Source organism: Eumetopias jubatus, unplaced genomic scaffold, assembly GCF_037043125.1.
Source record: "Eumetopias jubatus isolate StellerSeaLion01/CBP00866 unplaced genomic scaffold, mEumJub1_p1.0 scaffold_1, whole genome shotgun sequence".
Lineage (NCBI taxonomy): Eukaryota > Metazoa > Chordata > Mammalia > Carnivora > Otariidae > Eumetopias > Eumetopias jubatus.
This window is the reverse complement of record NW_028274807.1, coordinates 39,252,501-39,324,589: the sequence shown is the minus strand read 5'-3', so window position 1 is coordinate 39,324,589 and position 72,089 is coordinate 39,252,501. Positions and strand designations below refer to the sequence as shown.

Genomic DNA, 72,089 nt, shown 5'->3' with positions numbered 1-72,089 from the left:
CTCAGTCGTTAAGCGTCTGCCTTCGGCTTAGGTCATGATCCCAGGGTCCTTGGATTGAGCCCAGCATCGGGCTCCCTGCTTGGCGGGAAGCCTGCTTCTCCCTCTCCCACTCCCCCTGCTTGTGTTCCCTCTGTCAAATAAAAATATAAAATCTTTTAAAAAAAAGAAATTTTCATTTAATTCAAAAATAATGAACACACATATAATAACACTGTGACTACAAAGAAAACATACTTGTGGGCTTAATTTGGTCTATAGGATAGACCTTATATAATTCCTCACACGAGTTAGATTCAGGAACTAACCTCTATCCCCTCTCTTGCTCCTACCACCTCGCCCCCCCCCCCCAAACACAATTTTCTTGCTTTCTGAAAGCCCTTGTTGACTTTTCAGTCCTCCAACTCAGGAACATTGTTGGTAGTTCTATAACCATTTTCAGCTAAGAGTGTCATTCTGAATAGAAACTCTTGCCCAACACATTATATAAATTTGAATAATTTAAATTCAGGAGGATAGTGAATGAACAAAGTTGATTTGATACCCCTTGATTCCTAGTATATTAGAAGTCACCCGACAGGCTGCAGGCCCTTTTATTAATGCTTTAAGAAAACATGATTTTTTTTTCTCATAATACACAGTTAACATGTTTTTTGATAAGGCCTTATTCCTCTGGGTTCCAATGCCTGTACATCCCAGCCTGTGATGCTGGTGCAGAATATCATCAACCATGGTTTTTGGAGTTCTTTTTTTTTTTTTTTAGAGAGAGAGAGAGAGAGAGAATCTCAAGCAGTTTCCACAACCAGTGCAAAGCCTGATGTGGGGCTCGATCCCACACTTTGTGTGTAGTTAAACAAAAAGTGTGACTTTTGAAAAGTAGATCAAATGCAGACATTTGGGGGTGCCTGGGTGGCTCAGTCAGTTAGGCGTCTGTCTTCGGCTCAGGTCACAATCCCAGGGTCCTGGGATCGAGCCCCGCATCGGGCTCCCTGCTCAGCTCCCTCTCCCACTCCCCCTGCTTGTGTTCCCTCTCTCACTGTGTCTCTCTCTGTCAAATAAATAAATAAAACCTATAAAAAAATGCAGACATTTGGATTCTATGGGCTGTTGATAATTTCTTTACTCAAGAGAGAGCTAGAGTAAATAGCTGAGTCATATGTAGGCTTAGGAGAATTTATACATTGCATTTTAAATTTGAGAGCATCTTTGTGAATATTTTCTTAAGATGTTTATGAACTATTGCAATGGTTAAAAGGCTATTTTTAAGAAGATTGTAATACTGCTTTTGTGGAGAGTGGAGAATTACTAGTTAATGTACATTTTCTCAGTTATTGGTGAGTTAAGAAAAGCATGTAATATTTTACAAGGTTTTATCCAGTTTGAATATGTGGCTGATTTTTTTATTCACATAAAATAAGTCAGGGGAATGCAGGAAATGTGCTGATGGCTGTTCTTTGGATGTTCATGTTACTGAATATTAATAAAATTGTGTGATCTGGAGGTCAAAAACATTTTTTTTATTTCCAAAACTTTCTAGAGCTGTCTGCATTTTTATTTGGAAAAAGAAACAATATATGGAAAATATTTAGCTGTTTGGAAAAAACAACTGGCACATAATACATCAGTTACCACACACTGTCATACAATACACTGAAGTGGTTACCAAAACAACATGGTTTAATTGTGTTTGTTTGTTATTTGCACATAAATATTTTCCACATGAATAATGTCAAAATATCTTCTGATTCAAGCAGAAACTCACAGAATCCATTTATTTTTCTTGCATTAAAATGTTGACATGTAAGATTTACTTAGAAGTTCTTGTGGAACATGAAAGTTAAGGGAAAGCCTATTTAACTATTTGCTCAGATAAAATATCACAAATCACAACAGTACATTTACAATATTCCCTTGTAGGAATATATATATATATATATATATATATTTTAACTTTTAAATTGAAATACACAAGCATAAACTGAACAGGAGTTACAGGATTCTAGTGTTTGGGAAGGCAACTGAGAAAACTGTGGGTTCTTAATACAAGAATCTTAAGTAAGAAATAATCTATAGGTGCTTAGAAATGTATTTCTGCCCTTTTTCAAAGATGACTCATGGCAACATGTGTAAGAAGTTTCCTTTTTATTGAATCATAATTGACATACAATATTATACTAGTGTCAGGTGTGAAAGATAGTGATTTGATATTTTTATACCTTCCAAAATGATGACCATGATAAGTTTACTTACCATCTGTCACCATACAAAGTTATTACAATGTTATCTTCTACATTCCTTATGCAGTATATTACATCCCCATGACTTATTTATTTTATAACTGGAAGTATATACCTCTTAATCCCCGTCCCCACCTCCCCTCCAGTAATCCTCAGTTTGTTCTCTATAGTTAAGAGTCTATTTTCTGGTTTGCCCTTCCTTTTTCTCCCCCAATCCGTGTTCATCTGTTTTGTTTCTTTAATTCCACATATGAGTGAAGTCATATGGTATTTGTCTTTCTCTGACTGACTTATTTCACTTAGCATAATATTCTCTAGCTTCATCCATGTCATTGCAAATGTCAAGATTTCATTTTTTATGGCTGAGTAATATTCCATTGTGTATATATACTACATTTTCTTTATCTTCTTTATCCAATAATCAGTCAATGGACGCTTGGACGGCTTCCATAATTTGGCTATTGTTGATAATGCTGCTATAAACATCAGGGTACATGTGTCCCTTTAAATCTGTATTTTTGTGTCCTTTGGATAAATACCTCGTAGTGCAATTGCTGGATCATAAGGTAGTTCTACTCTTTAACTTTTTGAGGAACCTCCATACTATTTTCCAGAGTGGCTGCACCAATTTGTATTCCCATCAACAGTGCAAGAGGGTTTTCCTTTCTTTTCATCTTCACCAACACCTTAATTTTAGCCATTCTGACAGGTGTGAGGTGATATTTCACTGTAGTTCTGACTTGTATTTCCCTGATGATGAGTAATGTTGAGCATCTTTTTATGTGCCTATTGGCGATCTGTATGTCTTCTTTTAAAAAATGTCTCTTTAGGTCCTTTCCCCATTTTTAAATTGAATTGTTTTTTGTTATTGAGTTGTATGAGTTCTTAATATATTTTAGGTATCAATCTCTTATCAGATATATACCATTTGAAAGAATATTTCCCCCCTTCAGTAGGTTGTTTTTGGTTTTGTTGATGGTTTCCTTTACTATACAAGAACTTTTTTGTTTGGTGTAGTCTATTTTTTGTTTGTTTGTTTGTTTGTTTTCATTTCTCTTACCTAAGGAGACATATCCAAAATAAATATATTGCTTAGACCAATGTTAAAGAGCTTACTGCTTATGTTTTCTTCTAGGAGTTTTATGGTTTCAAGTCTTATATTTAAGTCTTTATTTTTGCACATGGTTTAAGAAAGTGGTCCAGTTTCATTCTTTTGCATGTAGCTGTCCAGTTTTCCCAGCACTTTTATTAAAGAGACATCTTTTCCCCATTGTATGTTCTTGCCTCCTTTGTCATAGATTTATTGACATGTAAGTGTGAGTTCATTTATGGGCTTTCCATTCTGTTTTATTCATCTGTGTAACTGTTTGTGTGCCAGTACCACAGTGTTTTGATTACTACAGCTTTATATTATAGATTGAAATCAGGAAGCATGCATGATACTTCCAGTTTGTTCTCTCTCAAGATTGCTTTGGCAATTTGTGATCTTTTGTGGTTCCATACAAATTTAGAATTATTTGTTCCAATTCCGTGAAAAATGCTGTTGGTATTTTGAAAGGAATTACATTAAATCTATAGATTGCTTTGGGCAGAATGGACATTTTAACAATATCAATGATTCCAATTCATGAGCACAATATATATTTCCATTTATTTGTGTCATCTTCAACTTCTTTCATCAAGTTCTTATAGTTTGCAGAGTACAGTTCTTTGACTTCTTTGGTTACATTTATTCTTTTTGATGCAATCATAAATAAGATTATTTTCTTATTTTATCTTTTTGATAGTTTGTTAGTGTACTTATTTAGTGAATTCATTTATTGGTTCTAATAGTTTTTGGATGGACTCTAGGGTTTTCCATGTAGAGTATCATGTCACCTGCAAATACCGACAGTTTTACTTTTTCCTTTTCAATTTGTATGCATTTTATTTTTCTCTTGCCTAATTGCTGTGTCTAGGATTTTGAATATTATATTGAATAAAAGTGGCAAGAATGTTTTTGATCTTAGAGAAAAAGCTTTTAGCTTTTCATCATTGAGTATGATGTTAGCTGTGGGTTTGTCCTATATTGCTTTTATTATGATGAGGTATGTTCCCTCTCCACCTACTTGGTTGAGTGTTTTCATTAAAATTGAATGTGGAATTTTGTCAAATGCTTTTTATGCCTCTTGAGATGATCGTATGATTTTTATCCTTTATTTTGGTAATGCAGTTTACCATGTGATTGAATCACAGATGTTAAACCATCCTTGCATCCCTGGAAGTAATCCCACTTACTCATGGAGCATGATCCTTTGAATATATTGTTAAATTCTATTTGCTAGTATTTTGTTGAGAAGTCTTGCATCTATGTTCATCAGGAGTATTGGCCAGTAATTTTTCATATAACGTCTTTGTCTGGTTTTGGTATCAGGGTAATGCTGGCCTTGAAAAATGAGTTTGGAAATGTTCCTTCCTCTTCAATTTTTAAAAAAATAATTTGAGAAAGGTAAGTATTAACTCTTTTTAAAATATTTGGTAGAATTTACCTGTGAAGTCATCTGGTCCTGGACTTAACGTTTGTTGGGAGTTTTTTGATTACTGTTCAATTTTATTACCAGCAATTAGTCCATTCAGATTTTCTATTTCTACATGATCCACTTTTGGAAGATTTGTGTACCTAGGAGTTTATTGTTTATTTGTTTGTTTGTTTTTTCCAGATTGTCTAATTTGTTGACCTATAATTGTTCATAGTATTCCCTTGACCTTTTGTGTTTCTCCAGTATTTTTTGCATTTCTCCTCTTTCATTTCTGATTTTACTTATTTCTCTCTCATTTTCTTGATGAGTCTGGCTAAAAGTTTTGTTGATTTGGTTTCTCTTTTTAAAGAAACAGCTTTTTTTTAAAAAATGAAGAAACAGCTTTTAGTTTCACTGGTCTTTTCTTTTTTCTTTCTTTCTTTCTTTTTAGTCTTTATTTCATTTTATTTCATTTATTTCCACTCTGATCTTTATTATTTCCTTCCTTCTACTAACTTTGGGCTTTGTTTGTTTTTCTTTTCCTAGTTTGTTTAAATTTAAAGGAAATAGACTTAATTTTAAATTTAATTTTAGTTCCTTAAATTATTTTTCCTTTCCCTGTTCCTTTAAGTGTAAAATTAAATTGTTTATTCGAGAATTATAAATAACTTTTGTTATTTGTAACAAAATTTTGCTTCATCTCAAAGATTTTAGAACATTATCTTTCCATTTTTATTTGTCTCAAGGTATGTTTTGATTCCCTCTTTGCTTTCTTTGTTGACTCATTAGTTTTTGTTTAATAGCATATTATTTAGTCTCCATGTGTTTGTGTTTTTTCCACTTTTTTTCTAATTGATTTTTACTTTTATACCATTGTTGTTGGGACAGATGTTTAATATGATTTTAATCTTCTTAAATTTATTGAGACTTGTTTTGTGGTCTAACATGTGATCCATCCTGAAGAATGTTCCATGTACACTTGAAAAAGAAATGTATGTTCTTGTTGCAGATTGTCTGATATGTGGGGAGGATGAGGCTCAGGGCACTCGCCCAGCCTAGTTGTGGATGCATGGGAAGGTCAGGACTGGGGTGCTCCCCATCTGGTTGTATCTCAGTCTCTGTGTAGAGTGGGCAGGGCATGGGGTGCTCAACTAGTAGTGCAGGGTCAGCAGATCATGCCCTCTGGTACTAGCAGATGCAAGAGATGGCACTGGAAGTGGCGCCTATATGCTCTGTAACTAGCAAGTTAGGATGAAATTGCAAAAATGGCATATACCAGCATTTCTGTCCCTGAAAAAATTCCCTGCATGTACCTGCCTCTTCAGTAGCCACTTTAAAATTAGTAACTGGATTTCCCTCATGTATAGTCTAGGTGATTTTCACTCTGTTGACCTTATGCTGGATCTCAGGGCAAGTGGGTTTGTGTGTGAGCCTGTTAAGAGTGAGATCTTTATTCCTTTTAGTTCTGCAATTCTCTTGGTCTTAATCCTCGTTGAATTTCAAAACTAGCTCTTTTGTGGGCTTATATTTCCAGTACTGCCCTCCAGGGCCAGGGTTACTTGTATGGGGGACAATTCCTTTACCCCTTGAGGGAGTACTCCATATTTTGGGAATTGCTTCCACTTTGTGGGGTTACCATTTCTGGAGCGGCATCCCAGTAAGGCTGTGTCTGCCTCTCCTACCCTTCTTGATGTGTCTCTTTTGTTATGGTGGTGCTGTTCATCTAGTTCTCAGATCTTTTCAACAGGAAAATTATTCCACAAATAGCTGTAAATTTGTTATGTCTGAGGGAAAAGGTGACTTCAGGGTCTTCCAACACTGCCATCTTGAACCCTCTCAGAAATGAGGTATTTCTGAGATGATTACCTCCTAGTAGATTACAAAAAGCTGATAACAATCTTCTGTCTTTTCCTCAAGCAGCAACTGCCACCTCGACTTGTGTTCCCAAGGTGGCTAGTAAGAAGTTATAATTCACATTCTAATTTTCAAGATCAAAATCATAGGTTTGGGGTCATTAGAAACTTTAACAAATTGAAATGGTATCAAAGGTAAGTATCAATAATCAATGATTTCAAGACCAACTTCTTGCAGTGTTTTTGCTGACTTGTAGATCAATTTTAAAGTTAGAGTATTACTCATCTCTTGATAAGATAGAAATGTACTTATAAACATCTTTTATGTTGACTAATTGAATTTAAATAAAAACAAGCAAACAAAAAACCCATCTTTTATTATATGTTGGTCTCATCAAAGCTTTTTATACAACAAGTACTCCTTTGATTGCAACATCATTGGGATTTGAAGAGTTTATTTAAAATATATTTCCATTCATCTGATAACTTTTCTGTAAGGAAGAAATTTTTGATATATTATAGGTAATACTAAAGTTAGGAGAAAAGCTAGAGGTGTTTTTAAAAATCTTGGAGAGGGGTGCCTGGGTGGCTCAGGTGGTTAAGCATCTGCCTTTGGCTCAGGTCATGATCCTGGGGTCCCAGGATCTAGCCCCACATCAGGCTCCTTGCTCAGTGGGAGTCTACTTCTCCCTCTCCCTCTGCTGCTCCCTGCCACTCGTGCTTTCTTGCTCTCTCAAATAAATAAAACCTTTAAAAATAAATCTTGGAGAAAATGTTTGAAATGGTCTTTAAAATGAGTTCCTGAATTGTTTCACATCCAGAAGAACTAGTACAGAAGACCCCCCTCGACATCAAGAAGAATAGTAAGGACAATATTTGCAATAGAAACAAAAGAAATAATTTTAGCTTAAATTAGATGCATCAATATATTAATAAGTACAGTCTCTATTGCCTCATGCAAGGTAACTTTTTGGGTTTGATATAAACATTTTAAATTCCTGTCTTTCTTCACATGTAACTAAACATCAAAACAAGATCAAAAGATCATTTCCTATTAACAATTTGCCTACTGGTCTTTTAAGTATATAATATATTGACATGTATAAACTTATAATATGTAAAATGAGAAATGTAAATAGTATGTGCTCAACCATGTTCCTAGGGAGTTTTGTGAATAAATTTCCATTAATCTAGTGTCAGTGCACCCTAAAGTTGTATAATTCATGCCCTTTCTGGATGAGTTTAATAAGAAATAATTTGCTATTTTTTATTTTCTTTCCTTTCTCTGCTCCAATTGCACTTCTATAGAAGTTTTAAATGTTTATGTGTGTATCCGGTTATGCATATTGTAGACATCTGTCAACTCAGTAAAACTCATTGCAGGGTAGTCATTATTTTGAAGGAAAAACTGAGCTCATCTCACTGAAACTTAATTTAAAAACTACTTCAATCCAAAATTAAAGAAATACCAAGTCAGAAATTTGGTTTTTACTTATTTGATTTGACCAGAATACTACTGGAGAAAAATAATTCATATTCTTTTACTTTTACAAGTGTCTTTAAAACATGTAGTGTATATATATTTCTAAATATCTGTGTTTGTGTGTATAGAAAAAGTATTATCAATAACTGTCATACCTGTATTCCAAGAAGGGACAACGAGATGTGATGGAGGTCTTGTCTGCATCGTTTATGTATGATGTGTAGTAGACTCTTCAGGTTTTGTGGGTTGCCAAGTCAAGGTGTACTATTTTCCTTTGAAAGGGAATGCAAATTGCAACTGAAAGACTATTGAAAGAGCCACTGAACAGAGCATGTTAGCCAAATATGATTGCAGAGTATTTTCCAATGACCAATTGAATGGATTTGTTATTTTAGTAATGCTTGGAATTAGAAGTTTATAGAAAGCATCTACATGATAATTCATTGTCAGGTAACATTCATTTTTATTTTGTCCTAGTAGGGGAAAAACCATTGGACTAATTATTCCTTCCTTTGGAAAGTTTTATTTATTTATTTTTAAGGATTTTATTTATTTATTTGACAGAGAGAGACACAGCGAGAGAGGGAACATAAGCAGGGGGAATGGAAGAGGGAGAAATAGGCTTCCCGTGGAGCAGGGAGCCCGAAGTGGGACTCGATCCCAGGACCCTGGGACCATGACCTGAGCCAAAGGCAGATGCTTAACCGACTGAGCCACCCAGGCGTCCCAAGAGCCTACAGCACCCAGTATTCCCAGGCAGTCTCCCATCCAAGTACTAACCAGGACCGACCCTGCTTAGCTTCCGAAATCAAATGAGATTGGGCACGTTCAGGGTGGTATGGCCGTAGACCCTTTAGAGTTTTATAGCCTGGATTATAATTTGGTAGATTTTATGACTTATTGTAGGGTTGCTATGGCAAATTTAAAGAGTCCTATTTAATAAGATATACCCTTAGGGCTAAACATTAATTATAGGTAATTTATTATATCTGATTGGAATCTTAGATGTAAGACCAATTGCTCCCCCTTTATTATGTAAAACATCCTAAACTTATAGGTAATTTATTGTGTCTGGTTTGAATTTTAGATATAAAACCAATTGTTCTCTTTTTCTTTTCTTATGCAAATCATCCTAAACTTTGTATTTCACCCTAGGATTCTTATTTGGCAGTACCAAATTTGGGTCATTATCACAATATTTTTTTTTACTTACAGTGATTTTGCATATGCCTTTGTAATTCCATATTTTTTAAGAAATTTTTATTTTATTATTTTTTTTCTTTTTGGGGGAATTCAAACATGAATCAAAATATCGTGACATCAAGGGGAATAACGACCTCAGTAAAAAAGATGTGAACAAGCCCATGTCATCTGGGACATTGTTATACCGTGGCAAAGAGCTAATATTAATGAGTGGTGTTTTTCAGGACCAAATAAAACAATGAGTTAAACAGTACTGGGGAATTTTCCAAATGTGTACAAAATTAAGAGGAGTTCTTCTGATACTTCTAACAAATTTGACCTTGAAGAATTTTTAGAATAAAATTCGGTGCCTTAGTTTGACCATGTTCCCTTAAAAAATAGCTGGAAGATTGAAAGATGGGAAGTAGTTGGAAGATTTTAAGAAAAATGGTATTATGTGACTTGTATTTAAATATAAAGAAATCTTCATTACTATGAGGATAAAGATTACATAATGTAGAAGGTGATTTTAGTAATTCACACTGGGTATGATGGCAACTTGTATTAGGTGGTAAGAAATGTCCACCTTCTGGCTGTATTTTGAAAATAGAACCCACAGGAAATATTGATAGATTGAATATGGAAGTTGAAGGAATTAAGTTAGTGGCTGAGAAAAAAAAAATCACTTTGGGCAGCAGTTTGCTTTGTATTAGATTTATTGACTAGCATATTTTCAGGTTTCTAATACCTATAAAAGTGTTTTGCTCACCGACAGATTATAATATATATTTATTATGTACAAAGAAAGGAAAAAAGGGCTTGAAAATACTAAAGTGCTGCTTGTTAATAGGTATTTATCCAAAGGATACAAAAATAATGATTTGAAGCAGCACATGCACTCTAATGTTCATAGCAGCAATGCCCACAATAGCCAAAATATGGGAAAAGCCCAGATGTCTATCAACAGATGAATGGATAAAGAAGATTTGAGATATATATATATATATATGTATATATATATATACACATATATATATATACGATGGAATATTAGCCATCAAAAAGAATGAAATCTTGCCATTTGTAACAATGTGGATGGAACTTGAAGGTATTGTGCTAAGTGAAATAAGTCAGAGAAAGACAAATACCGTATGATTTCCCTCATATGTGGAATTTAAGAAACAAAACAAAGGACCATAGGGAAGGGAGGGAAAAATAAAATAAGATAAAAACAGAGAGGCAAACCATGAGAGACTCTTAACTATAGAGGACAAACTGAGGGTTGCTAGAGAGGAGGTAGGTGGGGGAGATGGGATAATTGTGTGATGGGCATTAAGGAGGGCACTTGATATTATGAGCACTGGGTGTTGTATGCAACTGATGAATACACTATATGTTAACTAAATTGAATTTAAATTAAAAAAGTGCTGCAGGTTAAATTCAAATATTTAAAGAAAAAATAATTAAAAACATTGAAGATCTTGAAGACAATTTCTCAAGATCCATTCTTTTTTATTCTTCTTAAAACCAAAACAAACAAATAAAAGCTAATAAAGAACAAAACCTATTCATAGGCCCAAACCATAAATATGTGATTATATGCTAATGATGATTACAAAATAAAATTAGTACGCCATATCTACTACTAATCATAAAGATTAGAGCAAACTAATGATATAAAATAGATATGTAAGAAAATATAAGAATATATAAAGTTGGGTGGTATTTTCTGTTAAGTATATGTTTCATATACCTGTATTTAAATCTTCTAGCTCTCTTTGTAGTAAACATGGTAAAATTAAGACATTGTATTTTATTCTAAAAACACCTAGTGGTCAAATCCATTAGAGATATCATAAGGATTCCTTTTAATTTTATACATTTTTAAAAAATTACCCAAAGCTATTTAACTCATTTTTTATCTAATCTTAAAAAAGCACCATTCATTAATATATCATGTTTTACACATTGCTCTTTAAAGAAGAACTAAAAACCAGTTAATTTCTTTGATCTTGGCTTAAATAATTGGAATATTACTCTCTAAATCTTTTCCTGGTATATGTAAATACCTGGAAGTATAAAAAAGTATAGAAGATTAAAAGGCTTAGCCTATTGATGATATGGAGGCTGAAGATGTAGGAAAAGATTTCGTGGTTCCCTGATATTAATCATTATATGTATTTCCCATTAAATAATCATTGCTAAACATTTATAAAACACACAACATTTGATGTTTCATGATAAAAATACGTGATCTCATAACAATATTTTTTAAAAAAATTACTTGTACAAAATAAGCACAAATTTGTGTTAGATATTCTCTTTCCATCTCTGGTGTTGACATAGCCTATCTACTTTGGTTTATTTATACTTTCTCATTTTTATTTCCTGTTGATTTTCCTATATCAGTAGTTCCTTCCCTTCACATCACAAGATAATCCCTCCCAGAATCTTCCTTCCTTGCTTTTGTTTGTCCCTCTTTCTGCTTGTGGATCTTGGAAGAGTCTCTTCACTTAATCTGAACAATGCACAATAGTGTATAAATACTTACCTACAAAATACTCACTTTATCATTTAGTATGTCAGTATGTGCCTCAGTAGATATTAGTGAGTAAAAGAAATCGTGCAGTGGAGAGATCTTGAAAAGAGAAAGTTTTGATTAAAGTTTTAAGTTATGAAAGGAAAGAAATAAGAAAATTTTTTTAAAAATTAAGTTTTCTAAATAAATGGAAGAGCTCCTGATTATATGCCTACTCCCCTCACTCTATCTCCAATCCACAAATGGATTCATTTTAATCTGATTTTCCATTTTTAGTCAATAGCACTACAGAATATTAAAGTAACTGGAGTTACATTTGCTTCATCCTGTAGCTCCATCTTTATCCTCATCCACCTCTATACAGTGACAATTTTTATTTAAAATGGTTCTTTTATGATTTTTTTATGATTTTAGGATTTCATTATTTAATACCACCTTAACGATCACTGGTCTCTTACTTTGGATTCATTATATACTTTGCCTCTTACATTAAAATGTATTCTGAGAGAAGGTGAAACAGAACTTCAATTAATTCTAAGCACATTAATTCTACAAGAAAATTGTAAGAAATACTTGTAAGTTTTTAAAATAACAAACTTACTGAGATATAATTCATATGCTGTACAATTCACACAGTTCAGTGGTTCAGTTCAGTGGTTTTGAGCATATTCACAGAGTTGTACAACCATCATCGCAGTCAATGTTAGAACCTCTTTATCAGCCCAAAGAGACATTCTAAACGCATTGGTAGTTACCTTATTCCTCTAACCTTACTCCAGCCCTGGGCAACCACTTTCTTCCTCCACAAATTGCCCTATTCGGAACATTTCAAATAATGGAATCATGAAATATGTGTTCTTTTGTGTCTTGTTTCTTTTCACTCACCATATGTTTTAAAGGTCTGTCTATATTGTACCATGTATCAGTACTTCTAATCAGTAGTAATTTATTACCAAGTAGTATTCTAATGTATACGTATAGTACATTTTATTTATCCACTCATCAGTTGATGAACACTTGGGTTTTCCACTTTTTGGCTGTTACAACTGCAATGAGCATTTGTTTACAAGTTTTTATGTGGATATATCTTTTTATTTTTGGATTCATATCTAGGAGTTGAATCACCGAGTCATGTGATAGCTCTTTGTTAAACGTTAACAAAGTTCCGCTTTTGTGGAACTGCTCTACTATCTTCCAAAGTATTTCTCTGAACCGTTTTGCATCCCTAATAACATCGTGTGAAGCTTCCAATTTCTCCCCATGCTCTCTGATGCTTGCTATTGTCTGTCTTTTTTCTTATGTTCATCCTAGAGGGTGTGAAATGGTTTTGATTTGCATTTCCCTGATGGCCATCTAATGTTTTTAATGACCTCAAATTATACTGGTTGCCTGAGATAACTTACATAGTGCCTTGTTTTAAATGGATGTTGAATTTATCGCAAACATCATTTAAAATACTAAGCTTGAGTAATAATGAATAATATCAAAATGCAGATGGGAAAGTATCTGTACATAGAGGATGCTTTGATGGCTTATTCCTACGTAGGACTTCTCCACAGGACTCTGCCTGTCTCATGTCTACCAATGGTGGTAGAATTGGATATGACCGGAGAATGCACTAAGTATCATTTGTTTTATTCCAATCAGGTGGCCCAATAACACTAGTACAAATGGCATTTCTAAATAATTATATGAACCCTATCATTCCTCATGTATCATTCCAATGAAGTATTACAGATTGTTTTTTATAAGAGATTAACAAGAAAATACCGAAAAGTCAGAAACTACTTTTCACCATATTTTATTCTCACAGATGTTACTAAAACATCTTACATAAATGTATTTAAAAGATAATTGGCCCTCAAAGAAATCCACAGCTTTTTTGGGGGAGAATCATTTTGGTATATTAATAACAATGACAATTGATGTAACATGAGAAATAGGTGTTATCAGGGATAAAACACATTTACTTGATCACGCCAAGCAAATTCAAAGAGATCCGTTGGCTTTTAGTCTTGTTTTGTTTTGTCTTTTTTTTTTTTTGTGAGCATACTGTAGAGTTCTATAAATGAATCTGCTATTTGCTCTTTATTTACTAAGTATGACATGATTCTTGAATAAGTAATTTGTGTAAGAAGATTAAAAAGTCCATTAACATTCTGGTTTAGAAATTTATGACTTAAAATTTTTATAAGCACAAAAATTTTAAAAGTTATGTGTTGAATAAGTAGATTTTTAAATGTGCAATTCTATCAAAATTGCATATCCATATGGCACAACAATAATTCATAACCATATCAATTTCAGAATTGTCCTACAATGCTGGAGGTTCTAAATACAAGCAAGAATGATGGACCATAATTAAGTGTATTTGTTCATGCCATCTGGAAGCCTTTTGCAGTCCATTAATTAGTAGGATTATTACAATATTCTCAGCTAATGGGTTTTGTCAGATTCAGGCTTTAGATTTGTTTGTGGTTGAAGGGCTGTTTGTGTGTTAAATTAAGTGCTCGGTTATTTCAGTGATGTGTGTGACTGGTACTAAACACTACTTCCCCATTCCTTAACATCTTGTTTTTTAATAGATTGATACTCAAGGAATTTACTGAGGTGTTTGCAATTTTGGACCGGCAATAATAATAAAGTACTTATTGTATACATAATTACACAAGGTCTGGAGAGCAGTATTCATCCTTTATTTAGGGCTACCATGGGTCAAATAGTTTGTTTTATCAGCATGGTAGGTTTTGGGAGCAAGAAAAACATACCCCCTTAATTCAATATGTACACCTTTTTGTAGAATAAAGAATTTGTCTGATCTCTGTTCACGGTTCCTGGGAGGAAACTTCTAAACCTTGGGATTTCCCAAGACATGGGCATGTCTTTTTATTGATGATGGGCCCTTGGACCACACCTGAATTTATGCCAACAATGATTCAGGATAGCGACTGGTCATACCAGAAAAAAGAATTATGTGGTTAGAGATTTGGGGCTTTGAGCCTCATGTAACAGCCTGATCTCCTGATACCTGGAAAGGAGAGAGGGTCTGGGGATTGACTTCAGTCATGTGGCCAAAAATTCAATCAATTGTGCCTCAGATTTGTAAGCAGTTAATCAGAAATGCAAGTAGACAAGAGATCCCCAAATTTGTAGCTGACATAAGGGCAGTCTTGTTGGGGACCATGCCCCTAACTTGTGGAGTCTGTGCTAACTTTGGGTGATCAACGTCAGAATCAAGCATAGTATTGCAAACTTTCAATTTATTTTTATTTCAGAGTTCTCCATTTCACCCTGGAAGTGCTGTCTATAAAACCTCTAATTAGCCACATTCTAAACTTTGCAAAATGGCATTGCTTGTTGGCTGAATATCCTGATTCTCTGGATTCTGGTCATCTGTCTTATTTCCTTCATTATTTAAACTCTTGTTTTTTAAGAGTGCTTTATAGAAATTATAATATTATGGAGAGGAAGATGGCTCAGTGAAAACAGAATAAGACTGAGTGTTAAGAGTTGAACAGTCATGGGGCGCCTGGGTGGCTCAGTCGTTAAGTGTCTGCCTTCAGCTCAGGTCATGATCCATGGGTCCTGGGATCAAGACCGGCATCGGGCTCCCTGCTCTGCGGGAAGCCTGCTCCTCCCTCTCCCACTCCCCTTACTTGTGTTCCCTCTCTTGCTGTGTCTGTCAAATAAATAAAATCCTTAAAAAAAGAGAGCTGAACAGTCATTTCATAACTCTATCACTAACTATAATTGTGAGTGAAAATAATTTGTTAATCACTCTCTGAGCCTGTTTCTTCATCCAAAAAATAAGGTGGCTGATTAAATAACCTTTAAAGTCTCTGGGAGCTATTAGGTAGTAAGATTCTTTGAATTTTAATGCCTCCATTTTCTTGTCAGCAAATGGGAGTCAATCTGACTGATCTTACTCAACTTTGATGAGAAATAACTAAGCCATTTTTACCCATAAGAAAGACATAGACTTTACTCTTTCTAAATACGTTTTGAATCTGTTAAAATTCCCATAGAAAAATTACAAAACAAACAAAAGAAAGGTAAAGATCCTAGTTTTAATAGAAAGCAGTTTTCCCTCAGCATCCATCTGTGAGATAAAATGTAGAGGTTTATCTGGTGAAGAGCAGAGCTAAAATGTCACTGTATTTGATTTCTATATGGGTATAATGTTATAATTAATACATAATGGCAATTTTGTTTAAAATAAGCTTGCAGTAAGTGACAGGATTTCTGCTTACTACCTGAATGTCTGTATTCAATTTCTTCTTTTCTTTTTCTTTGTTTTGTTTAATACCCCCCACCTGACTGTGGCTTTTGAAGAAAATTACTCATATTAGTATCCAAGCCCAAGTATGAGTCAGGCGGCTCCGTCACATTAACCAATGTGTGTCACTTAGCATTGTGGCAAAGGAGCTATGTGATTAGAATACTATAGAAATTCGCATTATAACCAAATTATAAAAAGACTATAACATTTGGAGTCAAGCAGGGCCAGATGGAAGTTCTAACTGTACCATAACTGCTATGTGACCTTGGACAGCTTACATTATCTTTAATGAGCTTCAGTTTTCTCCTCTATAAAATTCCTATTTTACAGTGCTGTGTTCAGTGTTTAGCAAGTGGTTAGTACATAATAAATGGTCAATAAAATAGTAACTATTCTTGAGGGGATGATGAGATTCCATTTTCCTTTGTTGGTTTCAGGGTCTGCATCTTTCAGATGAGCAGATTGGACAAAATAATTGCTAAAGAATTCCATCTTTGAATTCTGATTCTTAATTATGTTTTTTTTTCTTTTTCATCGACATTCTGTTACCATGTCACCCCATTAGTATAATTTACAAGGCCACATTGTGCTATATGAAGCTTCCTCACTCAAACTATTTATATCATCCCTGGTATTTTGCAGTAACTCATAGAGTGTAGAAGAGGTGCTTCAAGTTTTATTTTCTTGCCACCATCCTCTTCGCACAAGGGTGTTTGAGATAGAGCACATTTTCTGACTTGTTTTCTTTGGGACATATTGTCCTATCTTGAGGTGGTAGTTAAAGCCACAAGTACATTATATGATGGTAAACAATATTAATTTTGAATGAAATATCTCAACCGTATCAGTGTGCAGAAGATTTGTTCAAGAACCCCCATAGAAAGAGAAATGTACCTTATAGCATCTCTTTGATGCATCAGTTAAATAGACATCTTAACTTCAGGACCTTTATTCAGTAGATGTACAACATTTCATTAAGTAAATGGTTTATGTAAAAATTCATTTTCACCCCATAGATTAACTGGGGCATAATTATGAGTTTCATAAATGCATATAAATATAGACTTTATTTAAATAGCATTTATCTTGGGATGCCTGGGTGGCTCAGTCAGTTAAGCATCTGCCTTCAGCTCTGGTCATGATCCAAGGTCCTGGGATTGAGTCCCACATCAGGCTCCTTGTTCAGCAGGGAGCCTGTTTTTCCCTCTGCTGCCTCCTGTCCCCACTTGTGTGCTCTCTGACAAATAAAAATTTTAAAAAATAGCATTTATCTTTTTATGTCTTCAAAATTATCAATTTATCCTTTTGGATTCAGCCTCAACATTTGGGGGGTATATGCATTATATAAATCATTAGAACTCTAGTCTGTTTTGCAATTGTCCAACATTGGATATTTGCATTCTTATTTCAGAGACAGTAAAAAAATTGAAGAGTTGAAGAATAAAAGTGGGGTTTTCTAATTAATAGTTGATTTTACTATCCATTACTAAGCTTTGGGCTCTAACTAGAGTTATTTGGCTTTTGTTTTTATTTTTCAGAAAGAGCTGATATGTTTCCTTTAAAAAAGAATCTATGTTCATTGCCATTATTATTATGTAAGTGAAAATGAAAACCTTTGTCTTTAAAATGGGGGGAAGGAGGGAGACAAAGTGAGACAAAATCACTTAATAGTTGATTTTAGGTTAGTGGGAAAAAAGAGCCCCAACCCTACAATATGCACTTCCTTTTTTTGCTGAAGAAACTGGCAAATAAGTTACTTTTAAAAATAAGAGTCAAAAAGGCTGTTGAAGTGCTCCAACTCTACATTTTTTTGTGTGTACAGCCATTTACAAGGCTATCTTCATCTCCTCACTACAGATTTGATTTTTCTGAGGCTCAAATTTTCTTTGTATTGAACTTCTGTCACATTATAATCACAAAATAAGATTTATTAGGGTACAAATCCTTTGGCAAGTGGAGGGATGAGCCTGCAAAAATGACTTTCGAGAACACACATGAGGAATGGCAAAATTTTAGACAGATAATTTTTTTTGATGTTAGTTTCTAAAAATCCTAAGATGGAAGTTTCCTTTACAAATAAGAATTGAATGACCAATAAAAGTTGTATGAGGAAAGGATGAATTAATATAACAAAATGAGAAATTTAAGAAAAATGCTATATATTTTGGTCCATCTCAAAAATGTTATTATTTCAAATAAAAATGTAAAAAAATATAACATTAGATTTATTTTTTAAGTTATGACAAAAATTTTACAAATGGATATTTGACATCACTTATAATTTACTGGGTATGTATTATAAAGTCACATTTAAAGACAAGGTGTAACAAATTCCAGTTGATTTATATGTATGCCTCTTTTCCAGATGGACCTTTGAACAATTTATCAACTGACACAGTATAGAGTTTTATTTCCCTTTTTTATTCATTTATTTTGCATGAATTATCCAGGATAACTGATTGGGTCCCCAAAGCATATTCTTCAGGTGTAGCAACAGGCTATGAATCTTCCTAGAAGGCAGGTGATCTCATTTCTGGCCAATTTAAATCATATTTTTCTTACTGGAATTCTTATAGTCTCTGTTTCTTAGGTGCTAACAAGTCATATCAAATGTCTGCATCTGGCACTCACTTTTCTTTCTGTCCCTGGTGTTATTTGTTAGGACGCCTCTTAAATATGTAACAGACAGTGTGAATGAGCGAATTTGGGAAAGTCTTCCAACATTCTCTGGTCAACGATATAGGGAAGACTAATCCTGATTCCATAGCCATCACCCCAATAAATATTATAAATATTACAAGTTATATCCAGGAGGAATCTTTATTTTAAATATTTTAATCACTCTCTCAGGTCACGCTTCCAAGATGACAAAGAAATGAGGGAATAATGGTCACGCCAAAAAGGGTCCTGGCCACTTGCAGCTTATTCACCAGACCAGCTGTGCCTGTTGCATGCTCCAGATCAAGTCTCAAGTCCATTAAGAAGTTCCTTATTCAGACCATAGTAGAGGCCGCTGCCATCACGGGCATTTCCAAAGCACGAGGCTTCTTTGAGGCTTATGCGCTTCCCAAGCTGTACGTGAAACTCCATTACTATGCAAGGTGTGCCATTCACAGCAACGTGGTCAGGAATTGCTCTCCTGAAGCATGGAAGGATCCAACACCCTCACATCGATTTAGGCCCTGGGGGACTGCCCCATGACCTCCACCAAAGCCCATGTAAGGAGCTAAGTCCTCCAGGACTGAAGAAAAACTGTTCTCTGGAAAAAAATAAATAAAAAGGAGATTATACTTTAAACAAATAAAAGATTTTAATCATGCTAGATATTTAGTAAAATGGGACTAGTGTGTTAACCTTGGGGGATTAGACACAGTGAGTCAAAAGTCATTAAGTCCTCAATTATAAACCATGGGAAAAATGCACAATAACATTCATAGATATGTCATAGATAATTTAAAATCACACATTTCTTTATGTAAAAGTATGTAGGAATAGATGAAATTAGCAGCATATAATTTCAGGTCACCAGAGTGCAAAGTGCTATACCTTGGGTGGCCTTATCCAAACCAGTAATACTTTTACTTCATAGGCATTAATAAATAGCAACGTCACTCTATTTAATTTAGTATATAACATTTGTTATTCACTGAAATACATTTTACCTTTATGTGTAGTGTCTGTATCTCTAGCCCTTTTCACCTTAGTGTAAGCTTCTTGGTGGAAGGCTCCACCACCCTTGGTCATCACTGTAAAACAGTGTCTTGACCACTGGAAGCTCTAGATTAATAATGAGCGCTGACAGAGAGTGACTTCCTGTTATACTCTATTTCTAATGGGACATTATTGATGCTAATTTTTGTGAGCACTTAACAAAAACTCTTCATACAATATATTTTTAAAATCTCCAACAACACTAGAAGACCTAAGATAGGTATTATTTTTCTCATGTAACAGTTGGAAACAGAGGTGTAAATAGTCAAAAGATTCAGAAGTAGAATTAAATCCAAGTTGTCTAACTAAAGAGCTGTGATTCTTCACATATGATATGATCTTAGGACGTTCCAGCTTTAAAAAGTTGTAGTTTCAAAAAAAATAATAAAAAGTTATAGTTTCTATTTTATAATGGACAAAAACGCAATGCATTACACAGGACATACCATTTATGACAATAAAACAGATGTGGAAATACTATCAAACAATTAAGTCATTGGTTTGACAACTAATGGTATGTGATAGTATTCCCAAACAAATAAAATGTTAAATTTTTCCGGAAAGTTCTTAACACAGTATTTGAAAATGCAACTTTGAACTAACACCAAGGAATAGTCAATAATTCTCATATATTACTAAGTATTTTTATGCATGACTAATCCATTGTTTAAAACACAAAGAATACTGATTTAATTTTTTTTTTTTTTTGCAAAACAGAAAACTGGAAACTAAGTAATAAACCAAATGTTTACCCAGACCTATAGGGAACTATTTTTAATTCCAATGTTTAATAGAAATTCAAAGCAAATTATGATTTCAAATTGCCAATTTTCTTTTCTCCATGCAAATTTAAGCATGTACGTCTGTGCCTAGCAGGCCACCATGGCAGGGGTGGGGTAGGAAGATTTGAAAATAAATAAACAAAGCAATTCAACTGTGAATTTTATATGAGATACAATGCTCTGGTTTTTAAAATTCATCAGTAATGTCAAAGGTTTGCTATTTCACATTTCTAAAAAGCTATAATGTACTGTTTCTATCACTGATCTGTGGCAGATTTACTAGTAGAAAATTTTACTATTCCCTTGTAACACTATTTCCTACATATAGTGTTACAACAGCTGCGAAGTTAAATAATAAGCTTATAAGCAGCAATATTTATTTTTTATCCCTGAATTTGTTTCCTTACTATGAAAAACTTCCATTAATAAGAATAAGCTACTATTAACACTAAATTAAGCTGGATCACTCTCTACATCTTGAACATAGTGTGGAAAAAATATGATAAATAGGCATTCTTAACATTTTTGTGAAACGTTTAAATATTTTTGAACAGAAATCATATCTTTGGAATCCAAATTTAGAACCTAGATAAAACAAAGCCTTAGTAATTCAAGTCTGGAATGTTTTGTTTTATGAGGACTATTTGTGTTCGTATGAAGTTTTACTAAGTTTTATTACTCACTTTCATTTTTCTAGTTCAGAATTTGACTACTTCCTATTTCATGTCCTATTTTTTTTTTATCACCAAACATCAGGCAGGGAAGGATGGTTTTATAAGAAGGCAACTGGATAGTTGTCTAAGTATTATAATTGATGCCTGTTATGCTTTATCTGGACTTCTATCCAAACTATGTTCATAAACTCTTCAATAGCTCACTTTACTTTTTTTTTTTTTTTTTTTTGGTATCTTGTGTAGGGAGGGACATTAAAAAGTAATTTAGTTCAACTCTCTGTCAAAAGAGTTATTACCCATGCTGATGAGAGATCATTTGTGCAAAAAAAAACAAAAAAACAAGCAAAAACTAAAACAAAAAAACTGACCTGAATTTTTTTTAAATTCAAACACTTCAAGAGATTATTTATTCACTTTTTACTCACTTATCAATCCAATTACTTTTCTCCTGACTCACCGAAACATATTTTCAAAACACGAACATTTTAATGAAGGTCATGAGCAGCAAAAGGAAGGAAGGAGCGGTCCTTTCAGAAAATGGAGCACATCACAGGAAATTAGGCCTGGCTTTGGAGAGGCCAAGAAAACTGTGGAGGGAAAGGAATGATTAGTTACTGGAAAAGTGTATCAGAAAAAGAGAAAGGAAAGCAAGAGAAAAGCTTTACATTTATCAAAAATTTTCCTTAAGACTGATCCTAGGCAATTTCCTAATTTCAGGACTCGACCCAATTCAAAACTGTTTTAAAAATGAGGAAGCTTAAAGTTTTTTTTTCCTACACACTAGTAAACAAAAGTCATAAGTAAGTTGCCTTAAGTATTTTAGATGTAGTCTATGTGATTTTATCCGTAATAGTAATAGCGTGTGGAGTGAGGAAACTAAAAATACACAGTCTAATTCTTCCTGACCTCATAAAATGTTCCAATACTTTAAATAGGCTTTAGCAATGATTCCAGAGAAAAGGAATCTGTGGCTGCCGGTGGATTTAATTAGTATAAAACAGTATTCACATAATATTCACCAGCTGTAGTTTGAAAAATACTTTTTTTGAATTGATAAAATAGATGCTTTTTCATATTTTCGGATCAACACTCTTATTTTATTATATTTTTGAAAGGGACTATTAACAGTTGAAGGGGTAGTGGAAAAATGCTTTCACTTTCATTTTTTATTTCAATGTTGTTCTCCAAGGCAGAGCCTCCCAAGGTGATTTTAACACATTCTACCTGTTTTTCAATTAGTCATATATCCTGCATCTTTCAGGATAAGTTTTACTACTGTTACAAGTGAAAAGGAAGAAATTAATGTTGGTTGAAATTTGAGTAATGAGCTCTCTCTGAAGGACGTATGGGTCTCACGCCACAATTCATAGCTCAAAGCCCAACCCCAACCGTATGGCCATGATCATCTCTTTGCAGATCTGGTGCAGAAGTAGTAATCAGCCATGCTGATTTTCATTTAAACCACTGGAGCCTCTTATGGGTTCAGGTAAAAATTTCTGTGACATTAAAATAATATCGATTCAATGACAGGATATAATACTGCGTGCTCCAGCCAGATAAATTGTAGTTAGTTATACTCTAGAGTAGAAATAGCAAATTTGCATTCCATAAATTTCCACTCCTCAAGCCATAGGTTGTTTGCTGTTCTGCAATCCTTATTTAAAGGATGAAGAGCCCCTAAGACAGCGCTCAGTATCTAAACAAATTAATATTAAAAGGAGTAGAGAAAATAAATGTAGAGCCTTCTGTCTATTTATGGACCCTAAACTACTCATAAACACTGCCACACATATACAAAATAGAATAAAATTGAGGCATTTCTCTGAAATTTCTTTTTAAAATTTTTTTGATATTTACAAAAATATTTGACAAAATATGGCTTTATATCTGGGTTCTTAATTAACAAACCTGATGTTTGTCACATCCAATAAAAAAATCTATAACTGTGATTTAAGCAAAAATTACCTCAAGTAAACACTACATATATCAATCAAATTCAATAATTTCAAGGAAGGTCCAGTAGGTCTTGTAAAATGCTCATGTATTTATTAAACACTAAGTCACACACTTCTATACCTATTACTTTGCCCAGCTGTGTAACTGTTTATCCTCTTGTACTGAATTCCTGAGAAAACAAGAGTATTCTTGTTGACATCCCTTAAACTGCTGCTGCCCCATAGGGGTTCAAAGCAATGAAGCAAGAAATTGAGTTGAGGGAGTGGAAAGGACTCTTGACAATATCAGCAACAAACTGGTCTGTGCTAATCATCAGACAATGGCCTTGGAGGATTCTGGGTCCTAACTAGGCCTCTTTTGATGGCTCTGTTAACCTGATGGGGTTGGTCAGATTGTATCCACACAAATCTACAACTGTCAATTAGAAAGTAGTGGGAAAAATTAAACATTTAATTATAAGTTGTATGGACAGCATAACAAGCATTTTGACTCTTTTTTTAAAATTTTTTATTTATTTATTCATGAGAGACAGAGGGAGAGAGAGAAGAGAGGGAGAGAGAGAGAGAGAAAGAAGCAGAGGGAGAAGCAGGCTCCCAAGGAGCAGGGAGCCCGATGTGGGACTCAGTCCCAGGACCCTGGGATCATGACCTGAGCCGAAAGCAGATGCTCAAACATCTGAGCCACCCAGGCGCCCAAGCATTTTGACTCTTAAATAAACTAACTGGCTGGAAATCAAGTAAACATAGATGTGTTCAGAATGGAAGTATCCTCTTCAAAAGCTAACACCCTAGAATGTAAAATCAAACAAATGAATAGTAGGGAGCCTCAAACATAAATATAAAAGTAAGAACACAAGTATACCATTACAGAGCCAAAGGACTTATTTATATTTTAAAATTTCTTTATCTAATTGATCATTCTACTCAAAAAAAAAAACACTTTGTGTTAAATTCTCTGGTAGATTCTGTAAGACACAGTGAAGGGTAAATCAAGATTCCTGACATCATGGAGTTTATAATCTAATGAAATAATAAGGAACTAAAAGCAATAAATGCTGAATACACAAACTTAAAACAGTGAAGGCAGAAGGCAGAGTTATGGAGTCACTGAAGAATCAAAATAATCTCCTTGATTTAAAATAGCAAGGACTATACTGGGGCACCTGGGTGGCTCAGTTGGTTAAACGTCTGCCTTCGGCTCAGGTCATGATCCCGGGGTCCTCCCTGCTCAGCGAGGAGTCTGCTTCTCCTTCTCCCTTCACCCCTGCTTATGTGCGCTCTCTCTCTCTCAAATAAATAAATAAAGTCTTAAAAAATAAAGTAGGAAGGACTGTATACCTTTAAAATCAGTCTGTCCCTGACAAAAGATACAGAAGGGGTATCTATATTTTATATATTAAAGTTTTAATTAAAAACAAACTGAGTGTATTAGTATATGCAAGGTTGTCCATTTTTTTTTTCAAGTGGGAGCACCATTAAAAGAAAATGAGGAAGCCTGTTTAAAAACTCTACTCTCTTCTAATGCCATATTTTCAAAGTGGCCTAAGATTCATTGTAGAGAGATAAATTACCGATGACTTTATAAGGAATAATTTATAGAGTGTAGACAGATGTCTTTACAATGATTATCTTTCTGAATGCATCTGTTCAGTGTGTTTCTTACATTTCCAACAAAAAGGTGGCATTTTGGGCTGTAATTCTGTCATTTAATCACATGGAAACATACCAATTCTTATTAACATCTTGACATTTTATTGCCATAAACTTATCATAAGTTCTTCTAATGTAAAATGGATTTAAATTCATGGAGTTGAGCTTTTTGTTATGTATCCATTAAATTCCTGATCCTTTGCTCCTTCCATCAGCACGACTTTCAGTCAAGTAAATCAGCTGTTGGCCAGAATACGAATTATAGATTAGGCCCTGAAAGGTTAAGAGTTTGCTGTTTGGGATACAATTGAAAAGCAAGAGAAAACAAAAAGAATAAATATGCGTTAAACTCTTTCATATTAACTTCTACACCAGGTAACTGACATGTCAAGCTCCTTATATTTAGACATTACCCAGTGGAGGTACAATGTATTCTTATTACCACAATATAGTTCTTCTGTTGCATAACAGAAGGTGTTCACCTTTCAGTTGCTACAAAATTAAAGGTTTAGCCTGAAAGCCTAACTCTAGATAAAAAGAAAACCATTATCTGAGGCTGTAACCAGGCTTATCAAAAGGCTGAAAATGCTCCAGAGATATTCTTAGGAACATCAGGATATAGTATAAGGAAAATGTCACCATGATATTTTGTCTGTGTTGCAAATGATTAGAGAATGATATTCAGTCCTAATCCAATATGTAATAGACACACTGAATGCACCTCAATGAATGTATAACAAGATGTTCCCTACCTAAAGGGTTGTCAAAATCTTTCCTAGAAAGAATTATGATTTTCAACTATTTTTATTAATGTTAACTTGGATAATTTAAAATAATATATTAAGATACAGTATAGCATACTTACTTTTCTTACTATGTTTGTGTCAAAGACAAAATAAGTTGGACACAAAGGTGACAATTGATACTTATTCACAAATAAATATGTCAACCTTCTGTTGCAGTGGTTTAAAGGTATTAACAAGGAGAGTACATTTTATAAAATCAAAAAAGGAAATATTGATAAAGCCTCTTCTAATTGCAGCAATTACTCGATTAAGGAGGGATATGGAGAAAAGGGTATTGGAGGGAATTCAAGCTGGTCTTCAGGTATATTTGGTAGTCATTGGTTGGCTGCAAGGGAGCAATTTGGAGACTTTTCAAAAGAGAGAATATTGTTCATTTTTGTTGGATGGAGTTGGGTTTCTATGGCCAGCCATCTCTTGGACCAAGTCAGAGCCATAGTGTGTTTCTGGAGGTCAAACTCTCATATATAAGAGTTTTTTGAGTATGCACTGACTGACTTGAAGTTAGAAATTGATGGCCATGTCTCTCTAAACCTGTTGATGGCAAGGAAAAGGCACCTTGGAATCAAGTCAGACACAGAAAATCTTCTTAAAGTATACAACCAAAAGGTGTTATACATATTGTGGTTATTGGAAGAAAAAAAAACATGGTTTTAAAATGTTTAACGCTTAAATATTTTTATTTGCTGTAAGCTAAAAATAGAAAATATACTTTGTCATGTAAAAACAAGCTTTATTTCTACTCTTCACTAACAAAGGAAAATGACCCACTATAGAATCATCATTTCAATCATCATCGGAAAAAATAAAACATGATAAACTTGTTTCTTACAAACAGCCCTTTCAAGTTTGCACATGCTTCTCCCTTTTCCTCAGTGAGCAAAACTTGTTTTTTGTTGTTATTTGTTTGTTTTAGTCAGGAACTAGATCAGTGAAACAACAAATTCTTAATGGCAAGACAGTTTGCTAAGGGATGTGAAAAATGGGGGTGGTCCCAGCTGTCTAGGTACTTACAATCTACCTAAAGACATACATGCATGCACAGAAATAAGGAACAGTAAAAAGTAAAATGGAGTTAAGTGTTACCTGAGTGTTCCAGGGGTATTGATGAGTTGAGAGTCAATGGTAACCCTAAAGCATGAGTGACTGTGAGCTTGAAAGAGACATTATTGGGTTTGAGGTGGTTTGAAGTGGCTGTATGAAATGGGTTATGAATAGCCCAGTGCTAACTCAATGGAATCATCTCAATGAGATTCCACTTACTAAATGGTTGTCTTGATAAAAAATGTGAATAAATAAAGGAATTGCTAGCTGGAAGAATGTTAACATTCCAAGAGGACAGAGCAGAATGCTGGGGCAAGGGATAAGAAGATGACATTTTAATTTGACACACATTAGTCTGGCTTATACTGCATCTTAGTATGATAACTAGTGAGATGAGGTTGATAAAATTGAATGGGACAATACTGTGGATGCCAAATAAATGAGGCTTTAACTGGGAGTCAAGGTTTATCTGTGGAATGATTTTGTCCCTCAGAGCCTGGTTTTCTTTCATCTCACACTATTAGCCTCTTCTGATGATCCTCTCCATTGTCCAAACTTCAATTGTTAGTTATTCTATGTGCTCACAGGTTCCCATGTGTATATCTCTGGCTGGTACCATTCTCTTATACTTAGATCTATAGGTAAAAGTACATAGTAGACAGTTCTATCTGAATGTCCTATAAACATTTCAAACCCAACGTATCTGAAAAACATACTGTATTTCCCTGTATGCTTTTATATCTCCTCCTTTCTTTCTTATTTCAGTAAATGACACCACCTAGTATTTGCTCTTGACTTTTGATTTGTCCTCACTCTCCACTCCAATGCATCACCAAATCGCATCAATTCTACATCCAGTATAGGCTCCAAATCCATTAGTTTTTCTCTGACCCATCTGCCACAAATGTAGATGAGGCTCTATTCATCTCTTGTATTCATCTCAGCCTTTGAATTGGTCCCTCTGCCTTCAATCTTGTCCCTTCCCAAGTCTTCTTCACGCAACAGCTAGGATGATGTCCAAGAACACATATCTCCCATCATATGCATAAATTAATTTCAGAAATATTATATATGGAATGTAAAATTTCCACAAATAAATTAATGAGTATAGTTAAGGATGACTGTATAGAATTCACCCAAGCTAGCCAGAATGGACTTATTACTGCCCTTTAAGCCCTCCTTTCCTCATACTTGTTCAATTTTCCCTACCTGTAATCTTTTTCTCCCAGCTTTACTCATCTAATACTCTACTTTTCCATTGGAGTTTTTAATAATATTAAAATCATTTTAAAAATCACAATAATAACATCACCTCAGATTTTATATGCAATTCCCAAATGCCTTCTCAAAAATATAACCTTCTGAATTAGTCATGAAAGACATCATGAACAAAGTATTATGACGTGATACCTCAAAGATATTAAGTTTTCTGTACAAGATCATACAATTATTAAATGGCCACGCCTCCAGTTTCTCTACCTCTCACTATGAACTCTCTGGAGCTCTCTCTTCCCAATGGTTATGACATTTTTGTTTTTAAATTTTTATGGCACTTGATAATAGGAATCCCTTACATTTCATACAGTGCTTTTCTGCTTGCAAAACAACTTTCTCGTGCTAAATTCTTAGTTCTCTTTTTAAAATACATATTTTATATTAAAATAGTTTTAGATTTACAGAAAAATTGCAGACAGTATAGGGAGTACCCATATGTACCACAGCCAGTTCTCTTTATTTTTAATATCTTACACTAATATGGTACAGTTTTCACAATGAATGAACCCATATCAGTACATTATTATTAACTAAAACTATGGTTCACTCAAATTTCCCAATTTAAAAAAAAGTCTCCTTAGATGTTAACCTAATGTTCTTTTTTGGTTACATGATCCTATCCAGGATATCACGTGACATTTGGTCCTCATTTCTCTTTAAGCTCCTCTCGGCAGTTATAGTTTCTGAGACTTCTCATTTTGGTGACCTTGATGGTTTTGAAAAATACTGATCTGATATTTCATAGAATGTCCTTTTGTTGTTATTTGTTTGATGTTTTCCTCATGATTATTCTTGGGTTACAGGTTTTTCGAAGAAGAACACACAGGTGAAGTGCCATCTTACCACACATCACAGCATGTGTACCTACCTGCAATATGGCATCACTGTTGATGTTAATCTTGATCACTTGGCTGAGTTTTTGTCACTGTTTGTCAAGCAGCTGTAAAATAACTAATTTTCCCTTTCCACACTGTCTTCATTGAGTGGAAGTCATTATCGAGAGTCCACACTTGAGGAGTAAGGAGTTATGCTCCACCTGCTTGAGTGCACTGTATCTACACAAATTATTTGAAATTCCTCTGCATGGGAGATTTGTCTATTGTCCCCCATTTATTTATTCATTCATTCAGTTATTTATTTATGTCAGTATGGATTCATGGATATTTATTTTATACTCTGGACTATAATCCATACTAGTTCATTTTTTCACTCAAATTATTCCAGCTTTGAATGTTGGAAGCTCTTTCAGTTGGCTCTCACTTGTCTTTTATTCTTACAACTGCTTGCAGAAGCTACATTATTCATTCCTTCCACAAGTATACCATTGCTCATCCTTAGTTTTGTGTAATGTAAAAAAGCACAGACTATCTACCAAGTTAAACCACCTCCATCTCCCAGCCTCTCCTCTCTGGTGTCAGTCTCCCAATACAAAAGAAACTAATATAAAACAACCCCCTGCAGTTTAGGTGTTGCATTAGTTTTCATTATATTTTCTCATTCTTCCTTTTTTTGTATTAGTAAATCTTTGCCTTCAGATGTTGTAGTGTATTATTTACATATTTTTATTCCCCATAAACACCTGGCTGTCAATAAGTACTTGACCCCCGATAAACATTTATTGATGTGTAAGTGCAGAGAAAGAAGTGGTAATACTGAGAAGGAAATGAGACCCTTTATGAATTTTATAGCAATGAACTGAGTTGGGGATCATATCATACTAATTCATTCTTCAATAATGAATGAATCAGTGATTTTCAAGCTTTAGTGTGTATCAGCACCATCTGGAAATCTTGGTAAAATAAAATTGCTGGGCTCCATCTCCAGAATTTCTGATTCAATAGGTTTTGTGTGGACCCAAGAATTTGCATTTCAGATAAGTTCCCAAGTGTATTGGTTTGCTAGGGCTGCCATAACAAGATACCACAGACTGGGTGGCTTCAACAACATAAATTTATTTTCTCATAGTTCTGGAGGGTGGAAGTCTAAATTCAAGGTGTTAGCAGGGTTAGTTTCTTTTGAGGCCTCTCCAAAGTGCTTGAAAATGAATGCATTTTTGCTGTTCCCTCACAAGCTCTTTTCTCTATGCATGTAGCTTTCTGGTGTCTCTCATTTCCATTTCTTACAAGGACAACAGTTAGAATGGATATGGGCCCATTCTCATGGCTTTATTTTAACTTAATACCTCTTTAAAGGCTCTATCTCCAAATACAGTCACATTCTGAGGTGCTGGGGATATTGATGTATATGAATATTGCGGGGGCGGGCACACAAGCTGATGTCAAGAATTACTGGCTTAAATCATCAGGGAAAGCCGAGGATGTGTGAAGAAAAGCTGACAATGGTCTGGATAAGTTAGGATGAAAATGCCAGCGAAGAGAAGACAGAAGATGACTTCTAGATAGGAAGTCTCCTCTTTCACAACATTGACTAAGAATGGCAATCATACACCAGGTGGATTGGGATAAAGAAGCTGAGTTGTTGTCATGAAAATGCTTTTGTTTTTCACCTTCCATAAATCCCAAATCACTAGAAGGATTGTATCCATACGAGAGATGTTCAAAAGTACTGGAAACTCAGAGCCTTTATAAGAAATTTTGCTAATTCACTGCTTAAGGTGTTGTTTTCTGCTTCCTCCTTATGGCTTTCTGTAGATTACTCTTAAAGGTGTTTACGAATGGGGGACACTGACTTTCCAGACTTAATTACAATGACATTCAAGTTGGGAGGATTATATGTATCATGCCAATTAAGGAGCACCTCATTTCGTAGGGTTTTTCAGCATAATTTTAGCAGAGGTCTCTCCAGAGAGATAAGCAAGTATTTCTGCCAATTCCTTGTGGATCAGGATTTATATTTTTAGTTCATGCTCTGAAGTTATTGGCCCTTGAGAATACATGCCAAATGCTGGGATCTCCAATTAAGCATTCTATCTTGCTTAGGGTTCAAGTTTCATAAACTCTCCCTCACATGAACAAGGCCAGACCCATCAAAGCCAGGCTCTAGGTCACTGAGAATAAACAAGAGCTGCTATTGCAAAATCTTTTTTGTCCTGAGCCCTATGAATTTCTCTTTATTTCTCTGATACTTCATTATACAATTAAAGAAGATAATTGTGTGTGTGTGTGTGTGTGTGTGTGCATTTTTGTTTACTTTTCTATTCGAGTTTGCTATTAATTTCATCCAGCAAACAGATATTCTTACTAGAAGCATCTCTGGATTTCTAGTTTGCTAGTTCACTAAAAATGTCATTTTCTTTATATTACTTTTATCATTGCTTTGTCATTGCCAAGTTTCTTGAAAGTACTGTTTATGCTTGCTGATTTGTCTTATCTTTCAGTTGATTCAGTCTCAAGTAAATGTGGAAGGGACCTTAATGGTTATGTATTTCAAACTACACATTGTGGATGGGACCTTAATGGTTATGTATTTCAAACTACACATATGGTAGTTTTCAGAGATTGGCAGAAAATCCAGCATCACTGAGGCCAGGGCAGAAAATAGGTATTTCAGAAGAAGCATTTGAGAAACTTTTACAAGTGTCAAAGTGAAATCAATGAGAACTAATTTTATTACATTCCCAATATTCCATTTCAAATGTGTGTGTGCACATGTGTTTTTGTGTGTATGTGCATACATGCTTATGGCAGGTGGAAGAAGAGGAATAATATACCACCTAAATAATCTTCAGAGGCACTGCACATTCTTCCTTCTTTTCCAAGTTCCATATTCAATCAATCACAAAATATTAAAATTCAAACTTCTAATAGGTTCTCGATCTGATATTGATTCTTTGCCACAATTAACATCAACCTTACCAGAAACTATTGCCTTATTTCAGGTTTTTGCTTTTCTGCTTAGATCAAGGGTCAGCATAATATCCTTGATTTACCTCCTTTTCACTGAGCTTAAAATATTTACTATCTGCTCCTGTTTAAAAAAAAAAAAAGTTTGCAGACACCTGCCATAGATCAAAAGTGACCCTTAAATGCTTATTTTGGCCTCATTTCTCTTCACCTCTAACTATTCAGTTTGTTACCCACAACCTAAACACTGGATTCTTAGCTCTTTATCATTATCCACGACACCATCATTTGTAGCTACCCCCATCTGTGGCTGTATCTCATACCTCTCTTCTGCTTATTCTATAGTCTAATTCTAAACAATTTGGAGTTCTGTGAAACCATCCTGCTCTCCCATACACACACTAATTCCTCAGCTTAGAATGTGCTTCATTTTTTGTTCAACCTAAAACATTCCTAATAGTCTTTTAATAATCATCTCAAGCATTGTTTCTTTTCTAAAGTCTATGGATTTTTCTAGAAAGACAGTTAAGTGAAGGGGTCAGGAGCACGGATTCTGGTACCACAGTGCCTGCGCTTGACTCCTGGCTTCACTACTCACTAGCTGTGTTACCTTGGACAACTAATTTAAAGCCTCTATTTCATTCTCCTTTTTTTCCCCCCAAAATAAGTATGCTCAAAAGAAAAAAAAAAGCAAACTAAAAAGAAATGCATTTGGTTTTAATTTGCTCTTCCTCTTTGCTGTCAAATTAAATTCATATATAGAAAATTAAATCACTGCACTGAGAAAACTATTTGAGAGAACGAACATATGAATCTTTACAAAACACAATAAGGACAAAGATAAGAAAAGAAACATGAAAAATATAAAAGAAGAAGTTTCAAAATGTGACAGTCTGTCAGGTAGATTCAGGTCACAAAGGAAAGTCTTCAATTACATCAAGTGAAATATCTGTCTGAAGCATTACTTCCTCCCACAGATATGTTCTCAGTTTTCCATTTGAACAGTTGACCTTTCATTAATTTTTAAGTCTTGTGCTATGTTTATACTGCTATCTTCTCACATCATTTCTGACTGTTTTTAGACTCCAAATATTCAGTCATATGATGGATTTAGTAGACAGTTGAATTGCTTTTGCCCTGTCATCTTAACCAAACTAAATTACTAAGTATATTTTTAATACCAAAATAATTAAGGAATTGTTCGTTCAGTCCAGGTTTACAAAATCAATCTCTCTCTCTCCCTCTCATTTTGTCATCATCATCATCATCATCAGTGTGTGTGTGTGTTTATATACACATATATATGTGTGTGGTGAGTATTCTGATAAGAACCTATTTTTATAAGACAATATTTAATTATCCATTAAACCAAAGTGACAACAAAAGATATCAAAGGCAATTATAAAAGGTTACATAGTTGTGAATAAGATTTAGCTCTTTTAATATTAAGCCTTGTTATTTTTAAGTAACCAAAGACTGAAAAACAAAGGAAATTATTTTGTCAAACAGAATCTTTAAACAACTTAAAAGGTAAAGAAAAACTTTTGTTTATGATTTCTGATAAGAACTTATATTGTTGATTTTGTTAATATTTTTTAGCTGGACTAAAAGGATTTGTTGTTTACATTCCACCTTTGTTCAAAAGAACTTTTTTTCTTCAGCTGTTAAAAAAAGTGACGTGTGGTTACATACCCACATAAAATCGCACATATACACCTACACATGTATAAATACGGTGACATTCATCAGAAGACATTACCTCTTTGACTTTTTCATGCAAGCTTAATAATTTTGTTGTTCGGTGCACTTGATCATGGGCTATGTCTGGCTGCTAAGCATTCCTTTCCTTAAAGGAGATAAAAACTTCTTTGTTATCTTTCTTTAAAATTTATGAACTGATATAGCATCATTAGTATTATATAAATGATTTTTTCTGATGTGTGTGTAAATCATATTTTCCTTTCTATTGTTCTGTTTATAGGTTAGCATGAAAATCTATTAAGATGTACTGAAATACCGCTTTGATTCCAGGACTTCAAATTCCTTCTTTTCGGTCATTGATGGCCAAGTTGGAACTTGGTTTCTTTCCTTTTAAACTGACATAAAGAATAAGAACAGAGGTCTAACTCAGAAACTTAAAAATCAGTGAGAAAAAAGAGAGAAACTATTTTAGATATGATGTTACAACCACATTTAGCAGAATCTTAGAGTTACTAGCTAGTGGTTTAAATACAGATTCCACTAATTTCTGTGGGAAACTAAGAGAATGAATTTGTAAAGAAACAAACAAACAAAAAAAACTATCTTCAAACTTATATATAAAATTTCAAAATTTTAAATAAAAAGAAAGTAAGATATATAACAGGTAATATACTTCATCATGTTTTTTCTTGTTGATACAATGAACTCCAATGAAGATTGTCATTAATCGTCAGACCATTAATACTATGATATCACTTGGCAGGTTTTCATTGGCTGCATCCAAAGTGATCAGTTGTTTTCTTCCCACTGCCAGCTCTATGAGTGGTTTATAAGAATGTGTGGTTAGGTGAGACTTCCTGAGAGACTTGTACTAAGAATATAAAACTACACGATATTTCTTTGATTCGCGGTGGCTATAATAGGGTCACATATAGACAAAGGTCCTTTTGACAAAAACTACCCAAGCCTATGCATATAATAGGCTAGAGAATAAATTTAGATTATCCAGAAAACAAAGCCAAATTAAGATAAAAAGGAGGAAAAATATTTTCACATATTCATTAGATGCATCAGAATCATATTAGGCCTTTTCTGTATATTTGTCTTTTGTTTAAACATCATGATAAATTAGAGTGATAGCTTTGGGGCCACACTTTTGTTCAAAATAGATTTTCTCCAACTGCATGTTCTTGAAAAAAACCTCACCATTTTGATCTTCAGTCTCTTCATCTGCCAAATGGGTTAATAATGTCTATATTAGGAAGTTGCTGTAATGTTTAGTAAAATGCTAAATATTCAGTGAGTGGTACATAAGACACCCTCAGAATGGTAGTTCTAATTATGAAGACTGCTGTAGATACTTAAGCAGAAGTAATTGATAGTGTAAATACATTTTATAATTTAGCAAATGGCACAATAAAGAAAACATTTAGTGGAATTAGCCAAGTTATCAACATTCTTCCCCTACCTTCAAATGACTTTGACATTTCCTATGCACTACTCTAGTATTAGAGAATTTAACCACTAGAATTTAGCTGCTCCTTCAAATTCTTCCCCAAAAGCTTCACTCTCAACAAAGCTCATTAGAATCAGCTGATCCCTGGGAAAAACTCAAGCACCTTAGTACCAGCTTTGTGGGCAGGTATATTAGTCAGCTCAGGCTGTCATAACAAAATACCACAGACTATGTGGCTTAAATAAACAACAGAAATATATTTTCTCAGTTTTGGAGGCTCAAAGTCCAAAATCCAGGTCTTAACATATTTGGTTTCTTGTGAGGTATTTCTTAGTGGCTTGTAGATGGCTACCTTCTCCCTGTGTCCCCATATGACTTCTTCTCTGCATATGCTCTGTGTATATATGCACAGAGAGAAAGATCTTTGGTGTCTTTTCTTCTACTTATAAGGAAATCAGTCCTATCAGGTTAAGGGCCCCACGCTTATTGACACTTTTCAACCTTTATTTTCTTCCTAAAGGCCCTATCTGCAATAGTCACATTGGGAGTTAGGGCTGCAATATACGAATTTGGAGACACACAATCCAGCCTATAGCAGCAAGTAACCAAGAAAATATTAAGATTTGCAAATCATCTACAATATCTCACAAAATGAAGAGATTATAAATGCATAGATACATTTTATTTTTTACATCATTTTTAACATTAAACTGCAATGATTCTTAAGTTTTTCTTCTGTCACCACAGAGTCCATATAAAAATCTGTTCTTTTTTTAAAATAAAATAATTTTAAGATAGTTAAAGGCAATTATGAGACTATCATAAAATCTCTTACGATAACTAGAAAAAAATATTCTACAATGTTTATATTTTTTATGCTGTGTTATGTTTGGTCCTGGAGACTGAATAGGAAGGTGTGCTGGGGTAAAAAGCCTAGTTTGGTATTAGATCTAAGATTTTATGCCAAGAGTCAAGATTTTTCTTTTCCATGAAAGTGGAGAACTGTGAAATAACATGAAGTGCTTTGTTCATTTTTTAGAAACAGTTTTGTTTATTTTTCCAAATAACTTATCCAATCTATAAATGTGTGTCAAAACATTCTGGCTACTTACATAAAAAGTGAAAAAAATATAATTTTTAATAAACATTTTCAACTTCTACTTGCAACTCCTAATGAAAACCATGCTTGAAGCTTTTGTAACATTTCACATGTCATTATATATTTACTACAGCATCCAACACTTCTCAGGGATTTGAAAATAAGAGAGCCATGTTAAAGAACCTAGGATTGAGAGGAGGCGGAGCAAGATGGCGGAGGAGTAGGAGACCTAGATTTCGTCTGGTCTCAGGAATTCAGCTGAATAGGGATCAAACCATTCTGAACACCTACGAACTCAACAGGAGATCGAGGAGGAGAGTAGCAACAACTCTCTGAACAGAGAAGCGACCACTTACTGGAAGGTAGGACGTGTGGAGAAGTGAATCCAAGGTGATATTCGGGAGGATAGATGGCGGGGGAGGGGCCTCTGTCGGCCGCTTCTGGCAAGTGCTAGAGCCGCGGAGCACAAAATCGGAACTGTTAGAAGTCGGCTCCGCTGAGGGACGTCGCTGCAGTGGCTAAGCGGGGGGTGGAACCCTGGCGGGACACTGTGGTCTCAGGACCCTCAGGGTCACAGAAAGACCGGGGGTGCCTGAGTGCGGCAGAGCTCCTAGGTATCAGAGCGGGGAAGCCGGCTGCAGAGACGGAGCCGAGGCGCGGGCTCTCAGCTTGGGGTTGCCATAAACTGTGATCCGCGGCACAGTTGGGCCACTGCTCCTCCAGCAGGGACCCAACAAGCGGCAGAGCCAGGGAGGACTCCCCTTCCTTCCCGGGGAGGAGCGGCGCGGGAGCGCACCACAGGGATCTGCTGGGTTTGGAGACTCCACACGGGGTTGGGTGCCAGAGATAGCAACGCTCGGTCACAGGCCAGGTGAACACGGAGTGCGGCTGGAGACCAGGGAGATGGGAGTGACTGCTTTTCTCTGGGGGCACACTGAGGAGCGGGGCCCCGAGTTCTCAGCTCCTCCAGGTGGAGATTGGGGGCCACCATTTTTGCCCTGGGCCTCCAAAGCTGTACCGAGAGCTTGCAGGGAACAAAAGCTCCTCAGAGCAAACCCGAGCAGCTTCCTTAGCCCCGACCGACAAGGGCGGGGCAATTCAGCCTCCTGCAAAGACATTTGGAAACCACGGCAACAGGCCCCTCCCCCAGAAGATCAGCACAAACAGCCAGCAAGCCAAGACCAAGTTTACCGATCAAGGAGAATGGGAGAACTCCAGCGCTAGGGGAATACTGCACATAGAATTCATGGCTTTTTTTTACCATGATTCATTAGTTCATCAAAGTTAATTTTTGTTAACTGGTTTTTTTTTTATTTTTCTTTTTCCCTTTTTCAACCAACATCTTATGAATCCCTTTTTTTTTTTTTTCAAGCCACACATTTATTGTTATGTTAATCACCATATATTACATCATTAGTTTTTGGTGCTATGAATCCCTTTTTTAAAAAAACATTTTTTATTTTTCATTTTTAGAGTCATATTTTATCCCTTCATAGTAGTTACCCTTATTTTTGGCATATATATATAAGTTGTTCTCTCTTTAAAATTTTGAGATAGTTTCTTCTAACAGATCAAAATATACCCTAAATCACTAGTGTATGGCTTTGTTCTAGTCTCCTGCCGGATCACATTCTCTCCCTTTTTCCTTTTTTTTTTCTTAAATCTTCTTCTTTCTTTTTTCAAACAACTTCTTATCTTATCAAGTCCTTTTATAAAATCTTTTATAATTTTCATATTTACAGTCATCTTCCATCCCTTCATTGTATCAACCCTTATTTTGTACATATATGTCTTTCTTCCTTTAAAATTTTAGGAGGCACTTTTTTCTAACAGACCAAAATACGCCCAAAATCTAGTGTGTGGCACTGATCTATGCACTAGCCTGATCATATTTGATCATATTCTGCTTTTTTTGTATTGTTCTGTTTTTGTTTTTATCTTTTTTCTTTTTTTTTTTTTCTCTTTTTTCTTTCTTTCCCTTTCTTTTCCCCTGGTTTCAGGTCTTTTCTGATTTGTATACAGTATATTTGCTGGGGACGTTGTAAACTGTTAGCATTTTGTTCTCTCATTCATCTATTCTCCTCTGGACAAAATGACAAGACGAAAAAAATCACCTCAGCAAAAAGAACAAGAGGTAGTACCGTCAGCCAGGGACCTACTCAATACGGACATTAGTACGATGTCGGACCTAGAGTTCAGAATCATGACTTTAAAGATACTAGCTGGGCTTGAAAAAAGCGTGGAAGTTATTAGAGAAACCCTTTCTGGAGAAATAAAAGAACTAAAATCTAACCAAGTCGAAATCAAAAAGGCTATTGATGAGGTGCAATCAAAATGGGGGGACTAACTGCTAGGATAAATGAGGCAGAAGAGAGAATCAGTGATATAGAAGACCAAATGATGGAAAATAAAGAGGCTGAGAAAAAGAAAGAGAAACAACTACAGGATCACGAGGGCAGAATTCGAGAGATAAGTGATACAAATAAGACGAAACAACATTAGAATAATTGGGATCCCAGAAGAAGAGAGAGAGAGAGAGGGGCAGAAGGTATATTGGAGCAAATAATAGCAGAGAACTTCCCTAATGTGAGGAAGGAAAAAGGCACCAAAATCCAGGAGGCACAGAGAACCCCTCTCAAAATCAATAATAATAGGTTAACACCCCGACATCTAATAGTAAAACTTACAAGTCTCAGAGACAAAGAGAAAATCCTAAAGCAGCTCGGGACAAGAGATATGTAACCTACAATGGTAGAAACATTAGATTGGCAACAGACCTATCCACAGAGACCTGGCAGGCCAGAAAGGACTGGCAAGATATCTTCAGAGCACTAAACGAGAAAAATATGCAGCCAAGAATACTATATCCAGCTAGGCTGTCATTGAAAATAAAAGGAGAGATAAAAAGCTTCCAGAACAAACAAAAACTAAAGGAATTTGCAAACATGAAACCAGCCCTCCAAGAAATATTGAAAGGGGTCCTCTAAGCAAAGAGAGAGCCTAAAAGCAGCAAAGGTCAGAAAGGAACACAGACAACATACAGTAACAGTCACCTTACAGGCAATACAATGGCACTAAATTCATTCCTTTCAATAGTTACCCTGAATGTAAATGGGCTAAATGCCCCAATCAAAGGACACAGGCTATCAGATTGGATTAAAAAACAAGACCCATCAATATGCTGTCTGCAAGAGACTCATTTTAGACCCAAAGACACCCCCAGATTGAAAGTGAGGGGGTGGAAAACCATTTACCATGCTAATGGACACCAAAAGAAAGCTGGGGTGGCAATCCTTATATCAGACAAACTAGATTTTAAAACAAAGACTGTAATAAGAGATGAGGAAGGACACTATATCCTACTTAAAGGGTCTATCCAAAAAGAAGATCTAACAATTGTAAATATCTATGCCCCAAACATGGGAGCAGCCAATTATATAAGGCAATTAATAACAAAAGCAAAGAAACACATTGACAACAATACAATAATAGTGGGGGACTTTAACACCCCCCTGACTGAAATGGACAGATCATCTAAGCAAAAGATCAACAGGAAAATAAAGACTTTAAATGACACACTGGACCAAATGGACTTCACAGACATATTCAGAACATTCCATCCCAAAGCAACGGAATACACATTCTTCTCTAGTGCCCATGGAACATTCTCCAGAATTGATCACATCCTAGGTCACAAATCAGGTCTCAACCGGTACCAAAAGATTGGGATCATTCCCTGCATATTTTCAGACCACAATGCTTTGAAACTAGAACTCAATCACAAGAGGAAAGTCAGAAAGAACTCAAGTACATGGAGGCTAAAGAGCAACCTACTAAAGAATGAATGGGTCAACCAGGAAATTAAAGAAGAATTAAAAAAATTCATGGAAACCAATGAAAATGAAAACACAACTGTTCAAAATCTTTGGGATACAGCAAAGGCAGTCCCGAGAGGAAAGTATATAGCAATACAAGCCTTTCTCAAGAAACAAGAAAGGTCTCAAATACACAATCTAACTCTACACCTAAAGGAGCTGGAGAAAGAACAGCAAATAAAGCCTAAACCCAGCAGGAGAAGAGAAATAATAAAGATCAGAGCAGAAATCAATGAACTAGAAACCAAAAGAACAGTAGAACAGATCAACGAAACTAGGAGCTGGTTCTTGGAAAGAATTAACAAGATTGATAAACCCCTGGCCAGACTTATCAAAAAGAAAAGAGAAAGGACCCAAATCAACAAAATCATGAATGAAAGAGGAGAGATCAGAACCAACACCAAAGAAATACAAACAATTTTAAGAACCTATTATGAGCAACTCTATGCCAGCAAATTAGATAACCTGGAAGAAATGGGTGCATTCCTAGAGATGTATCAACTACCAAAATTGAACCAGGAAGAAATAGAAAACCTGAACAGACCTATAACCACTAAGGAAATTGAAGCAGTCATCAAAAATCTCCCAAGAAACAAAAGCCCAGGGCCAGATGGCTTCCCAGGGGAATTCTATCAGACATTTAAAGAAGAATTAATACCTACTCTCCTGAAACTGTTCCAAAAAATAGAAATGGAAGGAAAACTTCCAAACTCATTTTATGAGGCCAGCATTACCTTGATCCCAAAACCAGACAAAGACCCCATCAAAAAGGAGAATTACAGACCAATATCCTTGATGAACATGGATGCAAAAATTCTCACCAAAATACTAGCCAATAGGATCCAACAGTACCTTAAAAGGATTATTCACCATGACCAAGTGGGATTTATTCCTGGGCTGCAAGGCTGGTTCAACATCCGCAAATCAATCAACGTGATACAATACATTAACAAAAGAAAGAACAAGAATCATAGGATCCTCTCAATAGATGCAGAAAAAGCATTTGACAAAGTACAGCATCCTTTCTTGATCAAAACTCTTCAGAGTATAGGGATAGAGGGTACATACCTCAATATCATAAAAGCCATCTACGAAAAACCTACAGCGAATATCATTCTCAATGGGGAAAGGCTGAGAGCTTTTCCCCTAAGGTCAGGAACGCGGCAGGGATGTCCACTCTCACCACTGCTATTCAACATAGTATTAGAAGTCCTAGCCACAGCAATCAGACAACAAAAAAATCAAAGGCATCCAAATTGGCAAAGAGGAAGTCAAACTCTCACTCTTTGTAGATGATATGTTACTGTATGTGGAAAACCCAAAAGACTCCACCCCAAAACTGCTAGAACTCATACAGGTATTCAGTCAAGTAGCAGGATATAAAATCAATGCACAGAAATCAGTGGCATTCCTTTACACCAACAACAAGACAGAAGAGAGACAAATCAAGGAGTCGATTCCATTTACAATTGCACACAAAACCATAAGATACCTAGGAATAAATTTAACCAAAGAGGCAAAGGATCTGTACTCAGAAAACTATAAGATACTCAGGAAAGAAATTGAAGAAGACACAAAGAAATGGAAAAACGTTCCATGCTCATGGATTGGGAGAACCAACATTGTGAAGATGTCAATGCTACCTAGAGAAATCTACACATTCAATGCAATCCCCAATAAAATACCGTCCACTTTTTTCAAAGAAATGGAACAAATAATCCTAAAATTTGTATGGAACCAGAAAAGACCCTGAATAGCCAGAGGAATATTGAAAAAGAAAAGCAAAGCTGGCGGCATCCCAATTCCGGACTTCCAGCTCTATTACAAAGCTGTCATCATCAAGACAGTATGGTACTGGCACAAAAACAGACACATAGATCAATGGAACAGAATCGAGAGCCCAGAAATGGACCCTCAACTCTATGGTCAACTTACCTTTGACAAAGCAGGAAAGAATATCCAATGGAAAAAAGACAGTCTCTTCAACAAGTGGTATTGGGAAAATTGGACAGCCACATGCAGAAGAATGAAATTGGACCATTTCCTTACACCACACACAAAAATAGACTCCAAATGGTTGAAAGACCTAAACGTGAGACAGGAGTCCATCAAAATCCTAAAGGAGAACACAGGTAGCAACCTCTTCGACCTCAGCCGCAGCAACTTCTTCCTAGGAACATCGCCAAAGGCACGGGAAGCCAGGGCAAAAATGAACTATTGGGATTTCATCAAGATAAAAAGCTTTTGCACAGCAAAAGAAACAGTCCACAAAACCAAAAGACAACCGACAGAATGGGAGAAAACATTTGCAAATGACATATCAGATAAAGGGCTAGTATCCAAAATCTATTAAGAACTTATCAAACTCAACACCCAAAGAACAAATAATCCAATCAAGAAATGGGCAGAAGACATGAACAGACATTTTTCCAAAGAAGACATCCAAATGGCCAACAGGCACATGAAAAAGTGCTCAACATCGCTCGGCATCAGGGAAATCCAAATCAAAACCTCAATGAGACACCACCTCACACCCCATTGGGGTACGTGCACCCCAATGTTTATAGCAGCAATGTCCACAATAGCCAAACTGTGGAAAGAGCCAAGATGTCCATCGACAGATGAATGGATAAAGAAGATGTGGTATATATACACAATGGAATGTTATGCAGCCATCAAAATGAATGAGATCTTGCCATTTGCAATGACGTGGATGGAACTGGAGGGTGTTATGCTTAGTGAAATAAATCAATCAGAGAAGGACATGTATCACATGACCTCACTGATATGAGGAATTCTTAATCTCAGGAAACAAACTGAGGGTTGCTGGAGTGGTTGGGGGTGGGAGGGATGGGGTGGCTGTGTGATAGACACTGGGGAGGGTATGTGCTATGGTGAGCGCTGTGAATTGTGCAAGACTGTTGAATCACAGATCTGTACTTCTGAAACAAATAACGCAACATATTTTAAGAAAAAAGAAAAAGAAGATAGCAGGAGAGGAAGAATGAAGGGGAGTATGTCAGAGGGGGAGACGAACCATGAGAGATGATGGACTCTGAAAAACAAACTGAAGGTTCTAGAGGGGAGGAGTGTAGGGGGATGGGTTAGCCTGGTGATGGGTATTAAAGAGGGCACATTCTGCGTGGAGCACTGGGTGTTATGCACAAACAATGAATCATCGAACACTACATCAAAAACTAATGATGTAATAAATGGTGATTAACATAACAATAAAAAAAAAAAAGAACCTAGGATTGATTTTCTTCTAAAGGTTGTGAAAAATAATGGTAAGGGCCAGGATTAGAACTTGGCAATTTTCATTCATAAATTTATTCAGCCATGTTTTCAAAGCCTGCCAGGAATATTAAGTTCATCAAGTCAAGAAATAAAATGAATTGAATGAATACAACTCAAATGAACTTCTAACTAGAACACTGGGGAGTGAAAAGAAAAATGTATTATTTATTGCATTCTTCTCATGTAAAAAAAAAAAGAAAGAAAGAAAGAAAAATTTAACCTGGATAAATACCAGACATGGCTTGGATAAGAATCCTGCACATTCCTCAAATCTGCGCCAGCTCTGAGTCTGGATTGTGATTCACAGAACGAGTGTGTGTTTTGCCTCTATTCTGACTCAGTCTGCATCCTTTAAAAACACAAATACAAGATTAGAGCAATATGACCTACTTTTGCAATTCCCCTATCCCCCCTCCCTTTTAAGAAATATCCTTTTCTTTAAATCCTGAAAAAGACCTAAACCAATTTACATGCTCAGTAGCATTTTAATTAATGGATCACTAGAACCTGGAAGATATATTCTGTAAGGTATATAACATGTTATATATAATACAATAGTATTCTTACCTAGAAGACTGTGTGCTGACCCTCTTAAAGTTAAAACATAAATCACAGTCTTTTGCAACATTTTGATGAAAACACAGGTTTTACTGGAAAATCTCAATGAGCAAAAAGAAAGGGGGGCACATTGTGTAAGCCACTGTTTCAGTACATTTTCAAAGTATCATTTATTGATAAACAGAGTGGTTTAAACAAATCCTTTTGGAGGGATATTGAATTTGGATGATAAATATCTATTTTGCAAGTGAAACTATTTTAGCAAAAAGTATACTTGAACAAATGGCAAAATATGACAGGATAGAGACATAACCTAGGATTACTACAGAATCAGATGCTTTATTCCCCAAACCAAAAATAATATGACCTTAGAAAATACAAGTTTGAGGGTTTGGTTTTTCTAATTAGGGAAACAAAGGAGCATAAGAATAATTAATATTAACAGTTTGAAGACTGCAAGATGCTTCTCATTTTGAGTTAGACATTTCTAACCCATTTTCCTGTTGGAAGAGAGTTAGAAAGATAATTGTAAGAATTTGAGTTCCATTTTCATATTAAACTCTATAATAAATGGAAAATATACAACCTAGATTCCTTAGTTATTATGTGGCTCAGTATTTTGAGATCTTAGCAAATTGTGACTATATAATTTCATAGTTGTAATTCAAAATTTTAAAATGTAGCCACTTTTCCAACTTCAATATTCATGTATCCACCCAACACACATTTATTTGCTGTTGTTTTTTGAGATGGTATAGTTGATAATATACCAAATTTCTAGAATAGGAGTTGTAAACTCTCATGCCTACAGAGGCTGGACAAGTACTTGTATGTACATGATATACAAATATATATGCACACACATACAAAATAGCAGAGACGAGTCATGGGAATTAGACCAATGATGAGCAAACATTATATTTACAAGAATCATCTTGAAACTTATGTGGCTCCACTCCACAAGATGCAGATTCCATAGTTTGGAGACAGGGCCTAGGGCCATGATTTTTAAACACACTTCTATGTGATTTGAGGCTCATGTTACAAGGTTGACATTTTAAACACTATGGTGGACTGAAAAACTAGTGAAGAATGAAATATTAATTTGTTACAAGGTTAACAACATTTCAGATGAGGGTAGTCATGGTGCAACCCTTTTTTATTTTCCCTTCCAAAAGAATGGTTATTGACTACCAAATCATCCTCTTTATAATGAGTGTCCTATAAAGTGGAAGATTAAGTGAACATTTATTTTACATCTGTGAAGCAGGAGGCTGTGCCCATTGGCTGAGTTGTGCATTTTTCTGTTACAAACAATAATAATAAAGGAGGAGTTATAATTAAAGGAGGTCAAGGAGAAATCTTTAAAACAAATTTAGACGTAGATACTAAGTTCTGAGATTTACAATATCAAGGTTCCAGACCCAGGTGTTTTGACTCAGGAAGTCTGCAATTAGGCCCCAAAATATGAACTTACAGGAAAAAAATTTAAATCTTCACATCCATAAACAAATTTTCACAGAAAAGGATCATTATCATTTTCTTCATTCTAAAGAATTGTAGTAACTAAAGAAGAAGAAATAGGCCACCTTGCAGACACCACTGCTCTGGATCTGGCAACGCTGCCCAGCCAGGGTCAACCCCACCATGTTCTTCAACATTGTCATGGATGGTGAGCCCTTGGGCCGAGTCTCCTTGGAGCTCTTTGCAAAGTTCCAAAGACAGCAGAGGACTCCTGCTCTGAGCCCTGGGGAGAAAGGATTTGGTTATAACATCTCTTGCTTTCACAGGATTATTCTAGGATTTCTGTGCCAGGGTGGTGACTTCTCATGCCATCATGGCACTGGAGGCAAGTCCATCTATGGGGAGAATTTCGATGTTGAGAATTTCATCCGGAAGCACATGGGTCCTGGCATCTTGTCCATGGAAAATGCTGAGCCCAGCACAATTGATTCCCAGTCTTTCATCTGCGAAGACTGAGTGGTTGGATGGCAAGCGCGTGGTCTCAGGCAAGGTGAGAGAGGGCATGAATACTGTGGTAGCCATGGAGCACTTTGGGACCAGGAATGGCAAGACCAGCAAGATCACCATTGCTGACTGTGGACAAGCCTAATAAATTTGACTTGTGTTTTATCTTAACTACCAGAGCACTCCTTCTGTAGCTCAGGAGATCACCCCTTTACCCCCATCTTTGAGCTCTCCCAGCAGTTCAATGGGTTCTGTATTTTCCTTACTCCCCTCCAAGTCTGGCTGGATTGTAGAGTTAAGTTTATGATTATGAAATAAAAACCTAAACAACAACAACAAAAAAGAAATAAAATTAAGCTACTTATAAGGTATTTAGTTTTAGCTGTTAGAAAGAAAAACATATCTGACAGTAATAATTATAAATATTTAAATCATGTAATGGATACCTGTGACTATAGGGTATCCTTTAGAAATCTTTTAAAACATTGAATAAATTTTATCATTTTAGTTACAGATCAGTAGTTAAGGTGCCAAGATCATTTTCTAGGAAAGAGAACTAATATTTAATAACTACTCTGGCACACATACATTAATTTTCCTCAGATAACCTTCACAACAACCTTTTGGGTAGTTCCAATTCATCATGATTTCATACATGAGGATGTAAGTCTCAAAAGGACTAAGGACTTGCCCAAGGTTACACTGCTAGTCAACTACTAAACCAGACTTCAAACTCAGAATCCCCAACTACGAATCCTGTCAAGTTCTTTTACATTGCCCCTCTCCAAACTGAAATATTCCAGAATAAATGTGTCTCCCCTCATCCAACTTCTTCCCATAGCATCACAACTATTTGTCTAGAACTGCGGGTATAGGTGATTTGCCAGCTTGAAAAATCTTCAGTAACTTCCCACTTCTTGTAGAACTAATTTCAAAATTTCTGGGCGGAGTACAGAAGGTCTTATATAACTTGTTCCCAGTATATATCTTCAGCCTCTCTTTGATCCCTCTCCAGCTTTGCGTCAATCAGATTTACCTGCCTTCCTAGAGTAACAAGACGCCTCCATCATGAAATTTTCTGTCTGGAATCCCTTTAACAATCTTATCTCCCTAGTTCATTCTGAGTCTTTTTTTTGGGGGGGCGGAGGGAAAGGCTGCCATCAACACCTTCTTTCTGACACCCACAAAACTAATTTCTCCTTCTTTGTGATCACACTATATTCCATGAGTTCGTCCCCCAACCCAACCATTTGTTACATGTCAGTGTCCATGGCTGACCTGTAAACAACCTGAAACGAGACCCTGGTTTTATTCATCTTTGTGTCCTCGTACCAAGTATTAGTTGGGGCACGTTAAGTTTACTTAGACAAACTAAAGTGTGATTATAAAACAGTTAATAGTCTTTTTGCCTTGTAATAAATTTCAATTCACCATGGATATATCCTACAATTAAAATATGAACTTTTAAATTAACTATATATGGATGAAATTAGAGTTCATTTTCATATTTTCATTAGCATGCCAAGGTATTTTCCTAATGAATAATTTAAAATGCTTTTGAAAAATCCTCCTTATCAAGGGCCAAAAGATTATTTATTATTAGCTAAATATCACTTTGCCTGATATTTAAAATTAACAGTGGGTATATCAGCATTATTAATATGCAGGTATTTAAAAACCGAAAAATAGATTACATCATGCATGTATAAATTTTCTCCCTAAACCATATTAAAAATATACCTTCATAAATATTTATAACTTATACTCATTTTTTATTACTAGCAAAATCTAGAGGACAGAGAGTGTTGTAGTTGAAAGAGACCCAAAAGCATTAGTTGAATGACATGTTCTTGAGTAGAATGAGTAGAATTACTACAATGAATTTCTATTCATTCCTCTGTGGAATGAATAGGAAGATAGTTTAATAAGTTTGTATTTCTCTTTCATGACCAAATCTGGACCCTATTCAAAATGCATGCTCTGAGCTGTGTTACGCATATCTTATATGCTTGTATATTGTTCTGGAGATGTGCATGGGGACTAACTAAAATTCTTCAAAACCCCTAAGTCTACACTTATTACAGAAGGTTATGATGACTGAGGCTCACTTTTGACATGCTTGGAGACCTTGTAGGATTCTATTTTCATTAATAGTATATCTGCAATTTATAAGCAGGCACACTGGAACTCTAATAACACTTAGTTCCATTATTTTTATTTTTATTTTTTGGATTCTAAGTATGTTTGTAACTAGGCCATTCCTCATTCACATACATATTTCTAAAACTTTCCCCCCAATTCTCTCTTCTATCTTCAAGTCTTCATACCAGTTAGACATTTTTTTTCACACCCCAGTCCATGTGGGTTTTAGTTGTCTATGTAACGCTGGGAAAATGCCTTATAAAAATTATATTATTAATAAAACCAGGTGGAGTGGTTTACTGGGGTAATGCATTATTTCTAATCTCCTACCATTATGTTTCAAGACAAAATCTTGACTGATGTCCCTGAAATTGCCTCTATCAAGGACATTTACAACTACAGCTTGGAAGCGATGTGCTCCATGAAGATCCTGATAATGCCAAGAGCAGAGGCTGAGTTTGCTCGGCCTTGATGAATGTTGCCCAAACATTTGAGTTATTGGATTTCAGCAGTGTATCATTCTGCAAAATCTGAGAAAACAAAACAACTTTAGAAGATAGCTATAAACACTTTCTAGGAACATCGGAACTTCCCAGACCCTTTCAAATAGCATCTCAAGTTAATTAAAACATCTCAGTTTAAAACCCACAGCTACTGTATTGCTTTATGTGCTAAATCATAGGAAAAGCCTAAAAATGCCAACTTTACAATGCAGAAAGTAAATCTTTGAATTGAAAAAAAAGGAGGAAAACTAAAATGGCAATTTTAAATTTCATTTAAAAATATAATAGTATGTTTCAAGTAAGCACACTTCAAGGAAGATTTTTAGCACCTTAAACAAACAAATATGTTTATTTCCTTCATTACTCTTTTACTAAAGGTGGGAAAATAAAAGCAATTCTAACTCATCCTTTGTATATGTAGGTTACAGTGATGTCATCCATGGGTTAAGGAGTCTAACATTCTCTGCAGTCTATCTATTTCACCTGAACTATCCAGCAATGGAACCAGAGATACTGGTTCCTGTTCCTTCATTATTGCTGGCCTTGCATGCACTCTTGTCCCTATGTGAAAACTTCTCTACAATTTCAGAGCTGGAAACACATTGGCTGTCATCATAAAGTAGGAGCTATATTGCTTTGCCTTCATTTTTGCCCTCTTTGGTACCTAAGCACTAAATTGTAGTCTGTTCCTGAATTATTTTTCTTTTTTTTTTTAAGATTTTATTTATTTGAGAAAGAGAGAAAGAGAGAGAGAGCATGAGAGGGAGAAGCAGACTCCCTGCCGAGCAGGGAGCCCGATATGGGACTCGATCCCAGGACTCCAGGATCATGACCTGAGCCGAAGGCAGTCGATTAACCAACTGAGCCACCCAGGCGCCCCTGAATTTTTTTAAGATAGTAATTCCCCGGGGTGCCTGGGTGGCTCAGTCAGTTGAGTGTCCAACTCTTGATTTTGGGGATCTCAGGGTCTCCGGCTCCGTGCTCAGCTGGGAATCGGCTTGAGGATTCTTCTCCCTCCCCCTCCCCCCCCCCGCTCCTGTGAATGCTCTCTCTCTCCCTCGCTCTAAAATGAATAAATAAATCTTTTAAAAAAATAGTAATTTTCCTTCTTGTGTGATTCTTCTGTTTTCATCCAAATGTTAATGGCTTTACTCTTTAAGCTATTCCATGTGTACCATCTTAATTCATCTTTGTAAGTCTTCTTGCCATAAATCGTTTAATACCTTTGAAGAAAATAGCTGTAGGATAGCCTATGTTGAAGTAGTAGAGAGTTTTTGAATGCTCATCTGCCCCCACAATTCCACCATTTTGAAACAATGGTCTCAAAAAAGAACAACACCTTCTTTCCTCAGCATTTCGTGTACATCAGCTCATCAGATTAATTTCCTTAAGTGACTAAAGGGAGCGGGCGGCCAAGAAAGTAAATGTTTTTGTGGGGTAGGATAGAATGCAGAATGACACCAAACCAAACCAGACAACAAAACATGGAATAGTGGTCTCCAAAAAAGGGGAAATACTGGAGCAGAAAAACACTACCTTTTTCTAACATTGACCACTAGGGGCGCCTGGGTGGCTCAGCCAGTTAAGTGTCTGCCTTCCGCTCAGGTCATGGTCTCAGGGTCCTAGGATCCAGCCCCAAGTTGGACTCCCTGCTCAGCGGGGAGTCTACTCCCTCTCCCTCTGTGCTCTCTCTCTCACGAATAAATAAAAACCTTTAAAAAAATAAAATTGACCTCTAACTCCACTACAATGTGATATCTTCCAGAAAGTTCAGAAACAATAACTCACTTATGTTCTGTAGGTCAAGCAGAGGAAGATCACAATGTAACACCATGTTGAAACCTTTGCTTTACCTAATCATTTATCTTCATGAAGGCAGACTCATTAGCCTTTGCCCTCCATGTTGCATTATGTGAAACTCTATTTCAGACCAGTAAGTAATGTGTTAATTTTTATCAGTTGTGGCAACTCTTTAAAATTTTTCTTTAAGAGACCCGTATGCATATTTGTTTTAGTATTCAAAAGTGCTAGTTATGGTTAAAGTTTTAAAAATTTGGACAACTTCATGTACTATAAGCTTTAGATCATTATTCCAAAAATTAAGAGTTATTTATTCTTCATCTTTTGTTCCCTGTTTTATATTACTATTTTACTACTGGCCATGGAGAATTTTATTTATTTAATGGAGTTATTGTCTCATGTGTATCAGAATGTTTTTCCCACATTGGCAGTTGACTATAGTCTGCTCTTTCTTGTTGAGCTGCTTTATTGCTGGAGTTATATATCCAAAGTTTATAGGTAAAATCGGAATACTTGTCCAATTTCCATTTCCCTAGTAAAACTTGACCCTGCACAGTTACAATTAACAATGCACCAGGCTTTTCTTTGGACTCGGCAGTACAGAGGACTAACTCAGTCCCCAGAGTACCATTTCATACAATGAAACACTTTGCTTGATGCCCTGGTGACTCAAAGAATTGATGTTTTTTAAGTGCCAAATTTAATCTCAGATATTAGGTCATGTTTTGGGAGAATGTACTTTAATAAAAAAAGTCTTAGTATTTGGACATAATAAGGAAATCATAAGTTTATAAAAAACAAATAAAATGTTCCCTCTCTGCAAAGTATTTTTCCAAGAGATATTTGTCAAATAATAGTGACAAATTTATCAATCATGGAGTGCTCTAGGGCTAGTTCCATGCTTACTGTTATAAATACTTTTTGCAAGCTGTATTTACAAAAAAGTAATATGCAATTTTAGTTTAAAGAATGTAGTTAAAATAAGCAAAGTTGCCCATCATCCAAGCCCTCCATGCTGCACACCAACATGGGAGCTTGTAAGTGTGTCTCCCATTCCTTGAGGAACAGGCAGAGCGCTCTACTGGGAAATGAGAAAGTGAAGACCTTGTGCAGTGCAAAGGAGACTATTTTATAAGTAAATTTTAGAAGAAAAGAATATAAATCTACATAATCTCTCTTAGTATTATCTCTATTTAAAAACACTAAGTAAGGCATGAAATATCAAATTATACAACAATAAAATGTGTCCATCAATAATACAAAACGATTGGTAAAACTGATTTTTTAAAAATTTATTTCTATTAATAGTACAAACCTAACTGGAAATTAACAAATTATACTCCAGATAATTCCATAGTCCATAGAACCTTCACCTTAATAAAGAGCTCTACCTTATTTTCCCTACAGTATTTTACATACTTCATATGTAATCAAGATTATTATTAATCCTAGGAGTTTATTTTTTTATACGTAAAAATATCCATCTGAAGATTCACAGTCGGAAATAATGAAATTTAAATGGGTACAAACACAGACCTAAAATTTGCCAAGTAAGAATAATGAACCAAGATTTAATGAAAAGCTGAAGGGGTGTTTGGGGTATTAAAGGGGGAAACCTTATCTTGAGTGACATCTAGTGGTCTACTGCAGAATGTCATTTTAAAAAATTGAAGTTTTTGAAGATTAGGCAGCTGTACAGTTTAGGGAACTATTACAAATGAGGCAATATAGTTCTTTATCATATCATATGTTACATTTGTGTAAAAATTATAGGCATCTACTGAAAAATAACTTTATATAAGCAGTAAAATTATTTGTTTCAGCTAACAATGGAAATCACAGGGGGCTTAGAAAATTCTGTAAATGGAAAAAAGAAATCTCAATTAAAAATGTATCTATAAATTCAATACTGATGTAATATGTCATTATTGAATAAGTGTTTTCAATACTTTTAAGAGTCACTAATAGTTGAGGTCCTCCTACGTTGTGTAAATATAAAAATTTATGCTCTATTATTTTTTTTTCTATTTTGAAACCTCAATGTTGGGATCATTTAGAATTTTTTTCTAAATTAAGAAGTTAAATTATTTTGTCAGAAACATGTATTTCTATTATATATCTTCTAGTTCTTTGTAATTATTTGAGAAACAAAGACACACTATATTTTGTTACTAGTATCTTAAGGGGATATTGAAAGATTTTCCCATTGCTCTCTATCATTTCTTAATAATATGTAAAAGTATTCCTATTATTTATGACCTTTCCATTGTCTTATTTCTAATTAGCTCCTTTGCCTTTGAGGGTGCAGTGATCTTATACTGTTGTTTTTTTCCATCTCCTTTCAAATCAAAACATATCTATTGGTAAAACATTATTTGGTGCTTGACCTTCAGTGTGTCCCAGTACCTCTTTGTATGATCTTCTCTCAGTTCTGCTCTTTGTATGCCTTCTGTAACCTTGTTCAGCTCAACAGAATTTTCTTTTTTGTGTGTGTCATCTACTTCATATTTCTTTTCTGAATTCTAAGTTGCCTTGCATTGTTCTTACCACATTAATGCTCTTTTGTCTGTTTTAATGTTTCCCACTTTTCCTAAGCATTCTTATGAGAGAACAATTTTGTGATCTCTAATTATTTTCCTTAAAATGTCCTTTGTTTTTCTATTCAAATACTGTTTATTTATTTTTCTTATTCAAACTTTGTTTATTTATTTTCTGTACTCATTTTCCTACAGTTCCTAAGGTTATAATTGAGTAATTCATGATTGCAATTTTATTACCTCACTTTTAGAATATTGATAGTCACTTTTAGGGGGATTTCCCTAATTAACTTTTCCACCATTTTTGGAAATCAACAAGCATTTACTGAACTCTTAACTATATGTTTGGTTTTAGCTCAAGTTCTTTTGGGGTAACTGAAGAAAAATAGTTGATTTTCTATTCCTCAAATTTAATGAGATTCTCACATGCAAAAAACCACAAGTAAGACAGTGCATAATCAAGTACTAAATTTTGGGGTATTGGTCTAAATGTGACAAATTCAGAGAAAGTAAAGAACAATGAGGTTCATGGAGAAGGTAGAACTTATTTTAAATCATTTGAAAATAAACTCAAAATATGTTGTCTAATTTATTTTATTCACTATTATTACCTATATTTTCTTATATATAAATGGTTTCTCTAATAGACTGATTCAATGGGTATTGATTTTTATATTTTTTATCAGTTACATAAATAATAAACTTATATTTAGAATTATTATAAGTAAAGTTAATTTGAGGAAGGATTTGGAAAAATCTTTTATCACTTTCTATCAACTTTTAACATTTGGTGTAATACCTTTAAGATTCTTTGCTGTAGGCTGCATAAACTGAAAATATAAATTTTACATTTGTTGATGATTAGAATTCTACTTTAAAAAGTTGAATGTTTGCATAGTGAGTGGATAGAAGGGAGGAAATTAGTGAGCTCATAGAATCCAGGGAAAGCCTAAGATCAAGGGAAGAAAAAATAGACATGTCTTGAGAAAAGGTGTAACAAATTTTAAAATCCAGAAGAATATATGGAGGAGTAAAAAAATAATAAAATAAGCCATAAACATCCTTGAAATCATGAAAAACATTGTATCAGGAAAAAAAAAGAACATGTGGTAGATAATATAATGGTGATTATTGTTTTCCACAAGGAGATAGTGACAGTTATTGAGAGGTTGAATAACTTGATCAAAGTACTGTAAACATGCCATAAATCATGGTATGTATTGGAGAAAGGAGAATCAATAGACTGAGAGGTCGTTAAATGAGTGTCACATACACTTGCTCTGAAATCTAGGTGAGCTTAACTAAGATGTGGAGTGGTAAGATGAGAGAAGCAGGGGTGGAGAACAGAGTCATTTCAAGAGGGGAAAGAAACACCTAGTAAGTTTCTGAGGCTAATTGAAATGGTATCAACAAGGATTTTTATTTGAAGCCATAAGACATATTTCCAGCTGAAAAATCAGTTCATTAAAAGACCACTGTGAAGCTACAGAAGTTTGGAGGACTGGAGAAGTAGACCCAAGACAAAACTTGAAGGAGCAATTGGCCTTCAAAGGAACCATCACTACTGCTGCTACTCTGTGAGCACCAGAGAAAACAGTTTCCTTTACTGCCTTGCTCCAGTGAAATAGATCCATTAAAGAGAGGGAGAGACAGAGACTGACTGACAGAGAAAGTGCCAGAGAGGCAGACTCTAATTGAAGAGATAAAGGCTGACAATTTTGCAAAATTGTCTAAAGATATTAACAAACATTTTTAAGAAGCTGGTTTGATCCCTGGTATGTCAAAAGAAAAAACAGCCAACTTAGAATTCTATAGCTTTCAAAAATCGCTTTCAAAAATTAAAAAAATAATAATGAATGTATTTCTAGAAAAAAATGAAAAAATCTGGGGAGTTTTTACCAGCTGATAGGCACTAAAGAAAGGAAACACAAATTAGAATTCTTTAGGCAGAAGGAAAACAATCTCATAGAAAAATAGAATTTGTAGGAATGAATGAAAAACAAGGGAGCAAACAGGAAAATAAGTATATAAGAATATTAATTGTACATTGATCCTAAAGAATAATATTAATGTCTTATAATGTTAAAAATACCAAAAAATAGCTGCTACACTATTTTTAAGAGTGGCTTTAGCATCTTATATTCCACCATAAGTGTATGAATGATTCAGTTTCTCCCATCATTGCCAGCATTTGGTGTTAACTATATTTTATTTTTGCCATTCTCATAAGTATGTAGTCTTATGTCCTTGTGGTTTTTCCTAATGGTTGATGCTGTTGAGTGAATACCTTTTTGCTGCATAGTTCTCATCTGTGTACTCTTTTTATTGAAATATCTCTTCATGTAATTTGTTATTTTCTAATTGGATTGTTTGTTTCTTTACTATCGAGCTTTGAAAGTTCTTTATCATTCCTAAATACAAGACCTTTGTCAGCTATGTAGTTTGCAATATTTTCTCCCAGTCTGTACTTTCTCTTCACAAGATCTTTGCCAAGCAAAAGTTTTAAATTTTCATGATGTTCAAATTATCTTTTTTTTCCTTTTATGGAACACAATTTTGTTGTCAAGCCTAAGATCTCTTCACTTAGCCTGAGTTCCCCAAAATTTCATCTGTATCTTTTTTTTCTAAAAGTTATAGTTTGATATTTAAGTCTGTGATCAATTTTAAGTGAATTTTTGTGTAATATGTGAGGGTACTATCAATGCATACAATTATTGGATTGTATAGTCAACAGCCTTATGCTGAGTGAAAAAAAGCCAATCTTAAAAGGTCCCATAGTGTATGGTTCCATTTTTATAAAATTCTTGAACCGACAAGATTATAGAGATACTAAGATTAGTGGCTACCAGAAATTAAGGACTGAGAGTGGAAGGAGAGAAGGATATGGCTATCAAAAAGGACTGTTTTGGTAATGGAATAGTTCTATCTCCTGACTCTGGTGGTGGTTACATAAATCTACACATGTGATAAATTTGTATAGAACTAAATGCACACACAAAACATATATGTAAATGAGTGCATGTAAATGTAATAAAATCTGAATACAGTCATTGGACTATATCAATGTCAATTTCTAAGTTGTGATACTGTTTAAAATAAATACATAGAAGATAAGAAGTCATTCTTTAGATTCCCTCTTTGTCCATTTGGGTTGCTGTAACAGAATACCATAGACTGGGTGGCTTATAAAAAAGAGAAATATTTTTTTCATAGTTCTGGAGGCTGGGAAGTCCAAGACCAAGATGATGCAGATTCAGTGTCTGCTGAGGACCCATTTCCTAGTTCACAGAAGGTCTTCAAATGACAAATGGGCAAGGAAGCTCTCTGAGGTCTTTTAAATAAAGGTACTAATCTCATTTGTGAAGGCTTCAGCCTCATGACTTACTCATCTCCCAAATGCCCCACCACCATGTACCATCACACTGGGGATTAGGTTTCAACATATTAATTTTGGGGAACACAAACATTCAGTCTAGATCCTCATGTTAGGACAGGGAGACAAAGAAATCTAGCAAAGGAAACATTTCTTAAAATCAAATTAAAACAATAATATTTCATTACTCCTTAATTATAAGTTACTAACCAACTAATAAAGTTGGGGTTAAGGATTTCTCACTGGAATATGTTATATATACATTGAAACATAACTGATGATACAAGTCCTACCTTACACTTGCCCAATGACTGGTTCTGATCATGAGTGGCATGAGTTTTATTTATTCATTTATTTATTTATTTATTTAAAAGATTTTATCTATTTATTTGTCAGAGAGCCAGTGAGTGAGAGAGAGAGAGCACAAGCAGGGGAAGCGGCAAGCTGAGGTAGAAGTAGACTCTCCACTGAGCAGGGAGCCCCATGCAGGACTTGATCCCAGGACTCTGGGATCATGACCTGAGCCAAAGGTAGACGTTTAACCAACTAAGCCACCCAGGTGTCCCTGTGAGTGGCATGAGTTTTAGAAAAAAATACCAAGCCTTTGTGATTACAGAATAGTTGGAAGAGCAAAGACTGACTTGAAAGGAATATTATTAAATATAAAAATTGTGCAAATGAAGTTGTGCCAACTTTTATTTGACGGTCAATAAGTGGTCGAGTGAACATAGCTCATATTGAAAGCAGTGGGAAATTAAGTTTGCAAAGGATTGTTGAAAACAGATACTGGAGTGTGTTATTTTTAGCAGTTCTCTCTTACCAGCAATATTATTTGCTGGTATATAATAGTCTCAACTATTTATTAAGTGGTGGGCATGATGGAACCTAATGTTGAAAATGTTTTTCTTTTTTTTTCCAATGTAAAGCAAAGATGTTAATTCACTATTTCACCTTCCTTTTTATATCATGCCAGATATTACCGGCCTTCTTACTAGATTCTCAGAGATCTTATATATCTTCAGGGTACAGTGTGGGAGGATGGTGTGAAAGAATATAAGGGGAAATAACACCCCCCTTTTTTTTATAAGTTTCGTGCTCCCAGGACTAAAATCTCCCCTCTGTAGAAAGTCTGCTTTCATAAAGGGATTAGAGTGAACCTTTCATCTTCCAGAGCTCCATGGGTTGCATCTCTTCTTTCAAGGTCTTAATATTATTGGTATTGGTTGTGTTCTGGTCACTGACTATATTTATCTCAGTCTCTACCAAGAGTCTGTAGCTTTTTTTCAAGAGATTTTTCATTTTATTCTCAACTATCCCCACCTACCAATTTTAAAAAAATCACTTATCAAGATTATTTTTAAACACAACTGCCTTTTCCATTATCCCTGGATGTCTAGTGGAAAGACCACAGTACAAAAAGGCCTTCATGCTTGTCTTCACATTTTCCCCCAACTTCTTCCTGAAGCCCCCTTTCCCACCCATGTGTGAATAGGATTGTCTAAAATCATTTCAACTGTTGGATCCTGAAAAGCTTTGTGAGTTTAGTTTTTTTTTTTTTTTGATTATTTTATTTGCCATATAAAAAAGAAGAAAGAAGGAAAGAACATCCTTTTGATTCTGATACCCACAATAGCCATTTTATTTCTAAAAAGTGAGGATCTATTTAATAAAACCCATCCAAATTGTAACTCTAGAACCTTGCTAACATTGCAAAAGTTCTCTAATGTATGCCACACTTTATTCAATTCCAAATCCTAGATCAAATAACTTAATGACTTAAACTATAGTCCTCTTAATACGCATGCTGAATGAATCCAAACTGCAGCAACCTACCTTGTTCACAAACAAGCATGGGTACAGTCATCAAACATGAGTCAGTTTGCATCTTTGCACTTACCCTCATTGTTTAATACAATCCATAGTGGTTTGAAGGAAGAAAAGCTTACTCATTAGATTTGAAGCTTATGACCATGTAGTAGGCTTAGTATGAGTACTTGTGTTTCCTTTCCTTTATTCTTTTACTTATTATTGTGTGTGTGTGTGTGTGTGTGTGTGTGAATGTGTGTATGCGCTTGGTGAGGAGGAGATTGCACAAATTAGATTGAAGCTTGTTTCTGAGAGGCAGAGGTTCCAGGTTCAACTCTGCCATCTTCTAGCTCTTTTTAAAAAAAGATTTTATTTATTTATTTGAGAGAGAGTTGGGGTGGCAAGGGAGAAGGACAAGCAAACTCCGCTCTGAGGGTGGAGACCTATTTGGGACTGGATCCCATGACCCTGAGATCATGACCTGAGCCGAAATCAAAAGTTTGGACGTTTAATGGGCTGAGCCACCCAGGTGCCCCTGCCATTTTCTAGCTTTGTAAACTTTGGCCAGTTAATATTTTTCTGCTTCACTTACTTCATCTGTAAAATTATACTAATGGTTTTATCTCACAGTTATTATAAATATTGAATCAACTAAATATTACATAAAAATGTGTAGGCATCTCCAATTCCTAGTATTGACTTCGTCTTTATTACCCTGCTTTATTATCACTGTCTATAAAGTCATCAATAACACCCATAGATAAAACTACTGGATGTTTTTAAGTCCATATTTTTTCTGGACCTGTTAATCATTCCTTCCAATTCTTAGCTACCATGATATTGCAGGCAACTATGTTTTCTTTTATATCCCTGCCCATTCCTTTGTTTGTCCCCTTAACAGGTTCTTATTCCTTCACTAAAACTGCATATATTTATTGTGTATTTATTATAAGCTGGGCTTTCTGAAGAATACTGATAAAGATCCCAGCCTCTGCCCTGAAGAGGCTGCTTCTGTAGTGAAATACATGGAAAAATGGGCAAAGAGCTCTTGCATAAACCAGAGAGACAGGAAGGTTAGAATAAGGAATGTGTCCATGCAGATGAGACATATACACTGAAATAAAACTATTGGTGATTTACTAGTGATTAGTGATTATTGGGTGAAGAGGATGACAAAGAATTGTTCTGGTATAGTGGTGTCTGGGTGGCTCAGTTAGTTAAGTGTCTGCCTTCGGCTCAGGTCGAGATCCTGGAGTCCCAGGGTCAGGCTCTCTGCTCAGCAAGGGAGTCCGCTTCTCCCTCTGCCCCTCACCCGCTCATGCTCTCTCTCTCTCAAAAAAAAAAAAAAAAAAAAAAAGAGTTGTTCTGGTATTAATAAAAGAATGTGTACAAGTTTAGTGGTGAGAGAAACCGTGAATTTGAAGGACTGAAAAAGATTCCACAGGACTAATTTAAATATTGTATTGTTATCAAGTGTGGATAGGAGTAGCAAAATCAAGGAGATGAGATTATTTGGTACCTGTCATTCAGAATGATTTTTCACCATTTTAAAACAGTTATATTTTATGTTTAAAGCAATGTGGAAAAATTGGAGGGTTTTACACACCATTGTTGTTTCTGACTTGGATTTTTGCAATCATTTTCTAACTCACTTCCCTGCTTCCTACCAGACCAGATTGAAAATTTATAAATTCAATCTTGACCATGTTGCTCTGCTGTTACACAGATCTTTAGTGTCTAAATCCTCTGTGCGTCCTTCTATGAAAACACTGCATAAGAATAACCACTGCATAAGAATAACCTCTGCATATGCTTTTCCCACTCAAGACCATGGACCTCCTAAAGGGGATTATTAACCAGCGTATCACTCGCATCTAGCTCGATGTCTAACACATGGTAGTTGCTCATATGTAACAATGAATTCACCATCAGCGGTGATTAAAATTTGAATTACAGAAATATAGATGAAATACCTTTAAGATCTTTTCAGAGCCATGACTGCATAACTCAAATTATTTGTAATCAAATAATTCTTGGACCAGCAGCATCAGCATCATTGAAGAACTTGCTAAAAAGGCAAATATTGCGTCCTTTTCCAGACCTACTGAATCAGAAACTCTAGGGGAGTGCCTAGTGACCTGGGGTTTAATAAGCCCTTCAAGTGGCTCTGATGTCCTGGAAAGCTTAAGAATCACTGTCTATACCATTGATCTATCAGTGGGGAGTGGGGTTGTCTTACAACAATTCGGCCACAGCTATAACACTGTTGCTGGCTTGTTGTTCATTCTGTTACAAGGTATAGGATATGATGCTTCTCTTCTTCTGCTGGTGCTAATTGGGATGTATTCTGTGGGTTTATTAACAAAATCATTTTTATACATTTCAAATTTGCAGGTTTAATTAATTTATTTGCTCTCTTCCATTATTAGTCTTTACAAAGCTTCAGACAGAGTTAAACAGCCGATAAAGATTCAGAACCTGTCACCTTAACTCAGTTATTTATCGAACTATCTGTGCAAATGAATGAAGAAATTTGTTATAGAACGGTTTGAGAACTATTAATTAGCAACAAAACAGATAAAGAATCAGAAATGACAATTTGGGACCCTGAAAGTAGAAGAAAAAAACTGTCTTATTGACTCATGCATTCCTTTGACATCTGGATCAGTGAGTCAGACATAAGTCATAAAAATGATTTTATATTTCCATAACTAGTTAGCAGTATTTCTGGGTTTTATTTGCTGTTTTTGTTTGTTTGTTTTTCACTCAGGAGTACAATATGACTTCTTGTCCTCTTGATTGCTTTAGGAACATTGTTTAGAAAGCTAAATATTTTTAGATCAAATTAACAGAATAGTGTCATATTGAATACAATAGCCAATTCCAGTTACAAATTTTTATTCTATGGTGATCATTGCAGTTAGATAATTTCTACTCTGAAAAGTCTTTTCAAAATATAATCGACAAAGTACTTAAAGTTTCTGTTCACAATGGTGAATATAAATCAAACCAAAACAAACAACAAAGACAGCATGGATACTTTATTCTGTATATTGGTATTTACTTTTAAAAATATACTAAACTATGATGCTTTAAATTAGATTTATTTTTAAATTTTTTTATTATTATTATTATGTTCAGTTAGCCAACATATAGTACATCATTAGTTTTTGGTGTAGTGTTCAACGATTCATTAGTTGTGTATAACACCCCATGCTCATCACCACATGTGCCCTCCTTAATACCCATCACCTGGTTACCCCATCCCCCAACTCCCCTCCCTTCTGTAGCCCTCAGTTTGTTCCCCAGAGTCCAGAGTGTCTCACGGTTTGAGAGTAGGCCTTATGGAAAAAATAGATTTAATTTTATTGCTCAAAAATAGGAAGTTATTGGAGCACCTGGTGGCTCAGTCAGGCGTCCAACTCTTGATTTCGGCTCAGCTCATGATCTCAGAGTCCTGGGACTGAGCGCCGCATTGGGCTTTGCGCTCGGTGCAGAGTCTGCTTGTCCTTCTCCCAGGGTCCTCCGCCCTGCTCTCTTATCTCCAAAATAAATAAATACAATCTTTAAAAAAATAAGAAATTATAAAACATAGTCACTCATAAATCATCCAGATAGACTCAAAGCATTTTAGACTGGAAGATATCATAAATTAATTCTGTGCTGCTTCTATATTTTTTACACGAGTCGGTAGAATTCAGAGAGGTTAAGCGGCTTGGTTGAGGATAAGTAATTTGTGGCAGTGTCATAAGTATAAAACAAGTGTACTGGGGCGCCTGGGTGGCTCAGCCGTTAAGCGTCTGCTGTTCGGTTCAGGTCATGATCCCAGAGTCCTAGGATCGAGCCCCGCATCAGGCTCCCCGCACCGCGTGCAGCCTGCTTCTCCCTCTTTCACTCCCTCTGCTTGTATTCCCTCTCTTGCTGTGTCTCTCTCTCTCTCTCAAATAAATAAAATCTTAAAAAAATAAAATAAAATAAGTGTAATGACTCCAAGTTGAATGGTTATCAACTTGATTATATAAAAAGTTCATATAAAATATATAAATATAGTACTCTTTTAGTGTTCTTAAAGAGAATATCAACTTGAATATATAATATATACAATATTTATAATATATATACACATATATAACATATCCACATATATATATATATATATATATATACACACACATTTTTACAAACTTTTGGTAACATTTAAGATACTATAGTTAACAGAAGAAAATTGGGAAGTAATTTTTTAAATGTTGGATGGTTTGATAATTTATTATAAACATTTATAAGATTTTAATAGTACTTGCGATTTCCTATTTTTATTTTTTTTTTAAGATTTTATTTATTTATTTGACAGAGAGAGAGAGAGAGAGAGCAGGAACACAAGCAGGGGGAGTGGGAGAGGGAGAAGCAGTCTTCCTGTAGAGCAGAGAGCCCAATGTGGGGTTTGATCCCAGGACCCTGGAATCATGACCTGAGCCAAAGGCAGATGCTTAACGACTGAGTCACCCAGGTGCCCACGATTTCCTATTTAAAAAAAAAATCTGTGTTTGAGGTACAAGTAAAGGAGAGTAAGAAGGAAAAAAATAACTCAGAATATCACATTTCACTTTTGCATGTAACAAAGAGAACCAGATTCATTAAATATAGTGTCAAACTTTCAGAAAAGAAAATAATGATCCATTCGCATTTTCTTCTCTATGTTTATAAAGCTATTATCTTTCACTCGATCATGCAATAAATATTTATAAAAGCCTAAGAAGTCCCAGGTACTGTTCATGGTGTTGAGGATAACTCAGGGAATAAAACAGAAAAATTCCTGCCCTAAAGAAGCTTGCGTTCTAGTGGAAGAAGTGAAATAATAAACAAATACATTAGGAGAAGGTATACTATATTACATGGTTGCAGCTGGAGAAAGTGAGGCAACAGAAAAAGAAGAGAGCACAGAAATAATCTGGGATGTACCTGAAATAGAATGGTTAAAGTGAAATTTGAAAAACACCTAAAAGAGGTATAAAAGACCTATGTATTTCTGGGTTAAGTACGTCTTAGAAAAACAAGTGCAAAGACTTTTAGGCAGGGGTGGCCTGCTGTATTCAAGGGTCAGAAAGGAGGCTAGTGTGGCAAGAACAGAGGAAAGGAGAGAGAGAGTAGAAAATGAAGTCAAAGAGATTTTAATTGATTACTGCTTTTCACATATTCTTTCTGGATTCTTCTCTTCCCTTGAATTAGTTGTTGGTTATAACCATTGTACCAGCCAACCACTTTCAGTGGTCATATTCTCCATTGATATGGTAAACTTTGAAACTTGAGGGATACAAAACAAATAATAATGGGTGTGGCTGCAGCAAATTACCTGTTTTCCAGATTTTCAGAGTTGGTCTAGAAGAGCCCATAGAGCTATCTGGACTAGATTATTTTACTTCTTCTTAATATTATTCCAGTGTAAAATCTCTAGATCAATTTTTAAAATTCCATGGATGCCAGGCACAACCCAAAAACTAAGATATAGACAGTATATTAAATATAGCCTCACAAGAAAGACTCGTTGCTGATTAGATAAAAAAGAAAAGATTTGGCAGCAAATTCTGTCTTGTTTTATATGTGCATCTGGAATGAAGTCCCAGAAGATTCGAATTAGATAAATTGCAGAAAATTGGAATCTTATTTGAGATGTAACAAAAATGTTGGAACTCCACTTTTATATTATTTCAAGAATGTTCTTGCATGGATGTAAACATTGTTGAGAAGTTGAGTCTAATAGACTTAGTCAGTTTGAAAGTATCTCGAGGGAGTTGACCAGCCAAATTTTAGATTTCCTTTCTCATATCATGCATGTTACACAATACTTTTACTAAGGCATTTAAAAAAATAAGAATTAGTTTTCAGAGCAGTTAAAGGTTTACAGCAACACTGAAGGGAAGATATGGGGATTTCCCATACACCCTCTCCCCTTACACATGTACAACCTCTCCCATTATCAACTTTCCCTACCAGGTGTCATATTTATTACAGTTGATGAACCTACACTGGCACATCATAATCACCCAAAGTCCATAGTTTACATTGGTGTTCATTCCTGAGTTGTATATTTTATGGGTTTGGGCAAATGTATATTGATATGTACCCATCATTATGATATCATACAGAGTATATTCACTGCCCTAAAAATCCTCTGTGCTTTGCCTATTCATCTCTCTCTACCCCTAATTCCTGGCAACTGCTAATATTTTTGTCTCCATAATTTTGCCTTCTCCAGGATGTGATATAGTTGGAATCACATAGTTTGTAGCCTTTTAAGATTAGCTTCTTTTACTTGGTAATATGCACTTAAGTTTCCTCCAGGTGTTTTCATGACTTGATATTTCATTTCTTTTTAGGGCTGAATAATTCCATTATCTGGATGTCCCACAGTTTACTTATCCATTCACCTACTACTGGGCCTCTTGGTTGCTTCCAAGTTTTGTCAAGTATGAATAAAGCTGCTGAAAACATACATGTGTGGGCCTTTGTGTGGACATAAAACTTCAGCTCCTTTTAGTGAGTACCAAGGAGCACAATTACTGGATCATATGGTAAGAGTATGCTTAGTTTTCTAAGAAACCACCAAAATGTTTTCCAAAGTGGTTGTATTGTTTTTTATTCTTATCACCGTATGGGATTCACCTCTTCTTCAGCATTTGGTGTTGTTGGTGTTCCAGATTTGGGGTATAATAATAGGTGTGTAGTAGTGTTTTAATTTGCATTTCCCTGATGACATATGATGTGGAGCATTCTTTCATATGCTTATTTGCCATCTGTCTATCTACTTTGGTGAGGTGTCTATTAAGGTTTTTGTCCTATCTTTGAATCAGATTGTTTTATTATTGTTGAGTTTCAAGAGTTCTTTTTATATTTTCGATAACAGTCTTTTACTGCCAGTATCTTTTGCAAATACTTTCTTCTAGTCTGTGACTCAGTCCTCTCATTCACTTGATAGTGTCTTTTACAGAGCAGAAGTTTTAAATTTTAATTTAATTTCCAGATTATCCATTTTTTCGTTATGGATTATGCCTTAAGTGTTGCATCTAAAAAGTCATCACCATACCCAATGTCATCTAAATGTTTTCCTATGTTAACTTCTAGGAGTTGTGCGATTTTCTATTTTTTATTTAGGTCTGTAATCCATTTGAGTTAATCTTTGTGAAGGGTATAAAGTCTGTATGTAGATTCATTTTTTTTTTCATGAAGAGGCCCAATTGTTCTAGCACCATTTGCTGAAGAGGCTGTCTTTGCTCTATTGTATTATCTCTGCTTCTTTGTCAAAGATCAGTTGATTATATTTACATGAGTTTATTTCTGGGCTCTATTCTTTTTCATTGATCTATTTTGTTATTCTTTTGCCAATACCACACTATCTTGATTACACTAGAGCATTTTTAAAAATGTATTTCAACATCCTTAATCTTGCTCTTATATTTTATTACTACTTTTGAATACTAGCATACTAGAAGGGTAAAAAAGAATATATTTTTATCCTATCAAATGCTTTCTTAAATTATAAAAGTCACCTGCCACCTGCGAAATGGAGGTCACAGAAAATAAGGTGATTTTTTTATTGAAATTCACCTAGGGTTGTCCCAGTTTTATCTTCACTTAAATCCAGCTTTTTTTTTTTTTTTTTTTTTTTGACAAGGGCTCATGGCCTTAGTTCTAGAGGTGATTTTAGGTTTCTGCATCATAAATACCTATACTCAAAATGAACTTTTGCCTTACAACCTTGGGAAAGTTACTTAGACTCTTTAACTCATAGTCTCATAATTATGAAATTAGTATAGTGATACTATACTATACTATACTATACTCACATTCATAGAGTTAATACAAATATTAAATGATATAATATATAAACATCAATGGGATATGATGCAGATTAAATGACCCTAAGTGGTCACCATAATGTCTTCCATGTGGTCAGGACTCAGTAAATACTACTTGTGATAATAAATATCTTTCTTGTTAAATGTTGAGCTTATTTTAGCACATTAGACATCTTTATTTTAATTATTGGATACATCCAAATGCTATTTAGAAATAAATCTTTATTTTGTGTTCTTCTCAATTTAAACAACATAAATTTCATTGTTTAAACCAGGCATATTTTATTCAAAGTATGCTGGCATCTGCACTAGTCTTATGTTTGCAGAAAAGAAAATGAAGCCAGGAGAAGGATGATGTCCCAACCTCAGACATATTAGAAGTCACACTGTTGTTTTAATAACCAAGCCAATAGTCACATTTCAGAAATATGAAGATTTCTGCTTTTCCCTATAAATTATTAGTAATATTAATAACAAAATACTACCATTTAACACAAATTCAAAGGTTTTCAAGGGACTTTCACATATGATTTTATTTGATCCTCTTAAGAACTTTGTGATTCCCAGTATACAGATGCTTTCTTGGGTGAGTGGCCCAGAGATGAACGGTAATAACCAGTGCAGCTAACATGAAAACCCTTATCTTCTGATTTCCTGTCTGGATTTCTTTCTACTATTACTTTCACTTCTCCTGTAAGAGGGGATTCCTGGCATCATCTAAGGACAGATTGAATGGGCTTCATTTTCTGAATGGTAAGCTGAGGAGGTTAGTCTTAACAAAATTGCAAACTTTCACAGTTTTCTCCAAAGGATACCTTACAGGTACACCTTGATATCCTCAGATTGTCTTTGAATTAATGGAAAGATAGTAAGAATATACAAATTTACTAGGTTAAACTGCTGTAGTCATTTAAATCCTTAAGAAATTGTTAAATTGCTTATATTTCTAATATTAAATTAGAAACGTGTACACAGATATGTGTGTGTATATTTACTTTTAAATAAAAGCACATTGTGAGAAAGAGTAAATTATGCATATCTTTGAGTCTTCTTAAAAGATTTTTTTCAAACTTCATTAAGTTTGGCTGCTTCTGTAATTGATCCTCTTGCCTGCTCTGATACAGAAGCTTTTCTCGCCTCTAAAAGTACAGTTGTTTCAAAGCAGAAAGATGAGGCTGGGGTTGTGTATATGTGAATTATAAAAGATAACCCAGGCGCCCCTCTAATTCATTTTAAATAACTGGCAGTGAAAATGCCAACAAGAAAGATACAACTAAACACAGTTTGGATTGAATCTTACATGACATATAAGCAGCTCACTGAGTGATTCAATCACAAGTTAGCTAACTGAAATTCTTAATTATAATCACTTTTAATGAAACATGGTCATTGGAGCTTAGATGTATTCCATCAATTAGGAAGGAATGAAAGGAATTTAAACACTGCATAGGTTATGTGCTTTTCCCCTCCTTGTGCTTATATTTTTGCATGAATCACAATGCAGACATCTGTAAATTGATTTAAAATAGAGCAAAGTCATTCAATAAACCAATTCTTTAAACAGCAAGGCTTCAAAGAAGCTCATCAACAATAATTCCATCAAATAACCTTTGAAAGAATAAACTACATAATGAGAATTAAAAGTTTCAACAATACCCATTAGGGTATTCTCCTGCACCATTGATTCCCTAGTATCAATTGCTTTCAGTTGGCTGAACTCTTGAGTGTTTATTGGAAAGCATTAATAAACCACAATCAATTTTCTTTTTAACCTCACAAGGATAGCTTGAATGAATTAAATGTTTTCTCTCCCTCCAACCCCCGTGACCACTTCTTTCCATGTTGGACACATAGTAGGAATATCTTGAACATTTATATTTCTTTTCTCCCAAAAATAAAAACACGGAAAAGCATATTAATATGTTTCTGTTACTAACTTTCCCCCATCCTTTAGATTATTATTGCACCTATGAAATTCTAGGAATATGCCTCCCTTTATTTCAGGTTCAAAAAACAATAAGATCAGACTGTCAAATACATTTGCTGTTTACCATTAATGAATTTAATTTGTCCCAATTTTATTCAGATGCCATTCTGTACCATATTTTAAATAGATATAGACAGATAAATAGATAAATGGCTTATGTGCCCAAGATCAATGCTCTCAAGTGCCTGGCAATGCAGAGCAATATTGTTTAAAACCAATGATCTTAAGCCTTTAATCCTTTGTTCAAAGCTATTCTGCCACCATGTCAAAGGACAGATCTATTGTCTCTATATTTAAAGATAAAATTAAAATAAATTTATAAAATGTGACAAAATATTATATGAAAAATTACAAGAAGAAAGTTATATAGATATTATAAGAAATTGTTGATCTTGTTTTCAATCCTAATTTGTTCTCAAATAATAATACGACTTTTAAACATTAAAAAAAATGCTAAGAGCACTTTTATAAAATGCTGAAGAGAATTGGAACAGAACTGGTTGAGCCTTTTTTATTATGTCTTGAATGATTAATCTTGCTTGAAAAACAGCTGGTATTAAAGGCTTCAAGTATTCTTTGCTAAAGTCTAAGTGATGCCATTTTGTTGTATCTGAGGTACAGGTTTTCCAGATTTATTTGGAGATCTTTCTATGAAAGCCAATTTTAAAACATGTTAACACACTATTTCTATATTGTATGTGTAACTATAAAACTTTATTATTATTATTGTATTATTTATTTTTAAGTAGGCCCCATGCCCAGTATGGAGCCCAATGCAGGGCTTGAACTCATGACCCTGAGATCAATACCTGAGCTGAGGTCAAGAGTCGGGTGCTTAACCGACTGAGCCATCCAGGTGCCCCTAAAACACTTTATTATCAACAAATAGAAAACACTCACTTATGGCCATCAAACAAAGGTTCAGAGTCAGTCAAAATCCCACCTAATACTTCTTGAAAGGGAAGCATTAGGTTTAGGCATTATTTTTGGGATTTGGATGGATTGATGTTCACTCACATTTCTGACTTTAGGAAGCTCATCTTTCCCCAAATGTTTACCCAGTGAATTTATTAGAATCTTGAAGTAAATTGCAGTTGCTCACTAAACTATAAAATCCTTGTGAACAAATACAAAATGTGTGTCTCTGAGGCCTAGAATGTGTCTGGTGCACAGGAAATTCTTCTTGGTTGCTGTTGGCATTGACCCTTCAAAACAGTGATTATCAATGATACTTAAGAATTTGTGTGTGTGTGATTTGAAATGGTAGGTTTAAAATAACATTTAACAAAATGTGACAAAATATAATAAAGTATAACATCGAGTGATTCTCAACTTGAGAAAACTCTTCAATAGGACACATTCACCAGCCTGGTGATGGGTATTAAAGAGGGCACTCACTGAATGGAGCACTGGGTGTTATACGGAAACAATGAATCATGGAACACCAACAAAAACTAATGATGTAATGTATGGTGATTGACATAACATAATAAAAAAATAGGACACATTCAGTGGTATGCTAGCAAATGTTTAAGAACCAGCTGCCATGCTTACCTCTTCCCTCAGACAGCCTGCTTTTGTGTTCAGAGTCCTGGCCTACTCATTATATAGCAATTGATTACTTAAATGAGTATATAAGTAATGGATATGGATTACTTATATGGATATATACAGAAACTGAGAGGTAGAACACCAAAAGTAAATATCAACATGAGTGTATATTTAACATGCCATCATGTATGCCTATATGAAAGCCGATCTCTATTTAATGAGAGAATTAATATAATTTTTATAATAATCTCTGAAGTACAATCACATGAAATTAATACAATTTATCAAATAGGTTAACAACTAACTCCAAAGAAAACTTTCAAGGACTTTCTTAAACACACAGGACAACATTTACCACTGAGAATTTACTCATTGAAATTGAGAAACTTCATCCACTTTCCATAAATAAATATCACTGTGGTGACAGACAGAAAAGTAAACTTCTATCTATACTGAATAATAAGTCTTTAGGAAAACTGTCATTTGGTAAAATGTCAAGCAGTTCATTTAAAACGAATGTAGTCTATGAGGTGGTAATGTGAGAGAAATTGTCAACAATTTCTTTAAAGACAAATGTATTAGTCTTTGGTTCTCCCTAAAGCTTCCTTGTCCTACTCAGCCACACAGACTGATTCTGCCCGTAGGGAAGAATATTAAGATGGCTACCACATCTTGAGTTTTCCAAGGAATGGCCACTGTAACAAATGAATGCCCCCAGTTACCCCGCTCACAGTATATGTGCAGAAGGACTGAATCATAGCTGTTATAAGGTAATGGTTTTGCCTCACATTGTTTCAGGCCATGCCCTGCATATGCCCCCATTTAATCTGTGGTGGTTAGCAGCTCATGAACCACTGTGGCATCAGAAAACTTTGCTGAGTCTGTATTGAGACAAGGCAGAGAGTAAGAGTAACTAATGTTTCATTTACTATCTCTAAATAAAAAGAAAATAAAGCTAAATATTCCATCTACCCCCAAATCCATTTGACTGAAACTTACATTCAGATAAGTTATTTAACTCTTCTCTGTGCATGGGTGTGCATGCACGTGCGCACGCACTGTGTACATGTATTTGTAGGCATTTTTTAAAATGACAAACTAAAAACAAATGTCTCATAACAAATATCTCTGCTTCTTTACTTGTTTACCTTGTTTCCCTACCTCACCCACAATAAACCCATGAACATTTTCCTTGCCTATTACTTGAAGTGGAAAATTAAAATCATAGATTTTCTCCCCTATTGCTTCCAAGACTTAATACCTTTGGTCTTAAAAAATTGTCTCAGAGAATGTGCTGGAAATATTAGTTTGCTAAGTTAAAGGAGTCCTCAGCATGTAAATTTTTGAAGGCAAGTGATCTAGAATAATGCAACTTTGCCTCATCAATCAAGAAGCAGGTGACTTTTCCTAGTCTTCTCTCTATGCTTGGATTTAAGCAAATTAACAAACTGCCACCACTATAAATCATTCATGATGGTTTCATAAAACATGTTTATATTTTATATGAATAGAAGTATTGTAAGTAATATACAAACACATAATTTGCCTGTGTATATTTTGTTTAATATATGTTACAAAATATATTTACATTTTCATTGATTCTACAAATATATAACACCCATAAACTATGAGACCTGGTCATAACCATCAGGTTGTCCAGAGGACGCATCAAACAGTCTGGTGCATAGAGAGATGTGGAAATGAATAGTACAGGACATTGGGAGGTGTGCTGGCAGACAGTATATAAAAGTATTAGGGAGTATCAGAAGGAATCAGGACTCCAGATGAAGTGGCATTAGAGCTGAGATTTTAAAGGGTACCTAGTATACCTCCATGTGGTCAAGTAAACAGAACAAAACAAAAATCAAACATGCATGATTCATTCTGAAACTGTAGTTAGTCACCTGTTGTTGGAGCCTGGGTTGAGAAAGACAGGTGGACAATCTGGAAAGAGAGGTTTCAATATGATTTGTATTTTGGACATAATACTGTGGTCATTGGAGAACCAAAAAATCTTTTTAATGAGGAAATTTATATAATTAATTATTTTTATTTTAGAAAGATATTTTCACAAACAAAGTAAGCTTGCAATGGCAGAAAGACAAGTTAGGAAGCTATTTTGATAGCCCAGAAGAGAGATCAACGTAGATAGAATCTGTGGAGGTGAAGAAAAGTCTAGTGTAAGAGGTAAAAATACCGAAGATTATGAAAGAAGATGTGAGATGATAGCAAGTGACATCTTGCTTTCACTAGCAAGTAGAAATTGAAAACAGTACACACACACTCACACACACATACACACACACGCACACACAATCAAGATGATGAAGAGGGGAATGAGGAAATTTAAAAATTTGAACAAATTGATTTTTGTTTCATTTTTCCCTCTAGAGAATACAGCTTTTTGATGTAAAGTTTTATTCAAGCATATAAATAGTGTTTATCATGAGTTATCCTATGTGCACAGATCTGTTCTATGTGTTGAGATTTAGAAACAGAAACAGAATTCCTGGTGAGTATGGAATTTGCATCCTAGTAAGATGTCATTGACATTGCTTTACTTTAAGCCTGAAAGATAAATCAAAGAAAGAAATTTAATTTAGAAGACTTTGCTCTGTAATAACAAATTGGACTTCCTTGAGACTTTTCCCCAAGAGAGTAGTGATTTCATGGTAATTACAGAGTGAAAAGTACCCCGAAATCCACTGTTGCACGGAATAGATGTGGGAAGCAAATATTTAAAAGTTAGACAAAATAAAAGCAGAAATAATAATGTCATGACATTATTAACTACCTCAAAATTGTCTTTGAAGATTTC

The 72,089-nt window shown here is 35.0% G+C and overlaps 3 pseudogenes; 2 read left to right on the top strand and 1 right to left on the bottom strand.

Annotated features, from left to right (window-relative positions):
- Positions 1 to 8,799: 8,799 nt before the first annotated feature.
- LOC114219408 (5S ribosomal RNA) lies at positions 8,800 to 8,918 on the bottom strand (annotated as a pseudogene).
- Positions 8,919 to 18,932: 10,014 nt separating this feature from the next.
- On the top strand, positions 18,933 to 19,290 carry LOC114219348 (small ribosomal subunit protein eS26 pseudogene; annotated as a pseudogene).
- A 26,108-nt stretch (positions 19,291 to 45,398) lies between these two features.
- On the top strand, positions 45,399 to 45,864 carry LOC148164999 (peptidyl-prolyl cis-trans isomerase A pseudogene; annotated as a pseudogene).
- The last annotated feature ends 26,225 nt before the right edge of the window (positions 45,865 to 72,089 follow it).